This window comes from Tachyglossus aculeatus, unplaced genomic scaffold, assembly GCF_015852505.1.
Source record: "Tachyglossus aculeatus isolate mTacAcu1 unplaced genomic scaffold, mTacAcu1.pri scaffold_67_arrow_ctg3, whole genome shotgun sequence".
Classification (NCBI taxonomy): Eukaryota; Metazoa; Chordata; class Mammalia; order Monotremata; family Tachyglossidae; genus Tachyglossus; species Tachyglossus aculeatus.
The window spans coordinates 392,309-464,397 of NW_024045091.1; the positions used below are offsets into that span (position 1 = coordinate 392,309).

A 72,089-nucleotide genomic window follows, 5' to 3' on the forward strand; every position below is an offset into this window, starting at 1 on the left:
GAGTCAAACGAGAAGTGCCTTCACACATAAATTCATCCATTTAGTGGAGAAAGAATGGGCCCGGTAGAAAATAGTACCTGGATTCTAAACCTGTTTTTGCTCCTTGTCTGCTGTGTGACCTGGGGCCCGTGGCTTACCGTCTCTGTGCCTCGGTTACCTCATCTGAAAAACGGGGGTTACAACTGTGAGCACCCTATGGGGCATGGACTGTGTCCAACCTGATAGGCTTGTATCCACCCTAGTGCTCAGTACAGTACCAGGCACATAATGAGCACTTAAAAACACCATAAAACAAACAAAAAAACCACGTGTAAGTCGTAACCGATCCTATTTGCTCACATATCTGCATTCACACTTGTACACACACAAACACAAGTACACCTCATCATTCATCGAGTCCTTTCCTATAACATCGCTCAGCCTACATCTCTCCTCTCCTCATCCTCCTCTCATGACAAATTGTGTCTTCTCACATGGAACAAAAACTCTAAATCTGCTTGAAGACTCTCCGCCCTACGACTGCACTTCACCCCCTTTCCATCGTTCAACTCGTCTTCTCAGATCTCAGAGCAACTTTCTAGTTGTTACTCACGATCGACTCTCCCGTTTCCATCCTAGGCTGGAACTCCCTCTCTTATCAGCTCAACATCAGAGTGAGCACAGTTCTATCTGAATTCTTTACTGCTAAAATCCCCCCTGCCTCCAACCAACTTTCCCGATTTATTTCCCAGCCCTCTAAACCCACTTCACCTAACTCAAGCGTGAATGAACTCAAGTCCATCCTTATTTAGTGGAAAAAGGATGGGCCCAGGAGTTCTCTTCTTGACCGTGAGCTCCTGGACGGTAGCATACACATCTCCCAGCTCTGTTCCATTGTACTCACCCAAGCATAGTTTAGTGGGAGTCGGAGGACATGGGTTCTAATCCTGCCTCTGTCCCTTTGCTGCTGTGGGACCTTGGGTAAGTTGCTTCACTTCTCTAGGCCTCAGTTTCCTTATCGGTAAAATGGCATGCAATAATTGCATATTAATCTTTCCATTCATTTTTTTTCTTCTAGGAGGGGCCGGGAATGTGTCTGTTGTGGTGTGATAAAGTGGATAGTGCACTTCCCCTCTGCCTTCAAACATGCCCATGTCTCCCCCAAACTAGATTTCTTCCCCTGTTCAAAGCCCTGACACCTGTCTATTTGTTTTTTTTTTATGTGGACTGTCTCCCCCTTCTAGACTGTGAGCCCGTTGTTGGAGATGGATTGCCTCTATCTGTTGCCGAATTGTACCTTCCAATCTCTTAGTACAGTGCTCTATAAATACAATTGAATGAATGAATTAGAACCCAGATCCTCTTGACTCCCGGGCCCGTGCTCTTTCCATTAAGTGACACTGCTTCTAATTTAGAGAAATTACTACTCTGACCCTGGTCATCCCAGTTCCCTACTAAAATTTCCCTCAGCTTTCCCCTGCTCCTCTCCGGACTCACCGGGCCCGCCCTGGGCTGTGGAGCGTCGAACTCTGCTGAGAGAGAGGCTCACTCCATCTCGTCGGTCCTGGATGTGGATGGGGATGACAGGAAGGTCTGGGCGAGGGATGGGGGCTGTCAGGATCCTCCCTCCCCGTCTCGGCTCTCTGGCTGGCTGCACCGTCCCCTCAGACGATGGCGGGTTATTTCCTGGGAGATTCCTCATGGGAGGACAGACCCGGGCCTCCGCTGAGACGGCTGGCTGTCCGGGAATCTCAGAAGGCCGAGATCGTGCTCTCCCTGCGGTCCCGGCCCTCACAACCTAAATAACTACCCATTCCCGTGTGGTTCCCAATCTGTGACTCTGTGACTCCTTTAACAGACTAATCGTCATTCCCTTTCGTGATTCATTCATTCATTAATTCATTCAATCATATTCATTGAGCGCTCACTGTGTGCAGAGCACTTTACTAAGCGCTGGAAAAGTACTATTCGGCAACAGAGACAATACCTACACAACAACGGGCTCACCGTCTAGAAGGGGGAGCCAGACAGCAAAACAAAACAAGTAGACAGCCGTCTATACCATCTAAAGAGATAAATGGAATTACAGATGTATACACATCATTAATAAACTAAATAGATTAATAATAGCATTCTGGTTATTCTCTGAGGATTGGAGTTTCATCCCATGCCAGGGCTTCGGATCCCTTCTGGACTGTGAGCCCGTTGTTGGGTGGAACCGTCTCTATGTGTTGCCAACTTGTACTTCCCAAGTGCTTAGTACAGTGCTCTGCATGCAGTAAGCGCTCAATAAATACGATTGAATGAATGAATAAATACGATTGAATGAATGAATGAATCTGAAATCTGCAGCAATCCAACTTTGACATTCCCCTCTAGACTGTAAGCTCATCATGGGCAGGAAATGTGGCTACCAACCCTGTTACATTGTTATATCATACTCTCCCAAGCGCTTACTACCAAGGTCTGCACGTAGTAAGCACTCAATAAATAAGATCGATTGATGGATGCGCATTATCTTCCCCTACTGAATTTCTACCTGCAATCTCCATCCCTATCAAGCTCACCCTCTCACTGTGCCCGTTCCCAACTCCCCTGACTCAGACCCCTACCTCACCCCCTTTTCCCCGCTTGGAATTCCCTCTCCCTTCATATCCACCAGCTCTCGGGGCTTCCCATCTTCCACACCCCTTCCCGAAACTCTATGAAATCCACGGGACCTTACCCGATTATTTTTTTCATAATGGTACATGGTAAATGTTTCCTATTTTCTAGGGACCGCTCCAAACACTGAAGTCACTGAAAGCTAGCCAGGTTGGACCAGTTCCTGTCCAACATAGGACTTCCAGTCTTAATCCCCATTTTACAGATGAGGTAGTTGAGGCAAGAAGTGAAATGACTTGCCAAAGGTCACATGGCAGACAAGTGGTGGAGGCGGAATTCGAAGCCAGGCCCTCTGACGCCCAGGTCCATGCTCTATCAACTGGGCTATGCTGCTTCCCCATGCTTCCTTGTCTCAGGGTGCTTAATTGTCTCAGTCTGGGCCTGTGTAAAAAGCCCCCCTCCCCATTCTTAATAATAATGATAACAATAATCAGAATAGTGGTATTTGATAAGTGTTTATTATGTGCTGGAGTGGATACTAGCAAATTGGGTCAGAATTTATTAAGAATTTCTTTATACAAAGACTGCCAAGTGTCAGAGTAGAAACAAACTAATCATATCGGAGACGTTTCCTGACTCGCGGGGGCTCAGATTGAAAGACAAAGAGAGAGCGCATATTTAATGCCGATTTTACAGCGAGACCCAGAGGGGTTACGTAGCTGAACCAAGTTGATACGGCAGGCCTGTGGCAGAACCGGGCAGACATTTCTAAGCTCATGACGCCCAGCCACACGCTCATTCCACTACACCGTGGTGTCGCCCAAACAATCACTTGTCATTCATTCATTCATTCATCACTCATATTTATCGAGTGCTTACCGCGAGCAGAGCACCCTACTAAGCGTTTGGAAAGTACCATTCAGAATAAAGAGAGACAATCCGTGCCCACACCGGCCTTAAAGTCACACCCGGCTTATCAGCTTCCATCCCAGACATTGACAAATCCTCAGACGCCGGACTTTGTCTTTGGAAAGCTCTTTATATGGCTACCCCCACGGTCGGAATCCTGATGAGGAACGGGATAGTCAGCAAAAGGAAAGAGACGTTTGGTCCCTTAAAAGAGGGAGAAGGAGTCTCCCCTTTAGCACTCTCCCCAGGCCGGCCTTCATGTCCCGGTTCCTCAAGCTGTAGATGAGGGGGTTCAGGGCGGGGGGCATCGCGGTGTAGGATATGGACAACAGGAGGTCCAGGGTCGAGGGGTAGTCTGACACGGGCTTGATGTTGGTGAAAATTCCGGTCAAGAGGAAGACGATGACGACAGCGAGGTGAGGCAGGCAGGTGGAGAAAGCTTTGGCCCGGCTCTCTTTGGCCGGCATCCTCAGCACGGCCCGGAAGATGTGCACGTATGAGACGACGATGAAGACCAGGCAGACGACAACTAAAACGGCCCCACCGGTGATACTCACGTCGCTGACGATGTGATCCTCGGAGCAGGAGATCTTCAGCAGGGAGGGGATGTCACAGAAGAACTGCTGGATGATGTTGGACCCGCTGAAGCTCAGGGAGAAAGTCGAAGCTGAAGATAAGAACACAAACATCACCCCTGTGAGCCAGGAGGCGGCCGCCATCTCTCCACAGGCCGTGTCGGTCATGATGAGCTCGTAGCGCAGGGGGAGGCAGATGGCGGCATAGCGGTCGTAGGTCATCGCCGTGAGGAGGTGCATTTCTGAACCACCAAACAGGACCACCGAGAAGACCTGGGTGGTACAGCCCAGGAGGGAGATGGCTCTACAATCGGTCAGGAAGATGACGGCAGACTTGGGGAGGGTGACGGAGATGTAGCAGAGGTCGACGGCGGACAGGTTCCTGAAGAAGAAGTACATGGGGGTGCAGAGGCACCGGTCGAGGGTAGTGACGGCGACGATGAGGAGATTCCCTATCAGGGCCGCCAGGTAGACCAGGAGGAACAGCGCGGCGTGGACCAGCTGCAGCTCCCGGACCTCCGAGAAACCCAGCAGGAGGTATTCCTTCACCGTGGAGACGTTGGGAATTCTGGGGAGGCAGCCCTGACTTTCTGCATGTGATGAGAGAAGAGCCAATGTTAGGGTCCATTGATGGGATGAGTGAAGGAATTGATAGGACACTCGCTGGTGATTCTCCATGGAGAGCAGGGAGTTATTCAATTCAAAATGATCTCTGAGTTCACGGTGGATGCATGGAACGTTTCTCGGGACTGATGTCGACTCCCTGCACAGGATGAGGGAAGACTTCAATTCAGAGACATTGATGTTGGGGGTGAAGGAATAGGACTAATTCGATCGGTTTCATTTATTGAGGACCTACAGAGGACGTGGTATTAATACATATAATCACTGCCCCCAGGGATCTTCCATTCTACTGGGGGCAGCAAGCTTCAAACTGCGTAGAAGCAGGGGGCTATTGGGAAGGACACAGGCCTGGGAATCAGAAGACCTGGGTTATAATCCCACCTCTATCAATCAATCAATCAATCGTATTTATTGAGCGCCTACTGTGTGCAGAGCACTGTACTAAGCGCTTGGGAAGTACAAGTTGGCAACATATAGAGACAGTCCCTACCCAACAGTGGGCTCACAGTCTAGAAGGGGGAGACAGAGAACAAAACCATACATATTAACAAAATAAAATAGAATAGATATGTTCAAGTAAAATAAATAAATAGAGTAATAAATATGTACAAACATATATATATATATGTATAAATATATATATATACATATATACAGGTGCTGTGGGGAAAGGAAGGAGGTAAGATGGGGGGGATGGAGAGGGAGACGAGGGGGAAAGGAAGGACGGGGTTCAGTCTGGGAAGGCCTCCTGGAGGAAGTGAGATCTCAGTAGGGCCTTGAAGGGAGGAAGAGAGCTAGCTTGGCGGATGTTGGGAGGTAGGGCATTCCAGGCCAGGGGGATGACGTGGGCCGGTGATCGACAGCGGGACAGGCGAGAATGAGGCCCGGTGAGGAGATTAGTGGCGGAGGAGTGGAGGGTGTGGGCTGGGCTGGAGAAGGACAGAAGGGAGGTGAGGTAGGAGGGGGCGAGGTGATGGACAGGCTTGAAGCCGAGGATGAGGAGTTTCTGCCTAATGCGCAGATTGATTGGTAGCCACTGGAGATTTTTGAGGAGGGGAGTAACATGCCCAGAGCGTTTCTTGACAAAGGCAATCCGGGCAGCTGCATGAAGTATGGACTGAAGTGGGGAGAGACACAAGGATGGGAGATCAGAGAGAAGGCTGATGCAGTAGTCCAGACGGGATAGGATAAGAGCTTGAACAAGCAGGGTAGCGGTATGGACGGAAAGGAAAGGGCGGATCTTGGCAATGTTGCAGAGCTGAGACCGGCAGATTTTGGTGACGGCTTGGATGTGAGGGGTGAATTAGAGGGCGGAGTCGAGGATGATACCAAGGTTGCGGGCTTGTGAGACGGGAAGGATGGTAGTGCCGTCAACAGTGATGGGAAAGTCAGGGAGAGGGCAGGGTTTGGTAGGGAAGACAAGGAGTTCAGTCTTGGACATGTTGAGTTTGAGTTGGCGGGCAGACATCCAGATGGAGATGTCCTGAAGACAGGAGGAGATGCGAGCCTGGAGGGAGGGGGAGAGAGCAGGGGCAGAGATGGAGATTTGGGTGTCATCAGCGTAGAGATGATAGTTGAAGCCGTGGGAGCAAATGAGGTCTCTACCAGCTCTCTCCTGCAAAGCCATGAGAAGGTGACTTAATTTCTCTACGCCTCGGTTTTCTCTATAGTAAAAAGAGGATTCGATATGTGTTTTCCCTCCTACTTAATCTGTGAATCCCTCGTGAGACACGGACTGTGTTCTACCAGATGGTCCTGAGTCTCCCCCAGCACTTAATAGTTTGCCTGGAATGTAGTACGCTCTTAATGAGGATCAAGAGAATTAATTTTGGTTGAGAAGACCGAGACTAAAATGAGTAGCAGATAGCAGAGGTCAGAGAATATAAAGATATGTTCGTGACTGTTGTGAAATGTTCTCGGTGGTTTTAGGGTCAAACGAGAAGTGCCTTCACACATGAATTCATCCATTTAGTGGAGAAAGAATGGGTCTGGTAGAGAGTAGTACCTGGACTCTAATCCTGTCTTTGCGCCTTGTCTGCTGTGTGATCTGGGGCCCGTGGCTTACCGTCTCTGTGCCTCGGTTACCTCATTTGAAAAACGGGGGTTACGACTGTGAGCCCCCTATGGTGCATGGACTGTGTCCAACCTGATCAGTTTGTATCCACCCCAGTGCTTAGTACAGTACCTGGCACATAATGAGCACTTAAAAACACCATAAAACAAACAAATAACAACAACAAAAAACCACGTATACTCCAAACCGATCTCACTTGCTCAGGTATTCATTCGTTCAATCGTATTTATTGCACGCTTACTGTGTGCGGAGCACTGTACTAAGAGCTTGGGAAGTACACGTTAACAACATATATAGATGGTCCCTACCCAACAACGGGCTCAAAGTCTAGAAGGGGGAGACAGACAACAAAACCAAACATGTGGACAGGGGTCAAGTCGTCAGAACAAATAGAATTAAAGCTAAATACATATCTGCATTCACACTTGTAAGCTCAAACACAAGTATACCTCATCATTCATCGAGTCCTTTCCTATAGCATCGCTCAGCCTACATCTCTCCTCTCCTCATCCTCCTCTCATGACAATTTGTGTCTTTTCACAATGAACAAAAAACCTCTTCATCGGCTTGAAGGCTCTCCGCCCTATGACTGCACCTCACCCCCTTTCCATCGTTCAACTCGTCTTCTCAGCTCTCAAAGTAACTTTCTAGTTGTTACTCACGATCGACTCTCCAGTTTCCATCCTAGGCTGGAACTCGTTCTCTTATCAGCTCAAAATCAGAGCGAGCACAGTTCTTTCTGAATTCTTCACTGCTAAAATCCCCCCCCCCGCCTCTAACCAGCTTCCCCGATTTATTTCCCAGCACTCTAAACCCACTTCACCTAACTCAAGCGTGAATCAACTCAAGTCCATCCTCATTTAGCAGAAAAAGGATGGGCCCAGGAGTTCTCTTCTTGACCTTGAGCTCCTTGAGGGGAGCATACGCATCTCCCAGCTCTGTACCATTGTACTCTCCCAAGCATAGTTTAGTGGGAGTCAGAGGACTTGGATTCTAATCCTGCCTCCGTCCCTTTGCTCCTGTGGGACCTTGGGCAAAGTGCTTCACTTCTCTGGCCTCAGTTTCCTCAGCGGTAAAATGGCATGCAATAATTGTACATTCATCTTTCCATTCATTTTTTTTTCTTCTAGGAGGGGCAGGGAATGTGTCTATTGTGGTGTGATAAAGTGGATAGAGCATTCGCCCTCTGCCTTCAAACATGCCCACGTCTCTCCCAAACTAGCTCTCTTCCCCTGTTCAAAGCCCTGATGCCTGTCTGCTTATTTTTTTGGGTGGACTGTCTCCCCCTTCTAGACTGTGAGCCCATTGTTGGATAGGCATTGTCTCTATCTGTTGCCGAATTGTACTTTCGAAGCACTCAGTACAGTGCTGTGCACACAGTAAGCGCTCAGTAAATACGATTGAATGAATGAATTATTGCCCAGGTCCTCTTGACACCCGGGCCCGTGCTCTTTCCACTAAGCGACACTGCTTCTGATTTAGAGAAATTGCGATTCGTACCCTGGTCATCCCAGTTCCCTATTGCAATTTCCCTCAGTTTTCTCCCGCTCCTCTCTGGACTCACCAGGCCAGTCCTGTGCTGGGGAGTGTTGAACTCTGCTGAGAGAGAGACTCACTCCATCTCGTCGGTCCTGGATGTGGATGGGGGTGACAGGAAGGTCTGGGCGAGGGATGGGGGCTGTCAGGATCCTCTCTGTCCCTCTCCGCTCTCCGGCTGGCTGCACCGTCCCCTCAGAAGACGGCGGGATATTTCCTGGAATATTCTCCGTGGGAGGAAGGACCTGGGGCTCCGCTGAGACGGCCGGCCATCCGAGATTCTCGGAAGGCCGGGATCGTGCTTTCCCTGCGGTCCCGGCCCTCACAACCTAAATAACTACCCATTCCCGTGTGGTTCCCACTCTGGGACTCCTTCAACAGACTAATCATCATTCCATTTCTGTGATTCATTCATTCATTCTTTCAATCATATTTATTGAGCACTTACTGTGTGCAGAGCTCTGTACTAATCGCTGGAAAAGTAAAATTCGTCAACAGAGACAATACCTACACAACAACGGGCTTACGGTTTAGGAGGGGGAGCCAGACAACAAAACAAAGCAAGTAGACTAGCGTCAATACCATCTAAATAGATAAACTGAATTATAGATATATACATATCATTAATAAAGTAAATAGATTGTTAGTAGCGTTCTGGTTATGCTCTGGTGTTCGGAGTTTCATCTCACGCCAGGGCTTGGGACCCCTTCTAGACTGTGAGCCCGTTGTTGGGTAGGGACCGTCTCTATATGTTGCCACCTTGTACTTACCAAGCGGTTAGTACAGTGCTCTGCATGCAGTAAGCGCTCAATAAATACGATTGAATGAATGAATAAATACGATTGAATGAATGAATGAATCTGAAATCTGCAGCAAACCAACTTTGACATTCCCCTCTAGACTGTAAGCTCATCATGGGCAGGAAATATGGCTACGAACCCTGTTACATTGTTATATCGTACTCTCCCAAGCGCTTACAACCAAGGTCTGCACATAGTAAGCACTCAGTAAATAAGATCGATTGATGGATGTACATTATCTTCCCCTACTGAATTTCTATCTGCAATTTCCATCCCTCCCAAGCTCACCCTATCACTCTGCCCGTTCCCAACTCCCCCGATTCAGACCCCTACCTCACCACCTTTCCCCCGCTTGGAATTCCCTCTCTCTTCATATCCACGAGCCCTCAGAGCTTCCCATATTCCACACTCCTTCCCGAAACTCTGTGAAATCCACGGGACCTTCCCCGATTAATTTTTTCATAATGGTACATGGTAAATGTTTCCCATTTTCTAGGGACCGCTCTGAGCACTAAAGTCAGGTTGGAACAGTCCCTGTCCCGCATAGGACTTCCAGTCTTAATCCCCCTTTTACAGATTAGGTAGCTGAGGCAAGAAGTGAAACGACTTGCCCAAGGTCACACGGCAGACAAGCGGTGGAGGTGGAATTAGAACCCAGCTCCTCTGATGCCCAGGTCCATGCTCTATTAACTGGGTTATGCTGTTTCCCCGTGCTTCCTTGGTTCAGGGTGCTTAATTGCCTCGGTCTGGGCCTGTGTAAAAAGCCTCTCTCTCCATTCTTAATAATAATGATAACAATAATAATAATCGTGGTATTTGATAAGCGTTTATTATGTGCTGGAGTGGATACAAGCCAATTGGGTCAGACAAGTCCCTGTCCCACACTGGCTCACAATCTCAACCCCCATTTTACAGCCGAGGGAACTGAGGCCCAGAGAAGTGAAGAGGCTTGCCCAAGGTCACACGGCAGACAAGTACCAGAAGTGAGATTAGAACCCACGACCTCCCATTTTCCAACTTTTATTCCCACCCCAGAGTCAAAAGAGCTAAAGAGCGTATAGTTATATTATAGTTAATAATTATATCATTATCGTATTTATTAAGATGTCGTAGGCCTAAATCGTTCCGCTTGCTGAAGTAGAAACAAAAGAATCAGTTCGGACACAATTTCTGTCCAAAACGGGCTCAGAGTTTAAGAGGAAGAGAGATCGTAGGGATGTTACGTCAATGACCCTAGGTCCCTTCTCCCTTGTGGCCCTCCGATTTTCTGATTTTCATAACCGCCAAGAGGGATCTTAAAATTCATAGAATTATTGTGATTATCAATAGTAGTATCGGCATTATTATTACTGAATTTATTAAGAATTTACGTACAGAAAGACTGCCAAGTGTCAGAGTAGAAGCAAACCAATCATATCAGAGACGTTTCCTGACCCGAGGGGGCTCAGACTGAAAGACAAAGAGAGAGCGCATATTGAATGCCGATTTTACAGTGAGACCCAGAGGGGTTCCGTAGATGAACCAAGGTGATACAGCAGGCCCGTGGCAGAACCGGGCTGATATTTCTAATCTCATGACGCCCATCCACACGCTCATTCCACTAAACCATGGTGTCGCCCAAACAATCACTTGTCACACATTCATTCATTCATCAATCATATTTATCGAGTGCTTACCGCGAGCAGAACACCGTACTAACTGCTTGGAAAGTACTACTCAGAATAAAGAGAGACAATCCCTGCCCACACCGGGCTTACAGTCACACCCATCGTATCAGCCTCTGTCCCAGACGTTGACAAATCCTCAGGCGCTGGACTTCCTCTTTGGACAGCTCTTTATATGGCTACCCCCACGGTCGGGAAACCTTATGAGGAACGGGAGTCAGCAAAAGGAAAGAGACGTTTTGTCCCTTAGAAAAGGGAGGAGTCTCCCCTTTAGGACTCTCCCCAGGGCGGCCTTCATGTCCCGGTTCCTCAGGCTGTAGATGAGGGGGTTCAGTGCGGGGAGCACCACAGTGTAGGACATGGAGGTCCAGGGTCGAGGGGGAGTCTGACATTGGCTTGACTTGGGTGAAGGTTCCGGTCAAGAGGAAGATGATGACGACGACGAGGTGAGGCAGGCAGGTGGAGAAGGCTTTGGCCCGGCTCTCTTCGGCCGGCATCCTCAGCACGGCCCGGAAGATGTGCACGTACGAGACGACGATGGAAACCAAGCAGACGACAACTAAAGCTACCCCACTGGTGACACTCACGTCAATGACGACGTGGTCCTCGGAGCAGGAGATCTCCAGCACGCAGGGGATGTCATAGAAGAACTTCTGGATGATGTTGGACTCGCAGAAGCTCAGGGAGAAAGTCGAAGCTGAATACAAGACCGCAAACATCACCGCAGTGAGCCAGGAGGCGGCCACCATCTTTCCAAAGGTCGTGTTGGTCATGATGAGCTCATAACTAAGGGGGAGGCAGATGGCGGAGTAGCGGTCTTAGGACATCGCCGTGAGGAGGAACATCTATGATCTACCAAACAGGACCACCAAGAAGACCTAGGCGGCACAGGCCAGGAGGGAGATGGCTCTACGATCGGTCAGGGAGATGACGACAGACTTGGGAACGGTGATGGAGATGTAGCAGAGGTCGAGGACAGACAGGTTCCTGAGGAAGAAGTACATGGGGGTGCGGAGGTGCCGGTCGAGGGCGGTGACGGTGACGATGAGGAGATTCCCCGTCAGGGCCGCCAGGTAGACCAGGAGGAACAGCGCAGCGTGGACCCGCTGCAGCTCCCGGACCTCCGAGAAACCCAGCAGGAGGAATTCTTTCACCGTGGAGACGTTGGGCATTTTGGGGAGGCAGCACTGACTTTCTGCATGTGATGAGAGAAGAGCCAAAGTTAGAGTCCATTGATGGGATGAGTGAGGGAACTGACAGGACACTCACTGGTGATTCTCCATGGAGAGGAGGGAGTTATTGAATTCAAAATGATCTCTCAGTTCACGGTAGAGGCACGGAACATTTCTGGGGAATGATGTAGGCTCCCTGCACAGGATGAGGGAAGACTTCAATTCAGAGACACTCATGTTGGGGGTGAAGGAATAGGACTAAGTCAATCAGTTCTATTTATTGAGGACCTACAGAGAACGTGGTATTAATACATATAATCACTGCCCCCAGGGAGCTTCCATTCGATTGGAGACACAAAGCTTTGAACTGTGTAGAAGCAGGGGGCTATTGGGAAGAACACAGACCTGGGAATCAGAGGACCTGGGTTCTAATCCCACCTCTACCAGGTCTCTGCTGCATAGCCATGGGAAGGTGACTTGGAATGTAGTATGCTCTTAATGAGGATCAAGAGTATTATTTTTGGTTGAGGAGACCAAAACTGAAATGAATAGCAGATAGCAGATGTCAGAGAATATAAAGATATGTTCGTGACTGTTGTGAATTGTTCTCGGTGGTTTAAGAGTCAAATGAGAAGTGCCTTCACACATAAATTCGTCCATTTAGTGGAGAAAGAATGGGCCTGGTAGAGAGTAATACCTGGATTCTAATCCTGTTTTCGTTCCTTGTCTGCTGTGTGAACTGGGGCCCGTCGCTTACTGTCTCTGTGCCTCGGTTACCTCATCTGAAAAATGGGCGTTACAATTGTGAGCATCCTATGGGGCGTGGACTGTGTCCAGCCTGATCAGCTTGTATCCACCCCAGTGCGTAGTACAGTACCTGGCACATAATGAGCACTTAAAAACACCAAAAAACAAACAAACAACAACAACAAAAAACCACGTGTACTCCAAACCAATCCCATTTGCTCACATATCTGCATTCACACTTGTACACACACAAACACAAGTATACCTCATCATTCATCGAGTCCTTTCCTATAGCATCACTCAGCCTACATTTCACCTCTCATCCTCCTCTCATGACGAATTGTGTCTTTTCACAAGGAAAAAAAACTCTTAATCGACTTGAGGTTTCTCCGCCCTATGACTGCACTTCACCCCCTTTCCATCGTTCAACTCGTTTTCTCAGCTCTCAAAGCAACTTTCTAGTTGTTACTCACAATCGACTCTCCCGTTTCCATCCTAGGCTGGAACTCCCTCTCTTATCAGCTCAAAATCAGAGCGAACACAGTTCTTTCTGAATTCTTTACTGCTAAAATTCTCCCCGCCTCCAACCAGCTTCCCCGATTCATTTCCCAGCCCTCTGAACCTATTTTATCCAACTCAAGCATGAATCAACTCAAGTCCATCCTCATTTAGTGCAAAAAGGATGGGCCCAGGATTTCTCTTCTTGACCGCGAGCTCCTGGAGAGGAGCATACACATCTCCCAGCTCTGTTCCATTGTACTCACCCAAGCATAGTTTAGTGGGAGTCAGAGGACTTGGGTTTTAATCCTGCCTTTGTCCCCTTTCTGCTGTGGGACCTTGGGCAAGGCGCTTCACTTCTCTGGTCTCAGTTTCCTCATCTGTACAATGGCATGCAATAATTGCATATTCATTTTTCCATTCACTTTTTTTCTTCTAGGAGGGCCAGGGAATGTGTCTGTTGTGGTGTGATAAAGTGGATAGTGCACTTCCCCTCTTCCTTCAAACATGCCCACGTCCTCCCCAAACTAGCTCTCTTCCCCTGTTCATAGCCTGACACCTGTATACTTGTTTTTTTGTGGACTGTCTCCCCCTTCTAGACTGTGAGCCCGTTGTTGGATAGGGAGTGTCTCTATCTGTTGCCGAATTGTGCTTTCCAAGCCCTTAGTACAGTGCTGTACACATAGTAAGCGCTCAATAAATATGATTGAATGAATGAATTAGAGCCGAGGTCCTCTTGATTCCCGGGCCCGTGCTCTCTCCTCTAAGTGGCACTGCTTCTGATTTAGAGACATTGCGATTCTGATCCTGGTCACCCCAGTTCCCTATTGAAATTTCCATCAATTTTCCCCCGCACCTCTCCGGACTCACCGGGCCCGTCTTGGGCTGGGGAGCGTCGACCTATGCTGAGAGAGAGGCTCACTCCATCCCATCGGTCCTGGACGCAGATGGGGGTGACAGGAAGGTCTGGGCTAGGGATGGGGGCTGGCAGGATCCTCCCTCCCCATCTCGGCTCTCTGCCTGGCTGCGCCGTCCCCTCAGACGATAGCGGATTTTTTCCTGGGAGATTCCCCATGGGAGGACGGGCCCGGAGCTCCGCTGAGACGGCCGGCCGGCCGGGAATCTCGGAAGGCCGGGATCGTGGACTCCCTGCGGTGCTGGCCCTCACAACCTTAATAACTACCCATTCCCGTGTGGTTCCCACTCTGTTACTCCTTCAACAGACTAATCATCATTCACTTTCTGTGATTCATTCATTCAATTATAGGTATTGAGTGCTTACTGTTTACAGAGCACTGTACTAAACACTGGAAGAGTACAATTCGGTAACAGAGACAATCCCTACACAACAACGGGCTCACAGTCGAGAAGGGGGAGCTAGACAATGAAACAAAGCAAGTAGACAGGCATCAATACCATCTAAATAGATAAATTGAACTATTGATGTATGCACTTCATTAATAAAGTAAATAGATTAATAATCACGTTCTGGTTATGTTCTGAAGTTTGCAGTTTCATCCCACGCCAGGGCTTGGGACCCCTTCTAGACTGTGAGCCCATCGTTGGGTAGGGACCGTCTCTCTATGTTGCCAACTTGTACTTCCCAAGCGCTTAGTACAGTGCTCTGCACGCAGTGAGCGCTCAATAAATACAATTGAGTGAATGAAAAAATAAATACGATTGAATGAATGAATGAATCTGAAATCTTCAGCAATCCAACTTTGACATTCCCCTCTAGACTGTAAGCTCATCATAGGCAGGAAATGTGGTTATCAACTCTGTTACATTGTTATATCGTACTCTCCCAAGCTCTTACTACCAAGGTCTGCACATAGTAAGCACTCAATAAATAAGATCGATTCAAGGATGCGCATTATCTTCCCGTACTGAATTTCTATCTGCATTCTCCATCCCTCCCAAGCTCCCCCTCTCACTGTGCCTCGTTCCCAACTTCCCCGGCTCAGACCCCTACCTCACCACCTTTCCCTCGCTTGGGATTCCCTCTCCCTTCATATCCACCAGCCCTCGGGGCTTCCCATCTTCCGCACTCCTTCCCGAAATTCTATGAAATCCATGGGACCTTCCCTGATTAATTTTTTCATAATGGTACATGGTAAATGTTTCCTATTTTATAGGGACCGCTCTAAGCACTAAAGTCCCCCAAAGCTAGTCAGTTTGGACCAGTCCCTGTCCCGCATAGGATTTTCAGTCTTAATCCCCATTTTACAGATGAGGTAGTTGAGGCAAGAAGTAAAATGACTTGCCACAAGCGGTGGAGGCAGAATTAGAACCCAGGCCCTCTGATGCCCAGGTCCGTGCTGTATCAACTGGGCTATGCTGTTTCCCTGTGCTTCCTTGTCTCAGGGTGCTTAATTGTCTCGGCCTGGGCCTGTGTAAAAAGTCCCCCTCCCCATCCTTAATAATAATGATAACAATAATCATAATCGTGGTATTTGATAAATGTTTATTATATGCTGGAGTGAATACAAGTCAATTGGGTCAGACAAGTGCTTGTCCCACACGGGCTCACAGTCTCAACCCCTATTTTACCGCTGAGGGAACTGAGGCCCAGCGAAGTGAAGAGACTTGCCCGAGGTCACACGGCAGACAAGTAGCAAAACTGGGCTTAGAACCCATGACCTCTGACTCCCAAGTCCGTGCTCTGGATGGATGGATGGATGGATGGATGAATGGATGGATGGATGGATAGATGAATGCTTGGAAGGATAGATGGATTGTCGGAAGGAAAGATGGATTGAAGAGAGAGGGTGGATTTAAGAAGATAGATGGAGCTGCAGTCAACCTTTCTTCCCTTCTCCCATACCACCTACCATTTGCCAACTTTCATTCCCACCCCCAGAGTCACGCTAAAGAGCATAACGTTATATGGGGAGAGTTAAGTTTACCAGAGTTTTTAAACGCATTCCCTGCCCACAGTCTCCAGGGCCTCCCCTTCCTTTCGGCCACAATGCCTCCCCGAACCTGGATTGTCAGTCCTACTTCCGTCTTAGCCGCCTCCCTCCCAGACTTTGACAATTCATCGACGTCCCGTGTTTTCTGTGAACCCCGTAGGGCAGCTAAGCATCTGGCTAGGTGCAAGGGCAATTCCTGGGTTAAGTGGTGAGGTGAGATGATTTGTACAAGGAAGGAGACATTTTCTCCCAGAGCGGAGGCCGGGCAAGTGACCCTTTTAGGATCCTGCTCATGGCAGCCTTCATGTCCCGGTTCCTCAGACTGTAGATGAGGGGATTCAGGACGGGGGGTACCGTGGAGTAGAACACGGACATCAGCAGATCCATGATGGAGAAGGAGTCAGAGGGAGGCTTGAGGCTGGCAAATACCGCCGCCGAGACAAAAACAGTGACGACGATGAGGTGGGGCAGGCAGGTGGAGAAGGCTTTGGCCCGGCCCTCGGCAGCCGGCATCTTCAGGACGGCCCGGAAGATGTGCACGTACGAGACGACGATGAGAATGTAGCAGGTGGCGCCTAACACTACCCCAGCGGCGACGGTCACGTCGATGGCGACATGGTCCTTGGAGCAGGAGATCTTCAGCACGGAGGGGACGTCACAGAAAAACTGACGGACGATGTTGGACCCGCAGAAGGACAGGGAGAACATCCCGGCTGAACACATTACTGCAAACAGACCCCCAGTGAGCCACGAGACGGCCGCCATCTTCCCATAGGCCCCTCTGTTCATGACGGCTTCGTAGCTCAGGGGGAGGCAGATGGCGGCATACAGGTCGTAGGACATTGCCGTGAGGATAAAATATTCTGTACCTGCAAAGAAAATCACCAGACAGACCTGTGCTCTACAATATAAGAAGGAGATTTCTCTAAGGTCGGTCAGGGAGTTGTGAATGGATTGCGGGACGGTGACGGAGATGTAGCAGAGAACGGCCACGGACAGGTTCCTGAGGAAGAAGTACGTAGGGGTGTGGAGGCGTCGCTCGAGGTCAGTGACGGCGACGATGAGGAGGTTCGCCATCAGGGCTGCCAGGTAGACCAGGAGGAACAGCGCGGCATGAACCAGCTGCAGCTCGCGGACCTCCGAGAATCACAGCAGTAGGAATTCCCTCACCGTGGAGATGTTGGGCATTTTTGGAAAGCGGCATGGACTTTCTGCAGTGGATGAGGGAAGAGCCAAAGTCACAGTCCATTAAAGAGTGAAGAAACTGACAAGACATTTGTTGGTGATTCTCCATGGAAAGGAGACAGTTATTGAATTCAAAATGATCTTGGAGTTTCATATCCAGTAGGGATAAGGAAAGGTCCAGATTTTCACATTATTTTGGTCGATTGAAAGGGAATCCCTGAGATCGTCCCCCACCTCAGCCACCCCAACGGAGTCGGCAGACACGTTCCCTACCCACATCGAGTTCACAGTCTGAAGGGAAATCTTTTTCTATCTTCGTCTTCAACCCTCCCCGCTGCCTGAACTTGTTCGCTGCTTTCACTCCCCAATACTTTGTGTACGCACACACACACACTCACACCCCTCTTCTAGCACAGGGAACCTGATTGCAGCAGCTCCCGTAAAGTGGAAAATGAATTCGTTCAGTAATATTTATGAAGCGCTTACTGTGGGCAGAGCACTGTACTGAATGCTGGGGAGAGTACACTAGAAAAATAAACAGACACGGTCCCTGCCCACAACGAGCGTACAGTCTTGTTGTCACTCATGATCGACTCTCCCGTTTCCATCCTAGCTTGGACCTCCCTCCCTTTCTGGCTCAAAATCAGAGAGAGCACAGTTCTTTCTGAATTCTTTACTGCGAAAATCTCCCCTTCCTCCAGCTATTTCCCAGTCCTCTAAACCCACTTCACCTAACTCAAGCGTGAATCAACTCCAGTACATCCTCATTTAGTGGTGAAAGGATGGGCCCAGGAGTTCTGTTCTTGACTCTGAGCTCCTTGACGGGAGCATATGCATCTCCCAGCTCTGTTCCATTGTACTCTCCCAAGCATAGCTTAATGGGAGTCAGAGGACGTGGGTCCTAATTCTCCCTCTGTCCCTTTGCTGCTGTGGGACCTTGGGCAAGTCGCTTCACTTCTCTGGGCCTCAGCTTCCTCATCTGTAAAATGGCATGCAATAATTGCATCTTCATCTTTCCATTCATTTCTTTTCTTCTAGAAGGGGCAGGGAATGTGTCTGTTACGGTGTGATAAAGTGGACAGAACACTTCCCCTCTGCCTTCAAACATGCCCACGTCTCCCCCATCCAAAAAGATCCTCTCTTGACCCCACTGCCCCTTCCAGTTATCACCCTATCTCCCTCCCACCCTTCCTTTCCAAACTTCCAAAGCGAGTCATCAGCAATCGCTGCCTCGAATTCCTCAACTACAACTCTCTCCTGGCCCCCCTCCAATCTGGCTTCCGTCCCCTCCACTCCACCGAAACTGCCCTCTCAAAGGTCACCAATGACCTCCTTCCTGCTAAATCTAACGGTTCCTACTCTATCCTAATCCTCCTCGACCTCTCAGCTGCCTTCGACACTGTGGACCGCCCCCCTCCCCCCCGCCCCTTCTCCGCAACACGCTATCCGACCTTGGCTTCACAGACTCCGTCCTCTCCCTGTTCTTCTCTTATCTCTCTGGCCGTTCATTCTCGTTCTCCTTTGCGGGCTCCTCCTCCCCCTCCCATCCCCTAACTGTAGTGGTTCCTCAAGGGTCGGTTCTCTGTCCCCTTTTGTTCTCTGTCTACACTCACTCCCTCGGTGAACCCATTCACTCCCACGGCTTCAACTATCATCTCTACGCTGATGACACCCAAATATACATCTCTGCCCCTGTTCTCTCTCCCTCCCTTCAGGCTCGCATCTCATCCTGCCTTCAGGACATTTCCATCTGGATGTCTGCCCTCCATCTAAAACTCAACATGTCCAAGATTGAGCTCCTTACCTTCCCTCCCAAACCCTGCTCTCTCCCTGACTTTCCCATCACTGCGGATGGCACTAACATCCTTCCTGTCTCAGGAGCCCGCAACCGTGGTGTCATCCTCGACTCCGCTCTCTCGTTCACCCCTCACATCCAATCCCTCACCACAACCTGTCGGTCTCACCTCTGCAACATTGCCAAGATCCGCCCTTTCCTCTCCATCCAAACCGCTACCCTGTTCGTTCAATCTCTCATCCTATCCCGACTGGATTACTGCATAGGCCTCCTCTCCGATTTCCCATCTTCCTGTCTCTCCCCACTTCAATCCATACTTCACGCCGCTACCCGGATCGTCTCTGTGCAGAAACGCTCTGGGCATGTTACTCCCCTCCACAAAAATCTCCAGTGGCTACCAATCAACCTACACATAAGGCAAAATCTCTTCACCCTCGGCTTCAAGGCTGTCCATCACCTCGCCCCCTTCTGCCTCACCTCCCTTCTCTCCTTCTCCAGCCCAGCCTGCACCCTCTGCTCCTCTGCCGTTAACCTCATCACCGTGCCTCGTTCTCCCCTGTCCCGCCGTCGACCCCCGGCCCCCGTCCTCCCCCTGGCCTGGAATGCCCTCCCTCCCAACATCTGCCAAGCTAGCTCTCTTCCTCCCTTCAAAGCCCTACTGAGAGCTAACCTCCTCCAGGAGGCCTTCCCAGACTGAGCCCCCTCCTTCCTCTTCCCCTCCTCCCCATCCCCATCCCCCCTGCCTTACCTCCTTCTCCTCCCCACAGCACCTGTATATATGTATATATGTTTGTACATATTTATTACTCCATTTATTTATTTTCTCTGTACATATTTATTCTGCTTATTTTATTTTGTTAATATGTTTTCTTTTGTTGTCTGTCTCCCCCTTCTAGACTGTGAGCCCACTGCTGGGTAGGGACCGTCTCTATATGTTGCCAACTTGTACTCCTGAGCGCTTAGTACAGTGCTCTGCACACAGTAAGCGCTCAATAAATACGATTGAATGAATGAAATTCTGCTGCCTAGATTATCTTTCTACAGAAGCTCTCTGGGTATGTCACTCCCTTCCTCAAAAATCTCCAGTGGTTCGCTAGAAGCAAAACCTCCTCACTATTGGCTTTCAAGCTTTCCATCCCCTCGTCCCCTCCTACCTCACCTTCCTGCTCTCCTTCTCCAACCCAGCCCGCACCCTCCGCTCCTCTGCCGCTAACCTCCTCACTGGGCCTCGTTCTCTCCTGTCCTGCCGTCGACCCCCGGCCCACGTCCTACTTCTGGCCTGGAATGTCCTCCCTCCTCGCATCCGCCAAACAAGCTTTCTTTCCCTGTTCAAAGCCCCACTGAGAGCGCACCTCCTCCCGGAGGCCTTCCCAGACTGAGCCCCCCTTTTCTTCTGCCCTTCCTCCCCTCCCTCTGCTCTACACCTTCCCTTCCCCATAGCACTTGTGTATATTTGTATATATTTATTACTCGATTTATTTTATTAATGATGCGTATATATATCTATAATTCTATTTATCTGTTTTGATGCTATTGATGCCTGTCTACCTGTTGTATTTTGTGGTCTGTCTCCCCCTTCTAGACAGTGAGCCCGTTTTTGAGTAGGGATTGTCTCCATCTGTTGTCGAATAGTACTTTCCATTCGCTTGGTACAGTGCTCTGCACACAGAAACTACTCAATAAATACGATTGAAATGAATGAATTAGAACCCAGGTCCTCTTGACTCCCGGGCATAGTGCTCTTTCCACTATGCGACACTGCTTCTAATTTAGAGAAATTGCCACTCTGACCCTGGTCATCCCAGTTCCCTATTGAAATTTCCCTCAGCTTTACCCCGCTCCTCTCAGGACTCACCGGGCCTGTCCTGGGCTGGGGAGCCTCGTCCTCTGCTGAGAGAGGGGCTCACTCCATCTCGTCGGTCCTGTTCACGGGTGGGGATGACAGGAAGGTCTGGGAGAGGGGTGAGGGCTGTCAGGATCCTTCCTCTCCCTCTCGGCTCTCCGGCTGGCTGTGCCGTCCCCTCAGACGACGGTGGGTTATTTCCTGGGAGATTCCCCGTTGTAGGACGGACCCGGGGTTCCGCTGAGACGGCTGTCTGTCCGGGAATCTCAGAAGGCCGGGATCGTGCTCTCCCTGTGGTCCCGGCCCTCACAACCTAAATAACTACCCATTCCCGTGTGGTTCCCACTCTGGGACTCCTTCAACAGACTAATCATCATTCCCTTTCTGTGGTTCATTCTTTCATTCATTCAATCATATTTTTTGAGTGCTTATTGTGTGCAGAGCACTGTACTAAGGGCTGGGAAAGTACAATTCGGCAACAGAGAGGGACGATCCCTACACAACAACGGGCTCACAGTCTAGAAGGGGAGCCAGATAACAAAAGAAAACAAGGAGACAGGCGTCAATACCATCTAAATAGATAAATAGAATTATAGATATATACACTTCATTAATAAAGTAAATAGATTAATAATAGCTTTCTGGTTATGCTCTGTGGAGTTACATCCCATGTCAGGGCTTGGGACCATCTGAAATCTGCAGAAATCCAACTTAGACATTGCCCTCTAGACTGTAAGCTCATCATGGGCAGGAAATGTGGCCACCAACCCTGTTACATTGTTCTATCGTACTCTCCCAAGTGCTTACTACCAAGGTCTGCACATAGTAAACACTCAGTAAATAAAATCGAATGATGGATGCGCATTATCTTCCCCTACTGAATTTCTATCTGCATCTTCCATCCCTCCCAAGCACACCCTCTCACTGTGCCCTTCTCTCCTTCTACTGCCCAGCCCGCAACCTCCGCTCCTCCACCGCTAATCTCCTCACTGTACCTCGTTCTCTCCTGTCTCGCCGTCGACCCCCGGCCCACGTCATCCCCCGGGCCTGGAATGCCCTCCCTCTGCCCCTCCGCCAAGCTAGCTCTCTTCCTCCCTTCAAGGCCCTGCTGAGAGCTCTCCTCCTCCAGGAGGCCTTCCCAGGCTGAGCCCCTTCCTTCCTCTCCCCCTCGTCCCCCTCTCCATCCCCCCATCTTACCTCCTTCCCTTCCCCACAGCACCTGTATATATGTATATATGGTTGTACATATTTATTACTCTATTTATTTATTTATTTATTTTACTTGTACATTTCTATCCTATTTATTTTATTTTGTTGGTATGTTTGGTTCTGTTCTCTGTCTCCCCCTTTTAGACTGTAAGCCCACTGTTGCGTAGGGACTGTCTCTATGTGTTGCCAATTTGTACTTCCCAAGCGCTTAGTACAGTGCTCTGCACATAGTAAGCGCTCAATAAATACGATTGATTGATTGATTGATTGATTAGTGGAAAGGGAATGGCCCCAGGAGTTCTGTTCTTGACTCTGAGCTCCTTGATGGGAGCATACACATCTCCCAGTTCTGTTCCATTGTACTCTCCCAAGCATAGCTTAGTAAGAATCAGAGGACTTGGGTCCTAATCCTCCCTCTGTGGGACCTTGGGCAAGTCGCTTCACTTCTCTGGGCCTCAGCTTCCTCATCTGTAGAATTACATGCAATAATTGCATCTTCATCTTTCCATTCATTTCTTTTCTTCTAGAAGGGACAGGGAATGTGTCTGTTATGGTGTGATAAAGTTGATAGAGCACTTCCGCTCAGACTTCCAACATGCCCACGTCTCCCCCATCCTAAAAAGATCCTCTCTTGACCCCACTGCCCCTTCCAGTTATCGCCCTATCTCCTTCCTACCCTTCCTTTGCAAACTCCCAAAGCGAGTCATCAGCACTCGCTGCCTCGAATCCCTCAACTCCAACTCTCTCCTGGGCCCCCTCCAATCTCGCTTCTGTCCCCTCCACTCCACCGAAACTGCCCTCTCAAAGGTCACCAATGACCTCCTTCTTGCCAGGTCTAACGGCTCCTACTCTATCCTAATACTCCTCGACCTCTCAGCTGCCTTCGACACTGTGGACCCCTCCTTCTCTGCAACACCCTGGTCATCCCAGTTACCTATTGAAATTTCCCTCAGCTTTCCCCTGCTCCTCTCCGGATCCACCGGGCCTATCCTGGGCTGGGGAGCGTCGAACTCTGATGAGAGAGATGCTCACTCCATCTCGTCGGTCCTGGACCCTGGCAGTAGTGACAGGAAGGTCTGGGCGAGGGTTGAGGGCTGTCAGGATCCTCCCTCCCCCTCTAGGCTCCCCGGCTGGCTGCGCTGTCCCCTCAGATGGCGGCCGGGTTATTTTCTGGGGTGATTCCCCATGGGGCGATGGGCCCGGGACTCCGCTGAGACGGCAAACCATCCGGGAATTTCGGAAGGCCGGGATCGTGGGCTCCCCGCGGTCCCGGCCCCCACGACCTAAGTAACTGTCCATTCCCATGTGTTTCCCACTCTGGTACTCTTTCCTGGGACATCAACAGACTAATCATCATTCCCTTTCTGTGATTGATAATAGCATTCTGATTAAGCTTGGGATTGTAAAGTGTGTATGTGAGTGAGAGAAAGGGGTGGGTGGAATATTAGGACCCCAGCCCCTTTTTCATTGCTCCAAAGCCATTGCCTTCCCATTCTGGGTCTCTGTGAAAGTGAAAATGCAGACTTTCAGAAACCAAAACGGAGGGACGCTGATAGTTGAAAATCAAAATGGGGATTTTTCCGATTTCTTCCTGTAAACGTGCTCCTTCTCTGTGCTTCCATGGGAAATCCACAGATAATCCGTGGAGACGGGAAACACCACCAAGGTGAGGGAATTCCTCCTGCTGAGATTCTCGGAGGTCCGGGAGCTGCAGCTGGTCCAGGCCGCGCTGTTCCTCCTGGTCTACCTGGCGGCCCTGACGGGGAACCTCCTCATTGTCGCCATCACTGCGCTCGACCGGCGCCTCCGCACGCCCATGTACTTCTTCCTCAGGAACCTGTCCGTCCTCGACCTCTGCTTCATCTCCGTCACCGTCCCCAAATCCATCCACAACTCCCTGATCAATGGCAGAGCCATCTCTCTCTGGGGCTGCATGGCTCAGGTGGTTATAGTGATTTCGTTTGCTTTCTCGGAGCTGTCCCTCCTCACGGCAATGTCCTACGACCGCTACGCGGCCATCTGCCTCTCCCGGGGCTACGGGGTCATCATGGACCCAGGGGCCTGCGGGAAGATGGCGGCTGCCTCCTGGCTCGGCGGGGGCCTGTTAGGGGTGATGTACACAGCCGGGACGTTAAAACTGAGCTTCTGTGGCTCTAACCTGGTCCAGCAGTTCTTCTGCGACATCCCTTCCCTACTGAAGATCTCCTGTTCCGAAACGCATGTCGTCATCGACGTCAGCATAGCAACGGCATTCGGCTTGGCTTTCATCTCCTTCGTCCTCATCGTCGTCTCGTACGTGCGCATCTTCCGGGCCGTGCGGAGGATACCGGCCTCCGAGGGCCGGGCCAAAGCCTTCTCCACCTGTCTACCCCACCTCGTCGTCCCCACCATCTTCCTCTCGACCGGCGCCGTGGCCTACCTCAAGCCCACGTCTGACTCCCCCTCGACCCTAGACCTGCTGGTGTCCGTTTTCTACACCACGGTGCCCCCCGGACTGAACCCCTTCATCTACAGCCTGAGGAACCGGGACATGAAAGCCTCCCTGGAGAGGGTCCTGAGGGGGCTTACGTTCCTCCAGAATGAAGATCCCCTCTTTTTAACCTCACGTTTGCTCCCAGAATGTTTCCGAATCCCCCCAACTAAGTGTTGTCGTTTCCCCTTCCCTGGTGGTCAGTCAATCGGCGGTACTTACTGAGCGCTTACTCCGTGCGGTGCCCAGCGTGGCTCAGTGGAGAGAGCCCGGGCTTTGGAGTCAGAGGGCAGGAGTTCAAATCCCGGCTCTGCCGACTGTCAGCTTTATGACTTTGGGCAAGTCACTTCACTTCTCTGGGCCTCAGTTCCCTCATCTGTAAAATGGGGATTAAAGCTCTGAGCCCCCTGAGGGACAACCTGATCACCTTGTAACCTCCCCAGCGCTTAGAACAGTGCTTTGCGCATAGAAAGCGCTTAACAAATACCATCATCATTATTATTATTATTTTTATTATTATTATTATTACTAAGCATTTGGGAGAGGCCAACACAACAGAATTGGCAGAGACGTCCCCCTCCCACAAGGAACTTACAGTCTTGACCACTCTTCGCTATCCCTATCTCCCTTCCCTTGACTTCCCAGATTCCAAATCCTACCCTGACTAAACTACTATTTATCCAGAATCAGAAGACATTCCGCTTTCAGCTGATCCATCTCTTGTCCACTACAGATCACTCTCCCCACCTTCACAGCCTTATTGAAGGCAGATCTCTTCCAAGAGGCCTTCCCTGACCAATCCCTCCTCTCCCACTCCCTTCCGCGTCCCCCTCGCACTTGGATTTGCTCCCTTTAATCACCCCTCCCTCAGCCCCACAGAACTGATGTCCATATCCACAATTCATTTATTTATATTCATCTCTGTCTCTTCCCCTAGTCCGTAAGCTCCCTGTGGGCAGGGAACGTGTCTACCGATTCTGCCCTATTGTACTGTCCCAAGCGCTTAGTACAGCGTTCTGCACACGGTAAGCGCTCAATAAATACCGCTGCTTGATCGATTGGCTAATATGGTCCCGGACCACTTTCTGCACAATATTTTAACATTAAGTGGCCAGCCTTCTTCTCTCTAGGATCCAGCTGCTCTCCCAGAATTGATTCCCAGTGCTTGGGACTATTGCGATGGAGTGCTTGCAGCGTGGCTCAGTGGAAAGAGCCCGGGCTTTGGAGGCAGAGGTCATGGGTTTGAATCCCGGCTCCGCCACTTGTCAGCTGTGTGACTTAGGGCAAGTCACTTCACTTCTGTGGGCCTCAGTTCCCTCATCTGGAAATGGGGATTAAGTCTGTGAGCCCCACGTGGGACACCATGATTACCTTGTATCTAGCCCAGCGCTTAGAACAGTGCTTTGCACATAGTAAGAGCTTAATAAATGCCATTATTATTAGTAGTAGTAGTATCCGACCCCAGTCCCATAGGGTTTATGTCCAAACCCTTACACTCTGTTGCTTCCCATCTGTAATTCCCTTGAGTGTCTGCCTCCCCCTTAAAATTCCAAGCCCCTTGAAATAGCCTAGTGTTTTCTCTAAGGGCTTGGAACAGTGCTCTGGTAGCGCTCACCAAGCGGAGAAGCAGAATAACCAGCGGAAAGACCCCGGGCCTGAGAGTCAGAGGTCCTGGGTTCTAATCCCCTCTCCACCACTTGTCTGCTCTGCGACCTTGGCCGAGTCACTTCTCTGCGGTTCAGTTTCCCCACCTGGAAAATGGGGTGAAGACTGCGAGCCCCACGAGAGACGGAGGCTGTTGTCTGACCTGATTAGCTTGAATCTTATAAAGTGCTCGGCACATAGTAAGCGCTTAACAAATGCCACAATTATTATTATTACTATTCTCTTCGGTGAATAAGAGGATAGAAACACAGACAGAGGAAAGAGTTGGTTAAGGGAGGATTCTAGATCATAAGGAGGGAATCAAAAAGATACCCTTGATCACAAAAATGATTCCAGATGACAGAAAATTAGCCTCTGAGAATACATCTTAGAATCTACGAGGAGACGGTACGGGGTAAAAGAAATAATCCCAGCCTCCTCCACTTAAGGCCTTCAATCATCAATCGTCAAATCAGTGGTGTTTATTGAGCGCTTACTGTGTGCAGAGCACTGTACTGAGCCCTTGAGAGAGTACGGTATGCCAAAGAAGCAGCATGGCATAACAATAATAATAATAATAATAATAATAATAATAATAATAATAATAATAATAATAATAATATGGCATTTATTAAGTGCGTACTATGTGCAAAGCACTGTTCTAAGCGCTGGGGAGGTTACAAAGAGATCAGGTTGTCCCATGGGGGGCTCACAGTCTTAATCCCCATTTTACAGATGAGGCAACTGAGGCACAGAGAAGTTAAGTGACTAGCCCAAAGTCGCACAGCTGACAATTGGTGGAGCTACGATTTGAACCCATGACCTCTGACTCCAAAGCCCGGGCTCTTTCCACTGAACCATGCTGCTTCTCTAAGCAAAGTGGATAGAGCCTGGTCCTGAGGTCATGGGTTCTAATCCTGGCTCTGCCACCTGTCTGCTGTGTAAACTTGGGCAAGTCACTTCACTTCTCTGTGCCTCAGTTCCATCCTCTGTAAAACGGGGATGAAGACTGTGAGTCCCACCCTGGGCAGGGACTGCGTCCAACCCAATTTGCCTGTATCCACTCCAGCGCTTAGTACAGTACTTGGCACATAATAAGTGCTTAACCAATGCCATTATTATTATTCTCGTTTTCACTGCAGTATAACAAAGTTGGTAGACACCTTCCCTACCCACAAGAACCGAAAAGTCGAGAGAGGGAGACAGGCATTAATCTAAATAAATAATTTACGATATATGTCATAATTATAAATATGAAGCGCTGCGGGGTGGAGAATAGCTTGATTATCCTCGTGGAAAAGCCAGGATGGTTCATTCATTCATTCTTTCAATCACAGTAGATTCTGGGGGCTTTCAGTCATGAAGTCCCTCAAAACAAAAGAGGAATCCTGCTTTCTCCCGAGGGAAAAGAGAGGCCAAGTGGGAAGGATTATAAATTGCCGCTCGAGAGGAGCGCAGAATGTGAAAGACACCATCTTTCGGAAACTCCTCCAAAAGAGAATGATGTCTCATCCCGGGTGCAACCGGCAATCAGTCAGTGGGATTTACTGAGTGCTTACTGTGTGGAGGGCATTGAACTAAACGTTCGGGAGAGTACCATATAACAGAGTTGGGAGATATGTTCCCTGGCCACAGTGAGCATACGGTCTAGAAGGGGAGATGGACTTTAATCCATCAGTCGTATTTACTGAACGCTTCCCGTAGGCAGAGCTCTGTACTATATAGAGCAATATAAGAGAGTTGGGAAACAAGATCCCTAAGCACAACGTCAGAGATGGAGGGGCTGAACAAGAAAAAGGGAAGCTTTTTTAAGTCTGGGAGAAATGTGACGAGAAATCGCCTGTTTCCATCCATTGGTAAGTGCCAACGTGCGGCAGGAAATCCATTTCAGTGACCTTCAGTTGCTTCATTGTTCGTGTGAGTTCGTGCCTGCTCCTTGCCATCCTCTATCTTGGTAAGTACTTACTATATTCCAAGCACAGGGCTAGAATCCGGACTAGATACAAGATTGGACAGACTCCACGTCCCACAAGGGGATCCCAGTCTAAATTGGAGGGAGAGGAGGTATTTTTATAGCTACTGTTAAGCACTTAGTGAGTGCTTTGTAATAATGATAACAATAATGCTAATTATGGCATTGGTTATGCCAGGCACTTTACTGAACGCTAGAATTGTTCTAAGTGCTGGAGTTGATAGAAGATTGGAAATAGCCCGTGTCCCACAAGGAGCTCACACTCCAAGTAAAATGGAGACCCGATATTTTTTGTACTGATACTTGTGAAGCACTTAGTACGTGCCTAGTACTGTTCTAAGTGCTGGGGGAGATACAAGATAACAATAATAATGGTATTTGTTAAGCGCTTACTATATGTCAAGCACTGTTCTAAGCACTTGGGGGGGGGGGGGGGGCTCCCAGTCTAAATTGGAGGAACAACAGGTATTTTTATAGGTACTGTTAAGCACTTAGTGAGTGCTTTGTAATAATAATAACAATAATAATTATTATGGCATTGGTTATGCGCTTACTATGTGCCAGGCACTTTACTGAACGCTGGAATTGTTCTAAGTGCTGGAGCTGATAGAAGATTGGAAATAGCCCGTGTCCCACAAGGAGCTCACACTCCAAGTAAAATGGAGACCCGATATTTTTTGTACTGATACTTGTGAAGCACTTAGTACGTGCCTAGTACTGTTCTGAGTGCTGGGGGAGATACAAGATAACAATAATAATGGTATTTGTTAAGCGCTTACTATATGTCAAGCACTGTTCTAAGCACTTGGGGGGGGGCTCCCAGTCTAAATTGGAGGAACAACAGGTATTTTTTATAGGTACTGTTAAGCACTTAGTGAGTGCTTTGTAATAATAATAACAATAATAATTATTATGGCATTGGTTATGCGCTTACTATGTGCCAGGCACTTTACTGAACGCTGGAATTGTTCTAAGTGCTGGAGCTGATAGAAGATTGGAAATAGCCCGTGTCCCACACGGAGCTCACACTCCAAGTAAAATGGAGACCCGATATTTTTTGTACTGATACTTGTGAAGCACTTAGTACGTGCCTAGTACTGTTCTAAGCGCTGGGGGAGATACAAGATAACAATAATAATGGTATTTGTTAAGCGCTTACTATATGTCAAGCACTGTTCTAGGCACTGGGGGGGGGGGGGCTCCCAGTCTAAATTGTAGGGACAACAGGTATTTTTTATAGGTACTGTTAAGCACTTAGTGAGTGCTTTGTAATATTAATAACAATAATAATAATTATGGCATTGGGTATGTGCTTACTATGTGCCAAGCACTTTACTGAACGCTGGAATTGTTCTAAGTGCTGAAGTTGATAGAAGATTGGAAATAGCCCGTGTCCCACATGGAGTTCACACTATAAGTAAAATAGAGACCGGTATTTGTTTTTATTGATACTTGTGAAGCACTTAGTACGTGCCTAGTACTGTTCTAAGCGCTCGGGGAGATAAAAGATAATAATAATAATGGTATTTGTGAAGCGCTTACTATATGTCAAGCACTGTTCTAAGCACTGGGGGAGATACAAGGTAATCAGGTTGTCCCATGTGGGGCTCACAGTCTTAATCCCCACTTTACAGATGAGGTGACTGAGGCACAGAGAAGCGAAATGACTTACCCAAGTTCACACAGCAGACAAATGGCAGAGGCGGGATTAGAACCCATGACCTCTGACTCTCAACCCCGGGCTCTTTCCATTAAGCCACGCTCCTTCTCTAATAGACCCTCTCCCACGTGGGGCTCGCGGTTTACGTAGCAGGGAGAAAAAGTCATTCATCACTACTTGTAAATGAAGGAACTGAGGCCAGAGGAGATATGTGACTGGCCCAAGGTCTCACTGCAGGTCACACTGCAAGCTGGTGGAGCTATAATTAAAACTCCGTCTCCTGGGCTAGATATCTCCTTGAATTTTGTTTGATCTCTGTGCTTCGGTCTCCCTGCCTCTGTTTCTCTGCATCTGACAGTTTTTTAGTCACCCTGCCACTTCGTGTTTACTGGGGAGAAGAGAGTGGGGGTCTGCCAGACATTAATCGAGAGGGCTTCGAGGGAAGATAGGCTAGTGTGACTAATAAGAGGAGTTGCAGTATCTCAATCCTCAAAAACATTTAAGAACAGGGAACGTTCCCCGGACAATAAATCGGCTTGGGTGCTTGTCTCCATTCCTGGCCAGAGGCAGAGGAAGAGGAATCCGAGAGGTCTGATTTCATTCATTCATTCAATCGTATTTAGTGAGCGCTCACTGTACTATGCGCTTGGGAAGTCCAAATCGGCAACATAGCGAGACGGTCCCTACCCAACAGCGGGCTCACAGTCTAGAAGGGGGAGACAGACAACAAAACAGAACATGTGGACAGGTGTTGACGGAAAATGTTCATTCTTTGAAGGTTATTATGTAAAGGAAAATTTGGTTTGGAACTTTAAAGTCACCGGGGAACTGGTAGTGTTAGCGACCGGACTGACATTGATCAAGATTGGGCAGTTTAGATAATAATAATAATAATAATGATGTTGGTATTTGTTAAGCGCTTACTATGTGCAAAGCACTGTTCTAAGGGCTGGATAAGCATTAGTTATTACAAAGTCGAACTCTGAGACCATTTCAGGATCACTGTAGTTCACCGTCCAACTAACTGATGTAGTTAGTGAGCATCATTGCCTTTCTGATGATCTTGTTGTTTCTGCCTTGGGTTCTGTCTCAAACGTCACTCTTCTCCTCCATTGCTCTGTCTTAATGCCTCTACCCTTCTCAATTTTTCTGAGTTTCTAGAGCTTTCGATTTATATTTCTTTGAGTTTCTTGTCTTGGGCCTTCTGTTTCTCTCTCTCTGCAGGTCATTAGTCGAAGTAGCAACAGCAGTAGTAGTAACAGTCATAATGATAACGGTGGCACTTGTTAAGCGCTTACTCTGTGCGAAGCACCGTTCTAAGCGCTGGGGAGGATACAAGGTGATCATCATTTTACAGATGAAGTAACTGAGGCCCAGAGACTCTAAATGACTTGCCCAAGGTCACAGGGCTGACAGGCGCTGGAGCCGAGATTAGAATCCATGACCTCTGACTCCAAAACCCGTGCTCTTTCCACTGAGCCACGCTGCTTCTCCTAGTAAGCTCTAAACAAATGCCATCAATATTATAATTATTATCATTATTATTACAGGGTAATTAGGTTGTCCCACTTGGGGCTCGCAGTCTTAATACCCATTTTATAGATGAGGGAACTGAGGCACAGAGAAGTGGCTCGCCCAAGGTCACACAGCAGACAAGTGGCAGAGGCGGGATTAGAATCCGTGACCTCTGACTCCCAAGCCACGCTGCTTCTCGAATAATCAGATTGGACGTAGACCCTTTCCCACATGGGGCTCGCAGTTTATGTAGCAGGGAGAAAAAGTAATTTACCGGTATTTGCGAATGAAGGAACTGGGGCCACAGGAGTTATGTGACTGGCCCAAGGTCTCACAGCAGGTCACACTGCAAGCTGGTGGCAGAGATAGAATTAAAACTCCGTCTCCTGGGCTAGATATCTCCTTGAATTTTGTTTGGTCTCTGTGCTTCGGTCTCCCTACCTCTGTTTCTCTGCATCTGCCTGTCTTTTAGTCACCCTGCCGCTTCGTGTTTATTGGGGAGAGGAGAGTGGTCATCTGCCAGACGTGAAGCGAGAGAGCTTCCAGGGCAGATAAGCTAGTGTGGCTAGGTAAATAAGAGGAGTTGCAGTATTTCAATCCTCAAAAACATTTAAGAACAGGAAACGTCCCCGGGAGAATAAATCGGTTTGAGTGCTTGTCTTCATTCCAGGCCAGAGGCAGAAGAAAGAGGAACCCGAGAGGTCCGAAGCAACCTATCAATTTCACTTGTCCTATGTTTTTCTCGGAGTGATTCATTCATTCAATCAATCAATTAATCGTATTTATTGAGCGCTTGCTGTGTGCAGAGCACCGGACTAAGCGCTTGGGAAGTACAAGTTGGCAACATATAGAGACGATCCCTACCCAACAGCGGGTTCACAGTCTCGATGGGGGGGAGACAGACAACAAAATAAAACATATTAACAAAATAAAATAAATAGAATAGTAAATATGTACAAGTTAGAGTGATAAATCTGTACAAACATATATACAGGTGCTGTGGGGAGGGGAAGGAGGTAGGGCGGGGGGATGAGGAGGAGGAGAGGAAAAAGGTGGCTCACTCTGGGAAGGCCTCCGGTGAGCTCTCAGTAGGGCTTTGAAGGGAGGAAGAAAGCGAGTTTGGCAGATGTGCGGAGGGAGGGCATTCCGGGCCGGGGGAGGACGTGGGCTGGGGGTCGACCCCGGGACGGTAGATAACGAGGCACAGTGAGGAGGTGAACAGCAGAGGAGCGGAGGGTGCGGGCTGGGCTGGAGAAGGAGAGAAGGGAGGTGAGGTAAGAGGGGGTGAGGTGATGGACAGCCTTGATCTAAGAGTGAGGAGTTTTTGTCTGATGCCTAGGTTGATTGGTAGCCACTGGAGATTTTTGAGGAGGGAGTAACATGCCCAGAGCGTTTCTGCACAGAGATGATCCGGGCAGCGGCGTGAAGTATAGACTGAAGTGGGGAGAGACAGGAGGATGGGAGATCGGAGAGGAGGCCGATGTAGTCATCCAGTCGGGATAGGATGAGAGATTGAACCAGCAGGGCAGAGGTTTGGACGGAGAGGAAAGGGCGGATATTGGCGATGTTGGGGAGGTGAGAGCGGCAGTTTTTGGTGACCGATCGGATGTGAGGGGTGAACGAGAGAGCGGAGTCGAGGATGACACCAAGTTTGCGGGCTCGTGAGACGGGAAGGATGGTAGTGCCGTCCACAGTGATGGGAAAGTCAGGGAGAGGGCAGGGTTTGGGAGGGAAGATAAGGAGTTCAGTCCTGGACATAATTCGGGCGGACATCCAGATGGAGATGTCTTGAAGGCAGGAGGAGACATGAGCCTGAAGGGAGGGAGAGAGAGCAGGGGCAGAGATGGAGATTTGGGTGTCATCAGCGTAGAGATGATAGTTGAATCCGTCGGAGCGAATGAGGTGACCGAGGGAGTGAGTGTAGACAGAGAACACAAAGGGACAGAGAACTGACCTTTGAGGAACCCCTACAGTAAGAGGACGGGAGCGGGAGGAGGAGCCCGCGAAGGAGACTGAGAATGAATGGCCGGAGAGATGAGGAGAACCGGGAGAGGACGGAGTCTGTGAAGCCAAGGTCGGATAGCGTGTTGAGGAGAAGGGGGTGGGCTATAGTGTCGAAGGCAGCTGAGAGGTCGAGGAGGATTAGGATAGAGTAGGAGCCGTTGGGTTTGGCAAGCAGGAGGTCATTGGTGACCTCTGAGAGGGTGGTTTCGGTGGAATGTGGGGGATGGAAGCCAGATTGGAGGGGGTCGAAGAGAGATTTGGCATTGACGAATTGGAGGAAACGGGTGTAGACGACTCGTTCGAGGAGTTTGGAAAGGAATGGTAGGAGGGAGATAGAGGGATAACTAGAAGGGGAGGCGGAGTAAAGAGACTATTTTTCAGGATGGGGGAGACGTGGACATGTTTGAAGGCAGAGGGGAAGGAACCAGTGGAGAGTGAGCGGTTGAAAATGGAAGTTAAGGAGGGGAGGAGGGACGGGGTGAGAGATTTCATAAGATGAGAGGGAATGGGGTCAGGAGCACAGGTGGCTGGAATAGCACTTGAGAGGAGGGAGGAGATCTCATCTGAGGATACCACTGGGAAGGACGGGAGTGTAGCGGAGAGGGTTGAGAGCCGGGGGGTTGGAGAAGGGGGAGGAGTGACTTTGGGGAGCTCAGACCTGATGGAGTTAATTTTACTGATGAAGTAGGAGGCCAGATCGTTGGGGGTGAGGGAAGGAGGAGGGGGAGGAACAGGGGAAGAGTGAATACTCAATTGCTTTCTTGGTACCCTCAGGCAGTCCTCAGACCACATGGCCAATCACACAGTTGTGACGGAATTCCTGCTCCTGGGATTCTCAGAGGTCCGGGAGCTGCAGCTGGCCCAGGAGGCACTGTTTCTCCTGGTCTACCTGGCGGCCCTGACGGGGAACCTCCGCATCGTCGCAGTCACCCTTCTTGACCGGCGCCTCCAGACCCCCATGTACTCCTTCCTCAGGAACCTGTCCGTCATCAACCTCTGCTACACCTCCGTCACCATCCCCAAATCCATCCTCGATGCCCTGATCAACAACAGTTCCATCTATTTCAGAAACTGTGTTTCCCAGGTCTTTTTAGTGGATCTGTTTGTCGCTTTGGAGATGTCCTTCCTCGCGGTGATGTCCTCCGACCGCTACGCGGCCATCTGCCTCCCCCTCCGCTACAGCCTCATCATGGACCGAGTGGCCTGTGGGAAGATGGCGGCCGCCTCCTGGCTCAGCGGGGGGCTCTTCGGGACGATGTACTCGACCGGGACGTTCATCTTAAGCTTCTGCGAGTCCAGCATGTTCCAGCAGTTCTTCTGAGACGTGCCCTCCTTACTGAAGATCTCCTGTACGGAAACGCACGTTGTCGTTGACGTCACCGTGGTCACTGGTATCGGCTTTGGTTTCGTCTCCTCTGTCTCCATCGTCGTCTCCTACGTGCGCATTTTCTCGGCCATGCTGAAGTTCCCGTCCACCGAGAGTCGGGCCAAAGCCGTCTCCACCTGCTTGCCCCACCTCGCCGTCGTCACCCTTTTTCTCTCGACCGGAATCTTCGCCCACGTCAAGTCCGTGTCAGACTCCCCCCAGGCCCTGGACCTGCTGGTGTCCGTCTTTTACACCGTGGTGCCCCCCGCTCTGAACCCCCTCATCTACAGCCTAAGGAGCCGGGACATAAAGGCCGCCTTGAGGAAAATCTGTGGCTGAAACCCATCTCTCTCGTTCGGTCTTCCCTCTGCGTCTACTCTGAAATTGGCTGTGTACCCCTTAAGCAGTCCTTTACTCCCCCAGCCTCACGATAGTCGTAGAAATAGTCTTGTGAACTGCTATTTCCCCTCACCCTGATTGACTTTAATGTACATCTCCCCCTCTAGACCGTAAGCTTCTTGAGGGCGGGTATCATGTCTACCAACTCCATTGCGTTATACCCTCTCAAGTGCTTAGTACAGTGTTCTGCAAACGGTAAGTGTTCAATATAAGCCCACCGACTGATCGATTGATTGATTGCCGTCCCAATCCCCAACAATGCACGGGGACCGGAAGCCACGGGCCTCAGAGGGGACGACGGGAGAGACAGAGAAGACGGAGGAGGGCAATGGGCAGATCCCGGAGACCAAGGGTGGAGTGGTCAGAGGATGGTGAGAGGCGGCTGTGGGGCTAGTGGTGGTCCCACAAAGACAGGGCAGCCAGGGGGAAGGGGTCTAGAGGAGGAATATTACCCAGAAATCATTGCTACAGGAAGTGGGCCACAATCAGAGGCCATTAGATCACCAGAGAGAACAGCTTTGGGTCACAATTGCCCAGGGAGAAAGCAGGAACTAGAGGGAAAGACTATAACCTCAATTTTTTTAATGCTACCAAAGTGCTTACTAGGTTTCAAGTACAGTACAAAGTGATGGGAAAAGAGAGGAAGCACGGCCTAGTGGGTAGAGCCCGGGCCTGGGCATCGAAAGGAGCTGATCTGCCACTTTTCCGCTGTGCGATCTTGGGCAAGTCGCTTCTCCTCTCTGTGCCTCAGTTGCCTCGTCTGTAAAGTCAATCAATCATATTTATTAAGCGCTTACTGTGTACAGAGCACAGTACTAAGCGCTTGACGTGGATTAAGACTGGGAGCCCCGTAGGGGAAAGGAACTGTGTCTCCTGATTAACTTGTCCCTAACCCAGAGTTTAATACCGTGCCTGGCACATAGTAAATGTTAAACAGACACCATTAAAAAAGATAATTAATGATAGATTTCGAGTCACTGAACAGAGAGGTGGTGGAGCTGGGATTAATAATACTAATGATATTCATTCATTCTTTGATTCAGTCGTATTTATTGAGCACTTACTGTGTGCAGAGCACTGTACTAAGCACTTGGAAAGTACAAATCAGCACTAAAGATAGACAATCCCTGCCCACACTGGGCTTACAGTCTACAAGCTATGTTGCTAACTTGTGCTTCCCAAGCGCTTAGTACAGTGCTCTGCACACAGTAAGCGCTCAATAAATACGATTGAATGAATGAATGAATGAATGAATGAATAGAAGGGGGAGACAGACATCAAAACAAGTAAGCAGGCACTGGACTGTGAGCCCACTTCTAGACTGCGAGACCACTGTTGGGTAGGGACCGTCTCTATATGTTGCCAACTTGTACTCCCCAAGCGCTTAGTCCAGTGCTCTGCACACAGTAAGCGCTCAATAAATACGATTGATTGATTGATTAATATAAATACATAGAATTGGAGATATGTACATATACACACAAATGGTGGTGGGCTGGGAGGGGATAGAGGAAAGGGAGTGAGTTGGGGTGACGGGGAGTGCGGGGGAGCTGAGGAAAAGGGGAGCTTAGTTTGGGATGATAAAGATAATAATTGTATTTGTTATTTGCTGCTTCCAAGAAGCAGCGGGCTCAGCGAAAAGAGCCCGGGCTTTGAAGTCGGAGGTCATTCATTCATTCATTCAATCGTATTTATTGAGCACTTACTCTGTGCAGAGCACTGGACTAAGCGCTTGGGGAGTACAAGTTGGCAACATATAGAGACGGGCCCGCTCACGAGTTCAAATCCCGGCTCTGCCAATTGTCAGCTGTGTGACTTTGTGTGGCAGACCTACCATCTGAGCCTAGGTAGTAAGCCAGGACTTCCGTGCTCACAGGAAGACCTACAAGGAGCAGTGAAGGAAGTCAGACTGCTAGATGAATAACTTGACGCTGTACTGAGAATTGCCTTGGGAATGTGCCGATCTAGGCATGAGCTCAGCCTTGCTGATAAGCTCAGCCTTGCTGATGAGCTCAGTCTTGCTGATGAGCTCAATCTTGCTAAATTCAGCCTTGCTGATAAGCTCAGCCTTGCTGATAAGCTTGCAGTCATCCGCCTGTCCCCTGACTCCCTTGAGGCTCCTCACTGTATAAAATCCTCCACAGTGTGCTGAATAAACAGTCTCCTTGTCCACCTTGAGACTCGCCTGGCCTGCGTTCTTCCATTGTGTGCGCCCGTCTCCCCGCTGCGCCGGACGCGTAGAGGCAGATGGCAACAAATGGCGCCCGAACAGGGACTCTGCACTCCCTGCACCCTCAGACTCAGCACCGCAAACCTCACGAAGCAACTCATCACTGCGCAGTGACTCACCAAAGAAACAGAAGAGGTGAGGGCATTTAAGTTTACTTTCGTTTTCAAACACCAGGCTTACAGCAGGGAAGAAAATAGGACAAATTCAATTCCGTTCTCGGAATCATTATATCCAATTACTTAAGGATGTTGTAAAGGAGCGTGGGTTGATTATCACCACTGCCCAGATTGAACAATTTTTGGAATGCGTGGAAAAATGCTTCCCTTGGTTTCCAAAGGAAGGAATAGTGGATTTAGAACGATGGGAAATAGTGGGAAGGCAGATGAGTTCCAGACTACGAGAAGAGGGACCCCAGGCTTTTCCTATCGCTGCGTTCTCCTTATGGAACGTATTAAAGATTTGCCTTACTACTGAACACAAAATTCCCTTGAAGGAAAAGTTGGCGGGGATAGATGTAGCCTCCGGTCAGGACGAAGCTATGATTTGTCCGGACCCCCCTTTGTCTCCCCCTCCTGAATCTGCATTGACAGACTGTAATCTTGAGCAGTGGCCGAAAGGAAAGTGGAATCCTTTCACTGAGCCAGCTCCTTCCGCACCACCACCTCCACCACCCCCTCCATGGGTCCCGAAACCAGCACAAACACCTCTGCAGCGAACGATGGGGGCTGCTATGGAAGGGGGAGAGGAGATACCTATTGAACTGTTGATGGGTTTCCCTGTGATGGAGCAACCTGACCCTGCTAATCCTGGTCAGTTAATACGTACCCACGAACTCTTGAATTTCAAATTATTAAAAGAAGTGAAACAGGGTACTGCGACATAGGGACCCACAGCTCCTTAAGTGCTGACACTCATAGAAAGTATTGCTTCCTCAATCCTTTGCCCGTATGATTGGCAAACCTTAGCCAAGACTGTCCTGGATGGCGGAAACTATTTGCTTTGGAAGGCAGAATTTTTGTATTTGTGCGCTGAGCAAGCTCGTCGCAATGATCGCGCCCAACCTCCAGTTCAAATCACTTTCGAGATGCTTACAGGGACTGGGCCTTTTGCGGACACTGCCAATCAATTAACTTACACTCTGCAAGCATATCAACAAATAATGATAGCGGGGAAAGCTGCTTGGCAAAAGCTCCCGGCGAAAGGAGAACAAAACTGCAGTTTTACAAAAATATTACAAGGACCGTCAGAACCATTTGAACAATTTGTCAGCCGCCTGACGATGGCTATCCAGCGCAGCGTCAGTGATAATGCGGCGAGAGTTATTTTATTAAGACAGCTGGCTTATGACAATGCTAACCAAGACTGCAAGCGTGCCTTAGCTGGGGGCAAACGGACTTTGTCCATCACTGACATGGTACGCCGATGTCAGGATGTAGGGACAGCCTCTTTCAATGCTAATCTAATGGCCGCAGCAATGCAAAGACAAACTAAGGCAGACATGGTGTGCTTTCACTGTGGAAAGAGCGGACATTTGGCGAAGGATTGTCGTAGCCCACGACAGAACATTTCCAGACCGCTACCAGCCTCAGTATGCCCCAAATGCAAAAAAGGACGCCACTGGCCTTCTGAATGCTGCTCGATGTTCTCAAATAATGGCAGCCCTGTGCCGAGAAACGGACGCAGGGGCCGGCCCCAGGCCCCAACAACAATAGGGGCAGCGATCTCTCTGCAACGCGCAGCTGTTCCAAAGGAACAGGCTCTGACTTCTCCCGACAACTGTCCACCATCGGCGAATTGCAGCGAGCCACTAGCGGCTCCGTTGGCCTCGACCTCCCCGTGGTGGGACACTTGATTATAACCCCTGAAATGGGGGTTCAACGAATCCCCACGGGGGTCGCTGGCCCTCTCCCAAAGGGTACTGTGGGACTCATATTGGGCCGTAGCGGACTAACTCAAAAGGGGTTGATTGTCCTTCCGAGAGTGGTGGATGAAGACTATTTGGGGGAATTAGCTGTTTTGCTGGCGCACCAAGAACGATTATTTTTGTTGCACCACTGTTGCCTCCGGCTCTTCTCCCTTTGGACGCTACAGCCGCAGCCTCGCAAGCTCACCGGCGCTTCCACCAAGGGGCGGGAATGTTGCGCCGTCAATTTGGCATTTCTCGGGAAAGCGCACGGGCTATTGTGAAAGCTTGTACCTCCTGTGTTACTACATTACCTGCGGCCTCTGAAGCCACGAATCCTCGTGGTCTTGCACCAAGAAAGCTGTGGCAAATGGACGTCACGCATAAACCTCCCTTTGGCAGATTGGCTTTTATTCATGTTACTGTTGATACCTGTACATTATTTACTTTTGCGTCGGCTCACACTGGTGAATCAGCCAAACATGTTATGGATCATTTATTTCTTGCTTTTGCTTTTATGGGAATTCCACAGGTATTGAAAACCGACAATGGCCCCGCATACACTTCTAAGGCGTTCCGGTCTTTCTGTAATATTTTTGCTATCCGCCATGTTACGGGTATTCCATACAATCCCACGGGTCAAGCCATTGTCGAAAACCGTCATCGTTGGCTCAAAGCTTTTTTGGAAAAACAAAAAGGGGGAGATGAACTGACCTCTCCCCATAGACAATTACAATCTGCTATATATACCCTTAATCCTTTAACTATGGATGACAAAGGCCTCACCCCTGCTGAAAAATGTGGTGGGAGGGACACTAAAGAACACCCCGAAAGAGTAAAATGGAAGGACCCTCTCACGCGACAGTGGCGAGGGCCAGATCCCTTATTAACATGGGGCCGAGGGTATGCTTGTGTCGTTCCAGAAACTGAGGACCTCCCGATCTGGATACCCACAAAAAACATACGTCGCGTCCTTTCTGCAACACGCCCTCCGTCACCCTGCATACTTCAGGAGCTAACCGAGAACCAGGAGACAGACTACGCGACTCTTCCTCTGGAGGATCAGCAGCAAAGTTCCTAAAAATGATGATTGCTTTCCTGATTCTCGCCTCCTCCACTGTTGTGATTACTGAGGACTATTGGACTTTTGTTCCGTACCTTCCGTGGGTGCGGCCAGTTACGTGGCAGGACCCGGTGGGAGATATTCTCACTAATGCTTCTGACCTTGTAGGTGGGGGGATGCGATTCCATGGGAAGGACCAGGAGAAGAGGCACTTGTCAATGTCTCCCTCCTTGCTACTCGCACTCAACTTTCTTTTCAACGTTGTGATTATCGTTACCCTCATATCTGTGTGACCCCATATTATTATAATGTCACATTTCCCGGATTTTCGTGGTCCGCGATCCGAAATCGGCTCCAAGGAGCCTGGCATTCTTCGAATGTCTCCCTTGATTTGTCACACCTTGCCTTACTCTTCGATGCTACGCAAAATACCCCTCCCTTGGCCATTCCTGCCGATATTGCTTCATCGATCATTTCTGCCCTTGAGACGGTTAATCCTTTTAATTGGCTCTCAATGCTGCTTCATAGTCTCCCATATATTATTTTGTTGATCTTGGCCCTGTTTTGCCTGCCCTGCGTTGCCCGATGGCTATCTGTTTTCCTTCACCCGCTTCTTACTCAACTCCATGCTTTGCAATTGTTTCAAAAACAAAAAGGGGGACTTGTGGCAGACCTACCATCTGAGCCTAGGTAGTAAGCCAGGCCTTCCGTGCTCACAGGAAGACCTACAAGGAGCAGTGAAGGAAGTCAGACTGCCAGATGAATAACTTGACGCTGTTCTGAGAATTGCCTTGGGAATGTGCCGATCTAGGCATGAGCTCAGCCTTGCTGATAAGCTCAGCCTTGCTGATGAGCTCAGTCTTGCTGATGAGCTCAATGTTGCTGATAAGTTCAGCCTTGCTGATAAGCTCAGCCTTGCTGATAAGCTTGCAGTCATCCGCCTGTCCCCTGACTCCCTTGAAGCTCCTCACTGCATAAAATCCTCCACAGTGTGCTGAATAAACAGTCTCCTAGTCCACCTTGAGACTCGCCTGGCCTGCGTTCTTCCATTGCATGTGCCCGTCTCCCCGCTGCGCCGGACGCGTGGAGGCAGACGGCAACAGACGTCAAACGGCAAGTCATTCACTTCTCTGGGCCTCAGTGACCTCATCTGTCAAATGGGGATGAAGACCGTGAGCCCGACGTGGGACAACCTGATCACCTTGTAACCTCCCCAGTGCTTTGCACATAGTAAGCGCTTAATAAATGCCATCATTATTATTATTATTAAGCGCTTACTGTGTGCCAGGCACTTTACTAAGTGCTAGGGTGGTTACAAGCAAATCCTTTCTAAATCACCTTGCCCCTGTTTTCCTATTAAAACATTGCCAAGGTGCTCTGCTCCTCTAATGCCCGATTACTCACTGGACCTCGACCTCTCCATGTCCCCTCGCCCAGGCCCTGCCTCCGGCCTGGAATGCCATCCCTCTTCATGTCCGACAATGATCCTCCCCACCTTCCAAGCCATTCCGAAGACACCTCCCCTCCAAGAGGCCTTCGCTGATTAAACCTTCTTCTCCCACTCCCTTCTGCGTCATCCTTGCAGTTGGATTTGCAGCCTTCATTCATTCCACCCTCTGTCCCACATCACTTATTCCCATAGCTGTCATTCATTTATTGGTACAGTGCTCTGCACCCAGTAAGTGATCAGTAAATACGATTGAATGAATGAATGAATGAATGATGGCATTTATTAGGCGCTTACTATGTGCAAAGCGCTGTTCTAAACGCTGGGGCGGATACAAGGTGATCAGGTTGTCCCATGTCCCCTCTAATAATAATAATATTAATAATGGCATTTATTAAGTGCTTACTATGTGCAAAGCGCTGTTCTAAGCACTGGGGGGATACAAGGTGATCAGGTTGTAACATGTGGGGCTCACAATCTTAATCTCCATTTTACAGATGAGGGAACTGAGGCACAGAGAAGTCAAGTGACTTGCCCAAAGTCACACAGCTGAAAATTGGTAGAGTCGGGATTTGAACCCATGACCTCTGACTCCAAATCCCGGCCTCTTTCCACTGAGCCACGCTGCTTCTCAGTCTTATTCACTCATTCATTGTCATATTAATTGAGCGCTTACTGTGTGCAAAGCACTGTACTAAGCGCTTGGGAAGTACAAGTAGGCAACATATGCCCCACAGGTGACCCAGGAAGTAACATCTGAAATCGGAACAGTTTGAGCGGGGATCGATTATGCCTCAGGAACAATTCTATCAATGATATTCAAATCCCGGCTCTGCCACTTGTCAGCTGTGTGACTTTGGGCAAGTCACTCAACTTCTCTGGGCCTCAGTTCCCTCATCTGGAAAATGGGGATTAAGTCTGTGAGCCCCACGTGGGACAACTTGATTACCTTGCATCTACCCCAGCGCTTAGAACAGTGCTTTGCACATAGTAAGCGCTTAATAAATGCCATTATTATTATCATTATTATTATATTTTCACCTACATTACCCAGGATTGTGTATTCAGTCAATTATAAGTCAATCAATCAATCAATGGAATATAGTGAGCACTTACTGTGTGCAGAGCACTGTACTAATCGCTTGGGAGAGTCCAATACAACAGAGTAAGTAGACTCGTTTCCTGCCCACAATGAGCTTACAGTTTAGAGGGTGCTTAGTACAGTGCTCTGCACACAGTAAGCGCTCAATAAATACGATTGAATGAATGAATTGAATGAATAGAGGGGAGAATGACATTTATGTAAATATAAATATAAATCAATCAAAGGCTTTTATTGAGCACTTACTGTGCACAGAACACTGCATTTCCCACCGTCTAGACTGTAAACCTGTTACGGGCAATCAATCAATCAATGGTATTTATCGAGCACTTACTAAGAATAATAATAATAATGGTGGTATTTGTTAAGCGCTTACTATGTGCAAAACACTGTTCTAAGAGCTGGGGTGGTTACAAGGTGATCAGGTTGTCCCACGGGGGGCTCCCGGTTTTAATCCCCGTTTTCCAGATGAGGTAACTGAGGCACGGAGAAGTGAAGTGAACTGACTCCCAAGCCCCGGTTCTTTCCACTAAGCCATACTGTTATAAGTGCTTACTTTAATAATAACGGCTTACTATGTGTCAGACACTGTACTAAGGGCTTGGGAGAGTACAATACAACATAATTAGTGAATATGCTCCCTGCCCTTCCTCCCTAGATTGCAATCTCATTTTGAGTAGGAAACATTTGTGCTTATTCTCTTGTTTTGTGCTCTCCCGAGTGCTTAGGACAGTGCTCTGCACATAATAATAATGATGACGGCATTCATTAAGCGCTTACTATGTGTGAAGTGTTGTCCACCCTAGCCACGCGTACTCCAGCAGAAGTGGCATTGACTATATTTTCCCTAAAGGCTTAGCATAACCGACTCCATTATATGCAGGGCTTAACAACAGGCTATGTGAGGAATAGGCCGAAGATCCTGTAAATCGAGGAGGGCTGACACTGATTCATTCAATCGTATTTATTGAGCGCTTACTGTGTGCAGAGCACTGTACTAAGCGCTTGGGAAGTCCAAGTTGGCAACATCTAGATACGGTCCCTACCCAACAGCGGGCTCACAGTCTAGAAGGGGGTGACAGGCAACAAAACAAAACATATTAACCAAATAAAAGCGGCTAGGCACTGTCTGAGATGACCCCATCGTGGGTGGGCCGTGTCTCCTGCTAACATCTCCTCACAACAGGTTGCCAAATTTTCCCGGCGCGTGGGAATCCTTTGTGTAGTTCGGATGGGGAACCAAAGGAAAGGGAAGAATTGGCTGGAATCGGGGCTGTTCATCCCTCGTACCTCTCGTGAGGTGAGCGGGTGGGCGAGCAGTCAACTTTCCCACCTCTACTGCTCTGTCTGAACTCAGGTCTCTGAATCATTTTTCCTATCTGCATCAACTTGTACTTCCCAAGCACTACGTACAGTGCTCTGCAGACAGTAAGCGCTCAATAAATACGATTGAATGAATGAATGAATGAATTTACACCGGTTAACTTATTTTACCACCTACAAAGCCCTGGGTTATCGCCACTTATCAGCTGTGTGACTTTGGGCAAGTCACCTCACTTCTCTGAGCCTCAGTTACCTCATCTGGAAAATGGGGATGGACTCTGAGCCCCACGTGGGACAACCTGATCATCTTGTATCCCCCCCAGTGTTTAGAACAGTGCTTTGCACATAGTAAGCGCTTAACAAATGGTATTATTATTATTATTATTATTATTATCATTATTAATATTATTATTCTCTGGGCATCAGTTCCCTCATCTGGAAAATGGGAATTAAGACTGTGAGCCCCACGTGGGACAACCTGATTACCCTGTATCTACCCTAGTGCTTAGAACAGTGCTCGGCACATAGTAAGAGCTTAACAAATACCATCATTATTATTATTATCAAACACCTTTGATTGACAGAGAACAAACAGAGAAGCAGCATGGCTCAGTGGAAAAGAGCCCAGGCTTTGGAGTCAGAGGTCATGGGTTCAAGTCCCGGCTCCTCCAATTGTCAGCTGTGTGACTTTGGGCAAGTCACTTAACTTCTCTGGGCCTCAGTTCCCTCATCTGTAAAATGGGGATGAAGACTGTGAGCCCCCCGTGGGACAACCTGATCACTTTGTAACCTCCCCAGCACTTAGAACAGTGCTTTTTACATAGTAAGCGCTTAACAAATACCTTTATTAGTGTTATTGCTTGCACATAGTAAGTGCTTAATAAATGCCATCATTATTATTATTATTGACCTGTCATTTTTCTCTTGTGACCCCACGTGGGGAGGTAGCCAATCAATTTTATCAATCACTGGCATTTAACCCTGCCCCTTCTCATCAATCAGTCAATCAATCAATCGTATTTATTGAGGCTTACTGTGTGCAGAACACTGAACTAAGCACTTCGGAAGTCCAAGTTGGCAACATATAGAGACGGTCCCTAACCAACTGTGGGCTCACAGTCTGGGGGGGGGGGACAGACAACAAAACAAAACTGTGAGCCCAGCGTGGGACAACCTGATCACCTTGTAACCTCCCCAGCGCTTAGAACAGTGCTTTGCACATAGTAAGCGCTTAACAAATACCTTTTTTATTATTATTATTCGCACATACTAAGCGTTTAACAAATGCTATCATTATTATTATTATTATTGACCTGTCATTCTTCTCTTGTTACCCCACCTGGGGAGGTAGCCAATCAATTTATCAATCACTGGCATTTAACCCTGCCCCTTCCCATCAATCAATCAATCAATCAATCAATCGTATTTATTGAGCACTTACTGTGTGCAGAGCACTATACTAAGCGCTTGGGAAGTCCAGGTTGGCAACATATAGAGACGGTCCCTACCCAACAGTGGGCTCACAGTCTAGAAGGGGGAGACAGAGAACAAAACAAAACATATTAACAAGATAAAATAGAATAGATATGTACAAGTAAAATAAATAAATCTCTTCTGACCTTCCTCATCCTCTCAAGTTCAGGTTTTCTCCCTCTCTCAACCCTCTCACCCCACTCCCTGGCTTTCAAAATTATTCCTTGTTTCCCTGCTTCCTTTCCGCTCCCATCCCTCAAGGACTACACCCCTCCAGGACCCCTGGGGCTACATCAATCAATCAATGAATCAATCGTATTTATTGAGCGCTTACTGTGTGCAGAGCACTGTACTGAGCGCTTGGGAAGTCCAGGTTGACAACATATGGAGACGGTCCCTACCCAACAGTGGGCTCACAGTCTAGAAGGGGGAGACAGAGAACAAAACAAAACATATTAACAAGATAAAATAGAATAGATATGTACAAGTAAAATAAATAAATCTCTTCTGACCTCCCTCATCCTCTCAAGTTCAGGTTTTCTCCCTCTCTCAACCCTCTCACCCCACTCCCTGGCTTTCAAAATTATTCCTTGTTTCCCTGCTTCCTTTCCCCTCCCATCCCTCAAGGACTACACCCCTCCAGGATCCCTGGGGCTAAATCAATCAATCAATCCATCGTATTTATTGAGCGCTTACTGTGTGCAGAGCACTGTACTAAGCGCTTGGGAAGTACAAGTTGGCAACATATAGAGACGGTCCCTACCCAAAAGTGGGCTCACAGTGTAGAAGACTAAATCCATAAAGCATCCTCTCATTGTAAAACTGAAACAGGGTGTAACTGTAGAAATACTCCTGGTCAGGGCTGTCCACAGAGGTGGGTCCAATCATCCACGTCGTTAATCGTATTTATTGAGTACTTATTGTGTGCAAAGGTTTGTGTTGAGTGCTTGGCAATCCGTATCCATTAAATCAATCAATCGCTGGTATTCACTGAGCACGTACTGTATTTAGAAAGGTGCTTGGCACCTAATAAGCACTTAACAAATGCCATTATTATTATGCAGAACGCCTTAGTAAGCAGAGCACAGTAGAACTGGTGTTCATTCGATCGTATTTGTTGAGCGCTTACTGCGTGCAGAGCAATGTACTAAGCGCTTGGAAAGTACAATTCAGCAACAGATAGAGACAATCTGTCCACAGCGGGCTCACAGACTAGAAGGGGGGAGACAGACTTTAAAACAAGTAAACAGGCATCAATAGAAATAAATAGAATTAGTGATGATAATAATAATAATAATAGCGTGTATCAGTAGCTGCTTCTATTGATTAAATAAATAGAATTATAAATGAGTATATAGATAATAATAATGATGATGACATTTATTAAGCACTTACTATGTGCAAGGCACCATTCTAAGCGCCAGGGAGGTTACAAGGTGATTAGGTTGTCCCACGTGGGGCTCATAGTCTTCATCCCCATTTTACAGATGAGGGAACTGAGGCCCCGAGAAGTGAAGTGACTTGCCCAAAGTCACCCAGTTAACAATTGGCGGAGCCAGGATTTGAACCCATGATCTCTGACTCCAAAGCACGGGCTCCTTCCACTGAGCCACGCTGCTTCTATTGATATAAATAAATAGAATTATAAATGTGTACATAGATAATAATAAAAATAATGGGATTTATTAAGTGCTTACTATGTGCAAAGCATTGTTCTAAGCGCCTGGGAGGTTCCATAGTGATCAGGTTGTCCCACGGGGGGCTCATAGTCGTCATCCCCATTTTCCAGATGAGGGAACTGAGGCCCAGAGAAGTGAAGTGACTTGCCCAAAGTCACACAGCTGACAATTGGCAGAGCCGGGATTTGAACCCATGATCTCTGACTCCAGAGCCCGAACTCTTGCCACTGAGCCACGCTGCTTCTATTGATATAAATAAATATAATTATGTGTGTACATAAATAATAATAGTAATGATGATGACATTTATTAAGCGCTTATTCTGTGCAAAGCACTGTTCTAAGCGCTGGGGAGGTTACAAGGTGATCAGGTTGTCCCACGGGGGGCTCACAGTCTTAATCCCCATTTTACAGATGAGGGAACTAAGGCCCAGAGAAGTTTAGTGACTTGCCCAAAGTCACACAGCTGACAATGTGCGGAGCCAGGATTTGAATCCATGACCTCTGACTCCAAAGCCTGGGCTCTTTCCACTGAGCCACACTGCTTCTCAGTGTATACTATGTGCAAAACACTGTACTAAGCCCTTGGGAGAAGCAGCGTGGCTCAGTGGAAAGAGCCCGGGCTGTGGAGTCATAGGTCATGGCTTCAAATCCCGGCTCTGCCAACTGTCAGTTGTGTGACTTGGGGCACGTCACTTCACTTCTCTGGGCCTTAGTTGCCCCATCTGTAAAGTAGACTGTGAGCCCGCTGTTGGGTAGGGACCATCTCTATATGTTGCCGACTTGTACTTCCCAAGCGCTTAGTACAGTGCTCTGCACGCTGTAAGCGCTCAATAAATACGACTGAATGAATGAATAAAATAGGGATTAAAATTGTGTGAGTCCCCCGTGGGACAACCTGATCACCTTTTAACCTCCCCAGCGCTTAGAACAGTGCTGGGCACATAGTAAGTGCTTAACACATACCAACATTATTATTATTATTACCGTATAACAATATAACAGACACATTCCCTGCCCACACAAGCTTCTGGTCTACAAGCAGAGAAGCAGCGTGGCTGAGTGGAAAGAGCCCAGGCTTGGGAGTCAGAGGTCGTGGGTTCTAATCCTGGCTCTGCCACTTATCAGCTGTGTGACTTGGGGCAAGTCACTTCACTTCTCTGGGCCTTAGTTGCTCCATCTGTAAAGTAGACTGTGAGCCCGCTGTTGGGTAGGGACCATCTCTATATGTTGCCAACTTGTACTTCCCAAGCGCTTAGTACAGTGCTCTACACGCAGAAAGCGCTCAATAAATACGACTGAATGAATGAATAAAATAGGGATTAAAATTGTGTGAGTCCCCGTGGGACAACCTGATCACCTTTTAACCTCCCCAGCGCTTAGAACAGTGCTGGGCACATAGTAAGTGCTTAACAAATACCAACATTATTATTATTATTACCGTATAACAATATAACAGACACATTCCCTGCCCACACAAGCTTCTGGTCTACAAGCAGAGAAGCAGCGTGGCTGAGTGGAAAGAGCCCAGGCTTGGGAGTCGGAGTTCGTGGGTTCTAATCCCGGCTACGCCGTTTATCAACTGTATGACTTTGGGCAAGTCACTTCACTTCTCTGGGCCTCAGTGACCTCATCGGTAAAATGGGGAGTAAGACTGTGAGCCCCACGGGGGACAACCTGATCACCTTGTATCTACCCCAGCTCTCAGAACAGTGCTTGGAGCATAGTAAGAACTTAATAAATGCCATTATTATTGAGAAGCAGCGTGGCTCAGTGGAAAGAGCCTGGGCTTTGGAGTCCGAGGTCATTGGTTCAAATCCTGGCTCTGCTAATTGTCAGCTGGGTGACTTTGGGCAAGTCACTTCACTTCTCTGGGCCTCATTCACTCATTCAATCGTATTTATTGAGCGCTTACTGTGTGCAGAGCACTGGACTAAGCGCTTGGGAAGTACAAGATGGCAACATATAGAGACGGTCCCTACCCAATAACTGGCTCCCAGTCTAGAAGGGGGAGACAGACAACGAAACAAAACTTATTAACAAAATAAAATAAATAGAATAAATATGTACAAGCAAAATAAATAAATAGAGTAATAACTTTCTACAAACATATATACATATATACAGGAAAATGGGGATTAAGGCGGCGAGCTCTTGTGGGTCACGGACTGTGTCTGACCTGATTAACTCATATCTTCCCTAGAATTTAGAAAAGCGCCTGGCACCAAGTCTCTTAACTTCTCTGCACCTCAGTTACCTCATCTGTAAAATGGGGATAATACTAATAAAAATAATGACATTTATTAGGCGCTCACTATGTGCAAAGCGCTGGTCTAAGGCCCCCGTGGGACAAACAGATCACCTTATAACCTCCTCAGCGCTTAGAACAGTGCTCGGCACGTTGTAAGCGCTTAACAGATGCCATTATTATCATTAGTAGTGGTTAGTAAGCGCTTAACAATACCATAAAAAAAGACAAAAATAGCCACGGTGGTCACGGAAGGGTGAGGAAGCTGGGAAGTTGGTGAAGGGTGAGGAGGGAGAGAAGAGATGCGGGGGAGATCAGCACAGGGGGAGGGGGTAGGAAACGTCTCAGGGGGCCGCTGGCAGGGCAGATGGAGGGGGGATTTATTCTGGAGAAATGGACACCCCCCGAAAACCCTCCCCAGGGCGGCCATCACGTCCCGGTTCCTCAGGCTGTAGATGAAGGGGTTTAGAAGGGGGGGGGGACCACGGTGTAGGACATGGACACCAGCAGGTCCAGGGCCGAGGGGGAGTCAGACACGGGCTTGAGGTAGGTGAAGGTTCCATTGGCTACGAATAAAATCAGGACGACGAGATGGGGCAAGCAGGTGGAGAAGGCTTTGGCCCGGCCCTCGGTGGCCGGCATCCTCAGCACGGCCCGGAAGATCCGTGCGTACGAGACTGCGATGGAGATGAAAGAGCTGTAAGAAAAGATGCCGCCAAAGGCGACACTGGTATCGATGACGACGGGCGACCCAGAACAAGAGATCTTCCGGAGGGAGTGGACATCACAAAGAACTACTGGACTTCGAGGAGTCCATAGAAGCCCAAAGAGAACGTCCCTGCTGTGTATATCGCCCGGAAGAGCCCCGCGACGAGCCAGGAGGCGGCCGCCATCATCCCACAGGCTCCTGGGTCTGTGATGAGCCCGTAGCGCAGGGGGAGGCAGATGGCCGCATAGCGGTCGTAGGACATCGCCGTTAGGAGTGACAGCTCGGACCCAGAAAACAGGACCACCAAAAAGACTTGAGCCACACAGCCCCAATAATAGATGGACCGTTGGTCCGTCAGGGAGTTATGGATGGATTTGGGGACGGTGACGGAGATGAGGGCGATGTCAAGGACGGACAGGTTCGCGAGGAAGAAGTACATGGGGGTGTGGAGGCGCCTGTCGAGGACGGTGACGGCGACGATGAGGAGATTCCCCATCAGGGCCGTCAGGTAGACCAGGAGGAACAACGCGGCCTGGACCAGCTGCAGCTCCCGGACCTCCGAGAATCCCAGGAGCAGGAATTCCCTCAGCCCCGTGCGATTGTCCTGGAAGGAAAACGGGACGGATCGGCACCGTTAAACGGTCTCGTCAGCGGCTTGCAAAATACATACGCGATCGCTGCCAAATCAGTTGATTAGTGGCTCAAACAATCAACTTATTTACGGAGCGCTTACTACGTGCAGAGCCCTGTACTAAGCGCTTGTGAGAGTACACTGTAACAATAAAATAGGCACATTCCCTGCCCACGGTGAGCTTGCAGTCTAGTATCGTCTAGTCATGGCCAGAGGGAGTCTAAGACCCGGATGATTTGGGTATCTTAGCAAGATCAAGGCTGTACAAATCCATTTTTTCTCTACTGGGACATGGTTTTCCCCAGACTGTACCCAGAGTCTTCCTTGAGTGACTGTGGAAAGAGCCAGAGAACTTATTTATGGAGCGCTTACTGCGTGCAGAGCCCTGTACTAAGCGCTTGTGAGAGTACACTGTAACAATAAAATAGGCACATTCCCTGCCTACGGTGGGCTTGCTGTCTAGTATCGTCTAGTCATTTCCAGAGGGAGTCTAAGACTCGGATAACTTGTGTATCTTAACAAGATCAAGGCTGTACAAATCCATTTTTTCCTCTACTGGGACATGGTTTCCCCCAAACTGTGCCCAGAGTCTTCCTTGAGTGACTGTGGAAAGAGCCAGAGACGCAGGTCAGTCAATCAATAATATTTGAGCATGAAAAAGTCAGTGGAAGGAGTTAGAGGACCTGGATTCTAATCCTGCTCTGCCACCTGTCTTCTGGGTGACCATGGGCAAGTCACTTCACTTCCTTTATGCCTCAGTTGCCTCATCTGTAATAGTAATAATAATGATGGTTTGTATTAAGCGCTTACTATGTGCCGAGCTCTGTTCTAAGCGCCGGGATAGATACAAGTTAATCAGGGTGTCTCACGTGGGGCTCACAGACTTCATCCCCATTTTCCAGAAGAGGTAACTGAGTCCCAGAGAAGCGAAATGACTTGCCCAAAGTCGCACAGTTGATAAGTGGAGGAGCAGGGATGAGAACCAAAGACCTCGGACTCCCGAGCCCGGGCTCTTTCCGCTAAGCCATGCTGCTTCCTAGACTTTTCTAGATTTTAATCTGTAAAATGGGGATTAAGACTGTGAGCCCCCATGAGGGTCAGGGATTGGGTCTAACCTGATTAACTTGTATCTACCCCAGCGTTTAAAACTGTTCTTGACTCATAGTAAGCGCTTAACAAATACAATAATAATAACAATTAGCAAAAATAATAATAATAATAATGGCATTTGTTAAGCACTTACTATATGCCAAGCACTGTTCTAAGCGCTGGGGTAATGTCCAATGAGACTTGGACAAATTGTTGCTGGGTTTCCCAAGAGGAAATGGGTTATGAAGCAACGTGGCTCAGTGGAAAGAGCACAGGCTTTGGAGTCAGAGGTCATGGAGTCAGAGGTCATGGGTTCAAATCCCCGGTCTGCCAGTCGTCAGCAGTGTGACTTTAGGCAAGTCACTTCACTTCTCTGGGTCTCATTTACCTCATCTGTAAAATGAGGATTAAGACTGTGAACCCCGCTTGGGACAACCTGATCACCTTGTAACCTCCCCAGTGCTTAGAACAGTGCTTTGAACATAGTAAGTGCTTAATAAATGCCATTATTATTATTACTACCATTACCGCTACTACTATTAATACTACTACTAGTAATCCTCCCACAGAATTCATGTACATATCTGCAATTTATTTATTTGTATTTATTTATACTAATGTCTGCCTCCCCCACTACATTGTAAACTCATTTGGCCAGGGAATGTGTCTGTTTATTGTTGCATTGTACTCTCCCAATCACTTAGTACAGAAGCAGCGTGGCTCAATGGGAAGAGCCCGGGATTGGGAGCCAGAGGTCATGGGTTCTAATCCCGGCTCCACCGCATGTCTGCTGTGTGATCTTGGGCATGCCACTTAATTTCTCTGAGCCTCAGTTCCCTCATCTGCAAAATGGGGATGAAGACTGTAAGCCCCACGTGGGACAACCTGTTCACCTTGTATCCCCCCAGCACTTAGAACAGTGCTTTGCACATAGTAAGCGCTTAATAAATGCCATTAATATTATTATTACACACATAGTAAGCACTTAAATATTATCATTATTATTATTATTATTATTACTAGGTATTTTTCACAACCAGAGGAATCTGGCAGCAACAGAAGTGACTCCTATCCTTGAGAGTTCGTAAGACAGTGAATGAGACAGACAGAACCTGAATTTGCACATTAGGAATAGGAATCAACACATACATAAAACATCTAAAAATTAGTAATGAATAGTAATAATAATGATGGTATTTGTTAAGCGCTTACTATGTGCAAAGCACTGTTCGAAGCACTGGGGAGGTTAAAAGGCAATCAAGTTGTCCCACGGGGGGGATTGCAGTTTTAATCCCCATTTTACAGATGAGGTAACTGAACCCAGAGAAGTTAAGTGGCTTGCCCAAAGTCACACAGCTGACAGTTGGCGGTGCCAGGATTTGAACCCATGACCTCTGACTCCCAAGCCCGGGCTCTTTCCACTATAAACGAGTGCCAACTGACACCTGTCTACTTGTTTGTTTTGTTGTATGTCTCCCCCTTTTAGACTGTGAGCCCGTTGTTGGGTAGGGACCGTCTCTCTATGTTGCCGACTTGTACTTCCCAAGCGCTTAATACAGTGCTGTGCACATAGTAAGAGCTCAATAAATTCCCCTCCCCACACCACCTGTATATATGTATATATGTTTGTACGTATTTATTACTTTATTTATTTATTTATTTCATTTGTACATATTTATTCTATTAATTTTATTTTGTCAATATGTTTTGTTTTGTTGTCTGTCTCCCCCTTCTAGACTGTGAGCCCGCTGTTGGGTAGGGACCATCTCTATACGTTGCCAACTTGTACTTCCCAAGCGCTTAGTACAGTGCTCTGCACACAGTAAGTGCTCAATAAATGCGATTGAATGAATGAATGAATAAATACGATTGAAGGAATGAATGAATGATGGGATGATAGAGGGATGGATGAATTATTCTTTGTTGCCAACTTGTACTTCCCAAGCGCTTAGTACAGTGCTCTGTGCACAGTAAGCATTCCATAAATATGATTGATTGATTGATTGAGATCTCCGTCTGGTCTATCTCGTCTCTGTCCTCTCGCCCACTTCCCGCAGCTGGCGTGGAACACCCTCCTTCTTCAAGTCTGACAGGCGACCACCCTCCCCACCTTCAAAGCCTTATTGAAGGATTATTCCCCGACTAAGCCCTCCTTTCCTCTTCTCCCTCCTTCTCGACGTCACCCCTGAACTTCTAGACTGTGAGCCCACTGTTGGGTAGGGACCGTCTCTATATGTTGCCAACTTGGACTTCCCAAGCGCTTAGTACAGTGCTCTGAACACAGTAAGCGCTCAATAAATACGATTGAATGAATGAACCTGGATTTGTGTCGTTTATTCACCCCTCTCTCAACCTCATGACCCTTTTGTCCATATCCGTAATTCGTTTACTCATAACAACGTCCATCTCCCCCTCTAGACTGTAAGCTCATGTGGGCAGGGAACGCGTCTACCTCCTCTGCTCTACTGTACTCTCCCAAGCTCATAGCACAGTGCTCCGCCCGCAATAAGCGCTCAATAAATTCATTCATTCATTCATTCAATCGTATTTATTGAGCGCTTACTGTGTGCAGAGCACTGGACTAAGCGCTTGGGAAGTCCAAGTTGGCAACATATAGAGAAGGTCCCTACCCAACGGCGGGCTCACAGTCTAGAAGGGGGAGACAGAGAACAAAACAAAACATATTAACAAAATAAAATAAATAGAATAAATATGTACAAATAAAAGAAATAGAGTAATAAATACGTACAAATATATATACACATATTAATAAATAACAACATTATTATCTTCTAGACTGTGAGCCCATTGTTGGGTAGGGACCATCTCTGTTGCCAATTTGTACTTCCCAAGCGCTTAGTACAGTGCTCTGCACACAGCAAGCGCTCAGTAAATACGATTGAATGAATGAATGAATATATGCATATACAGATGCTGTGGGGAGGGGAAGGAGGTAAATCAATCAATAAATACCATTGACTGAATGATTCATTGAGATGGGGGGCAAGAAATGTATTATCACCCTCTAGACTGTAAGCTCATTGTGGGCAGGGAATGTGTCTGCTTATTGTTATATTGTACTCTCCCCAGCGCTTAGTACAGTGCTTTGCTCGCGGTATGTCCCCAATAAATACGATTCAATGAATAAATGAACATGCTCCCTCTAAGTAGAATGTTGCCATTGTCAGAGAAAGAGTAGCGACAAGGACAGGTGGTGGACGGGATTGGATCACGGTACGTTTTCTAGTGCGACGTCCGTTTAATCCTTCATCTTTGGACTGAAAGGCTCTCGCTGGCACCTCAGGACGAGCGGGCAGAAAGGGTCTTTTTGCCTCCTCACTCGAGGCCCAAGAAGAAGAGCAGAACAGAAAGAACTTACCTCACGGCACGGCCCGCGAGGAAGCACGGGAGAATCGTCGAACCGGCTTTCCTGAATGCTCCTGTTATGCCCCCGTGACCTCATTGGGCACCGGGATCCGTAATTCACAACAGATCTCTTCCTCTCCCGTTGGCTCAGCGACCTTATCTGTAGAAATGGGGATCGGGGATATGGAAACTGAAGGAGATTCAGTTGAGGGGGAGTGGAAATTCACGGGAATGAAGACCGACTTCCTTCCAGTCTCCCGCGATGTTGGAACAGATGGCAGAGCTGTGAGATCGGCTTGGATCGGAGTTGAGAGACTGGGAGATGGGGATGATAGGTAACAAGTGTGAAGATTTTGTCGAGGGGATGAAGAGCGGGTCCTTTGCTTTTCTAGAGTTCAGGGCTCTGGGAAACCTGGGACGAGAGGAAGTCCCGAGGGATGGGAAGGGGAAATCAGACTTTAATTAGTCCCACTGTACAAAACAATGGAATCGGTCCTTCTGTGGCCCAGATTCGAGGAGGATGGAGATGCGGGTTTGGGGCTGTCGATCTGAGCTTGGTGCCCAGAAGACCAGAGGTTCAATTAAAGAGCAGACCAAGGAACAACCTGATTACCTTGTGTCTACCCCAGCACTTAGAACAATGCTCGGCACATAGTAAGCGCTTAACAAATCCCATAATTATTATTATTTATCTATTCTGATGCTATTGATGCCTGTCTACTTGTTTTGTTGTCTGTCTCCCCCTTCTAGACTGTGAGCTCGCTGTTGGGTAGGGATTGTCTCTATCTGTGGCTGAATTGTACTTTCCAAGTGTGTATTCCAGTGCTCTGCACACAGTAAGAGCTCAATCAATACGATTGATTGAAAGATGATGATGATGATGGCATTCATTAAGCACTTACTATGTGGAAAGCACTGTTCTAAGCGCTGGGGAGGTTACAAGGTGATCAGGTTGTCCCACGGGGGGCTCCCAGTCTTCATCCCCATTTTACAGGTGAGGGAACCGAGGCCCAGGGAAGTGACTAGCCCAAAGTCACACAGCTGATGGTAATAATAATAATAATGGTGGCATTAAGTTAAGCGCTTACTATGTGTGAAGCACTGTTCTAAGCGCTGGGGGGATACAAGGTTATCAGGTTGTCCCATTGGCGGTGGTGGGATTAGTACCCATGACCTTCTGATTCCCAAGGCCGGCCTCTTTCCACTGGGCAACGCTGCTTCTCGAATATATGAATGAAGGAACGAATGAATGAATGAATGAACGAATGAAGGAATGAATGTATGAACGAATGAACAAACGAATGAATCAATCAATCAATCATATTTATTGAGCGCTTACTGTGTGCAGAGCACTGTACTAAGCGCTTGGGAAGTATAAGTTGGCAACATATAGAGACAGTCCCTACCCAACAGTGGGCTAACAGTCTAGAAGGGGGAGAAAGAGAACAAAACCAAACATATTAACAAAATAAAATAAACAGAATAGATATGTACAAGTAAAATAAATAAATAGAGAAGGAAGGAATGGATGCATGAACGAATGAAAGAACGAATGAAGGAATGAATGAACGAACGAATGAATGAATGAATGCATGAACGAATGAAGGAATGAATGCATGAACGAATAAATGAACGAACGAATGAATGAATGAATGCATGAACGAATGAACGAATGAATGAATGAATGAACGAACGAATGAAAGAATGAATGCACGAACGAATGAATGAATGAATGAACGAAAAAATGAATGAACGAATGAACAAACAAATGAATGAATGAATGCCTGAACGAAAGAACGAATGAATGCATGCATTTACGAGCGAATGAATGAATGAATGCACGAACGAATGAATGAATGAATGCATGAACGAATGAACGAACGAATGAATGAGCGAATGAATGAATGCATGAACGAACGAACGAATGAATGAATGCATGCATGCTTGCATTTATGAGCGAATGAATGAATGAATGCACGAATGATTGAATGAATGCATGAACGAATGAATGAATTAACAAACGAACGAATGAATGAATGAATGAACGAGTGAACGAATGAATGCATGCATGCAGGCATTTACGAGCGAATGAATTAATGAATGCATGCACGAACGAAGGAACAAATGAATGGATGCATGCATGCATTTACGAATGAATGAATGAATGAACGAATGAATGAACGAACGAATGAATGAATGCATGAACGAACGAACGAACGAGCACATGAATGCATGAACGAACGAATGAATGAATGGTGAAATGGGGCGGGGCTCAGGCTCCGGTTCGGGCTCCGGGCCTCTCCCTGCTCCCCCAACCCAGACACCGGAAACGCCCGCCAACACCGCCCCGAGACGCACTTCCTGTGCCTCTCTAAGACGCGGTGCCGGAGGGCGTCCCGACCACCGAGACGACGAAGCCTCCGGCGTCTTAGAGAGGCACCGGAAGTGCGTCTCGGGGCGGTGTTCGCGGGCGTTTACGGTGTCTGGGTTGGGGGAGCAGGGCGAGGCCCGGAGCCCGGAGCCCGAACCGGAGCCTGAGCCCCAAACCCGGAGCCCAAAACCCGGAGCGCGGAGCTAGGAGCGGAACGGAGCGCAGAGTGGAACGGAGCGTTCAGCCTGTCCTTCAGAAGGCCCTTGGTTTGGATGCCCCCAACCGCTCAGTACACAGTGCCCTGCCCACGGTAAGCGCTCAATACACACCGCCAGCGAACGCGGCCTGCTCCTTAGGCGCTTACTGTGTGCCCAACACTGTACTGAGCGCCGGGGGAGATCTGCTATCTTCCACGGGGCTCACAGCCTAATAACTGTAATGATAAGAATAATTATTATTACCTTATTGGTTAAGCGTTTACTACGTGCCAAGTACTGTACTAAGCGCCGGAGGGGATGGCTGGTCATGAGTTCTCACATGGAGCTCACAGTCTAATAACATAATAATTATTATCATTATGTTATTGGTTAAGTGTTTACTACATGCCAAGCACTGTACTAAGCGCCGGAGGGGAATGGCAGGTCATGAGTTCTCACAAGGAGCTCACAGTCTAATAACAATAATAATAATTATTATTATGTTATTTGTTAAGCGTTTACTACATGCCAAGCACTGTACTAAGCTCTGGAGGGGATGGAAGGTCATGAGTTCTCACATGTCTAACAATAATAATAATAAGAAGAAGAATTATTACCTTATTTGTTAAGCGTTTACTATGTGCCAAGCACTGTACTAAGTGCTGGAGGGGATGGCAGGTCATGAGTTCTCACATGGAGATTGCAGTCTAATAACATTAATGATGATTATAATTATGATATTGGTTAAGAGGTTACTAACCTGCCAAGCACTCTACTAAGTACTGGAGGGGATGGCAGGTCATGAGTTCTCCCATGGAATTCACAGTCCAATAACAATAATGATAAGAATAATTATTACCTTATTTGTTAAGCGTTTACTATGTGCCAAGCACTGTTCTAAGCGCTGGAGGGGATTGAAGGTCATGAGTTTTCACATGGAATTCACAGTCTAATAATAATAATGCTAAGAATAATTATTACCTTATTTGTTAAGCATTTACTATATGCCAAGCACTGTACTAAGCGCTGGAGGGGATGGAAGGTCATGAGTTCTCACATGGAATTCACAGTCCAATAATAATAATTATAAGAATAATTATTACCTTATTTTTTAAGCATTTACTATGTGCCAAGCACTGTACTAAGCACTGGAGGGGATGGCAGGTCATGAGTTCTCACATGGAGATCGCAGTCAAATAATAATAACAATTATTATTATTACGATATTGGTTAAGAGTTTACTACGTGCTCAGTACTGTACTAAGCGCTGGAGGGGATGGCAGGTCATGTGTTTTCACATGGAATTCACAGTCTAATAATAATAATGATAAGAAGAATTATTACCTTATTTGTTAAGCGTTTGCTATGTGCCAAGCACTGTACTAAGCGCTGGAGGTGATGGCAGGTCATGAGTTCTCACATGGAGATCACAGTCTAATAATAATAATGATAATTATTCTCATTATCACAGTCTAACAATAACAATTATTATTATTATGTTATTGGTTCAGCATTTACTATATGCCAAGCACTGTACTAAGCGCTGGAGGGGATGGAAGGTCATGAGTTCTCACATTGAATTCACAGTCTAATAATAATAATGATAAGAATAATTATTACCTTATTTGTTAAGCTTAACAATGCATGAATGACTATTCTGTTGTTCTATTGTCCTCTCCCAAGTGCTTAATACAGTGCTCAACACCCAGTTAAGTGCTCAGCACCCAGTAAGCACTCACTATGTACAAAGCACCGTTCTAAGCGCTGGGGAGGAGACAAGATGATCAGGTTGTCCCACGTGGGGTTCACAGTCTTCATCCCCATTTGACAGATGAGGGAACTGAGGCCCAGAGAATAATAATAATAATGATGGTATTTGTTAAGCGCTTACTATGGGCAAAGCACTGTTCTAAGCACTGGGGGATGCAGGTTGTCCCACGTGGGGCTCAGTCTTAATCCCCCTTTGACAGATGAGGGAACTGAGGCCCAGAGAAGTCAAGTGACTTGCCCAAAGTCACACAGCTGACAGCATGGCTCAGTGGAAAGAGCCCGGGTTTCGGAGTCAGCGGTCTTGGGTTCAAATCCCGGCTCCGCCAATTGTCAGCTGTGTGACCTTGGGCAAGTCACTTAACTTCTCTGGGCCTCAGTTCCCTCATCTGTAAAATGGGGGTTGACTGTGAGCTCCCAGTGGGACAACCTGGTCACCTTGTATCCCCCCAGCGCTTAGAACAGTGCTTTGCATATAGTAAGCGCTTAATAAATGCCATTATTATTATTATTAATTGGCAGAGCCGGGATTAGAACCCATGACCTAATAATAATAATAATGATGGCATTTGTTAAGCGCTTACTATGTGCAAAGCACTGTTCTAAGCGCTGGGGGGGATACAGCGTGATCAGGTTGTCCCACGTGGGACTCACAGTCAATCCCCATTTTACAGATGAGGTAACTGAGGCACAGAGAAGTGAAGTGACTTGCACAAGGTCACACAGCAGACATATGGTGGAGCCGGAATTCGAACCCATGACTCCGACTCCGAAGCCCGGGCTCTGTCGACTGAGCCACGCCGCTTCTCCATTCAGTCGTATTTATTGAGCGCCTGCTATGTGCGGAGCATTGTACTAAGCTCTCGGGAGAGGACAGTTGGACAATAAGCAGACGCCCTCCTTGCCCGCAGCGAGCTCCCCCTCGCAGCTTCCCAAGGGTGGCCTGAGTTCCGGACCCTGGCCCAGACTGGACTGGACGTACGCTCCCGGCTGGATACTCCCCCCATGTCCGTGCGGGGTAGACACTGTACTAAACGCTGGGGTAGATGCAAAACAATCAGGGTGGCAGTCTCAACTTCTCGTCCTCTAGACCGTGAGCTTGTTGTGGGCAGGGAACGTGTCTACAACTCTGTTGTACTGTGCTCTCCATTCATTCATTCATTCCGACGTATTTATTGAGCGCATACTGTGTGCAGAGCACTGGGCTAAGCACTTGGGAGGGGACAATACAACAATAAAAAGCTACATTTACTACAAGAAGTGCTCAATAAATACCGCCGATAGCTTGATTAATGTCTGCCTGCCTCTCCCCACAGCACTTGTATATATGTTTGTACATATTTATTACTCTATTTATGTATTTATTTTATTTCTACATATTTATTCTATTTATTTTATATTGTTAATATGCTTTGTTTTGTTGTCTGTCTCCCCCTTCTAGACTGTGAGCCCACTGTTGGGTAGGGACCGTCTCTATGTGTTGCCGACTTCTACTTCCCAAGCACTCAGTACAGTGCTCTGCACACAGTAAGCGCTCAATAAATACGATTGAATGACTGAATGAATGAATGTGTCCACCATCTCTGTTGCGCTGTATTCTCCCAAACCCTTAGTCTAGTGCTCTGCGCAAAGTAAGCGCTCATTAAATACCATTCATCTATTGACAGATGCCTGTCTCCCCCTCTAATATCACTTCTCAGCTGGGTGACTTTGGGTAAGCCGCTTCACTTCCCTGTGCCTCAGTTCCCTCCTTTGTCAAATGGGGATGAAGACTGGGAGCCCCCCGGGGGACAACCTGATGACCTAGTATCTCCACCAGCGCTTAGAACAGTGCTTGGCACATAGTAAGCGCTTAACAAATACCATTCCTATTATTATCATCATTATTATTATTATTAAGAATAGTAATAGTAGTATTTGTTAAGCGCTCACTATGTGCCAGGCCTCTAGATTGTAAGCTGGTTGTGGGCAGGGAGCGTGTCAACCAACTATTGCATCGTGCTCTCCCAAGTACCTAGGACAGTGCTCCGCACGTAATAATAATAATAATGATGGCATTTATTAAGCTCTTACTATGTGCAAAGCACTTTTCTAAGCGCTGGGGAGGTTACAGGGTGATCAGGTTGTCCCCCGGGGGGGCTCACAGTCTTAATCCCCATTTTACAGATGACGCCCAGATAATAATAATAGTAATGATGGCATTTATTAAGCGCTTATTATGTGCAAAGCACTGTTCTAAGCGCTGGGGAGGTTACAAGGTGATCAGGTTGTCCCACATGGGGCTCAGTCTTCATCCCCATTTGACAGATGAGGGAACTGAGGCCCAGAGAATAATAATGATAATGATGGCATTTATTAAGCACTGGGGAGGTTACAAGGTGATCAGGTTGTTCCACTGGGGGCTCACAGTCTTAATCTCCATTTTACAGATGAGGCCCAGAGAATAATAATAATAATGATGGCGTTTATTAAGCACTTACTATGTGCAAAGCACTGTTCTAAGCGCTGGGGAGGTTACAAGGTGATCAGGTTGTCCCACATGGGGCTCACAGTCTTCATCCCCATTTGACAGATGAGGGAACTGAGGCCCAGAGAATAGTAATAATAATAATAATAATAATAATAATAATGACATTTATTAAGTGCTTACTATGTGCAAAGCACTGTTCTAAGCACTGAGAAGTGAAGTGACTTGCCCAAAGTCACCCAGCTGACAATTGGCGGAGCCGGGATTTGAACCCATGACCTCTGCCTCCAAAGCCCGGGCTCTTTTCCACTGAGCCACGCTGCTTCTCATAGTGAGTGCTCGATAAATGCAAGTGCTTAGTACAGTGCGCCGCACACAGTAAGCGCTCAATAAATACGATTGAATGAATGAATGATAAATACCAATGATGACGGGCTCCTTTGTTTTATTTATTTTATTTATTACTCTATTTCTTTTATTTGTACATATTTATTCTATTTATTTTATTTTGTTAATATGTTTTGTTTAGTTCTCTGTCTCCCCCTTCTAGACTGTGAGCCCGCTGTTGGGTAGGGACCGTCTCTAGATGTTGCCAACTTAGACTTCCCAAGTGCTTAGTCCAGTGCTCCGCACACAGTAAGCGCTCAATAAATACGATTGAATGAATGAATGAATGTTTTTCTCCTTTCATTCATTCATTCAATCGTATTTATGAATGTTTTTCTCCTTTCATTCATTCACTCAATCATATTTATGAATGTTTTTCTCCTTTCATTCATTCATTCATTCAATCGTATTTATTAAGTGCTTACTGTGTGCAGAGCACTGTACTAAGCGCTTGTGCAGTCCAAGGTGGCAACATATAGAGGCGGTCCCTGCCCAACAGTGGGCTCCTCCAACCCTGCTGATAATAATAATACTTGCGATATTGTTAAGCGCTTAACTCTGTGCCAGGCGCTGTGCTAAGTGCTGGTTGCAGCCCCCCATCTCCCCAACTTCCCGAGGGGGGTGAGGGGGAAAGGGGCAGGAACCGAGCAAGGAGATGCTGTGACCTTTCAGGGGTCGCTGACGTTCGAGGACGTGGCCGTGACCTTCAGCCCCGAAGAGTGGACGAAACTGGGGCCCGCCGAGCGCCCCCTCTACTGGGACGTGACTCTGGAGAACTACCAGAACCTCCTCTCCCTCGGTGAGCACTTTGCCCTCGGCTGGCGAGCAGCCGGGGGGTTTTCTTTCGATGGATAACAGTAATAACAATAATAATAATGGCATTTATTAAGTGCTTCCTGTGTGCAAAGCACTGTTCTAAGCACTGGGGAGGTTACAAGGTGATCAGGTTGTCCCACGGGGGGCTCACAGTCTTCATCCCCATTTGACAGATGAGGGAACTGAGACCCAGAGAAGTGAAGTGACTTGCCCAAAGTCACCCAGCTGACAAGTGGTGGAGCCGGGTTCGAACCCATGACCTCTGACTCCAAAGCCCGGGTTTTTCCCACTGAGCCACGATGGAGAAGCAGCCTGGACTCTCATGCAAAATAATAATAATAATAATAATGGCATTTATTAAGTGCTTCCTATGTGCAAAGCACTGTTCTGAGCGCTGGGGAGGTTACAAGGTGATCAGGTTGTCCCACGGGGGGCTCAGAGTCTTCATCCCCATTTGACAGATGAGGGAACTGAGGCCCAGAGAAGTGAAGTGACTTGCCCACAGTCACCCAGCTGACAAGTGGCAGAGCCTGGTTCAAACCCATGACCTCTGACTCCAAAGCCCAGGCTCTTCCCTCTGAGCCACACTGGAGAAGCAGCCTGGCCTCTCATGCATAATAATAATAATAATAATAATAATAATAATGATGGCATTTATTAAGTGCTTCCTATGTGCAAAGCACTGTTCTAAGCGCTGGGGAGGTTACAAGGTGATCAGGTTGTCCCACGGGGGGCTCAGAGTCTTCATCCCCATTGGACAGATGAGGGAACTGAGGCCCAGATAAGTGAAGTTACTTGCCCACAGTCACCCAGCTGACAAGTGGCAGAGCCTGGTTCAAACCCATGACCTCTGACTCCAAAGCCCAGGCTCTTCCCACTGAGCCACACTGGAGAAGCAGCCTGGCCTCTCATGCATCCCTTCGGGAGTCCTGTGCTCTGCACACAGTAAGCGCTCAATAAATACGATTGAATGAATGAATGAATTGGGTGCTTACTATGGGCAGAGCACTGTACTGAGCGCTTGGGAGCTTACCTCCTCCAAGAGGCCTTCCCAGACTGAACCACCTTTCTCCTCTCCACCCTCCATGCCCCTCGCCCTACCTCCTTCCCCTTGCCACAGCACCGTATAGATGTTTGTACAGATTTATCGCTGTACTTTACTTGTACATATTCTATTTATTTGGTTAATGATGTGCATCCGCTTTAATTCTGTTTACTCTGATGACTTGACACCTGTCCATGTGTTTGGTTTTGTTGTCCGTCTCTCCCTTCTATACTGGGAGCCCGTTGTGGGGTATATTTTGCCGACTTGTACTTCCCAAGCGCTTAGTATTTATTGAGCGCTCACTGTGTGCAGAGCACTGGACTAAGCCCAATAAATACGACTGAAGGAATATCATGCGTTCAATCTCTCAATTCGTTCATTCAATCATATTTTTTGAGCGCTTACTGTGTGCAGAGCACTGGACTAAGCTCAATAAATACGACTGAAGGAATATCAAGCGCTCAATCGCTCAATTCGTTCATTCAGTCGTGTTTGTTGAGTGCTTACTGTGTGCAGAGCACTGGTCTAAGCTCAATAAATATGACTGAAGGAATATCAAGCGCTCAATCGCTCAATTTGTTCATTCAGTCCTATTTATTGAGCGCTTACTGTGTGCAGAGCACTGGACTAAGCTCAATAAATATGACTGAAGGAATATCAAGCACTCAATCGCTCAAATCATTCATTCAGTGATATTTTTTGCGGGCTTACTGTGTGCAGAGCACTGGACTAACCTCAATAAATACGACTGAAGAAATATCAAGCGCTCAATCGATTGATCGACTGGTCGACACCGCCCCCACCCCGCCGCAAATCTATCTGTTGGTAGACAAGTTACCACGTTGACTCCCGTAACCCGAATAAGCAACCCGAGAGATGGCTGACTTTTCCATTTCTGTCCATTCCAGATTGTAAAACCCCAATCGAAACTAGCGAGCCCATTGCCCAGAAGCCGGAGGGGGACAGGGAAGCCGTTTCCCACGGGGAAGTCTCTGGGAATCTCTCCCAGACCACCCCCGGGCCATCCGTGGAGGGACGGAGCCGGAAAGACGGGAGATGGAGAAAAGTTCCCGGGCGGGATTCCAGTTTGGGGGTCCCCGGAGAGCCCCGTAAGAAGTCCTCCCTGGGGTCTCACAGCTGTAAGGAATGCGGAAAAGCGTTCAGTCGACACTCCACCCTTGTTACGCACCAGAGAATCCACACCAGAGAGAAACCCTACAGGTGTCACCAGTGCGAGAAGGCCTTCAGCGACCACTCGGTGCTTATGACCCACCGGCGGATTCACACCGGGGAGAAACCCTACCAATGCAGCTTGTCCTGGAAGGTCTTCAGCGAGCACTCGGCCCTGACGAAACACCGGAGGATCCACACCCGCGAGAAACCCTACCTCTGCGGCCACTGCAGCAGGGCCTTCCCTAATTCCTCGACCCTCATCAAGCACCAGCGGATCCACACGGGAGAGAAGCCGTACGGGTGCAGCGAGTGCGGGAAGGCCTTCGGGCAACGCTCCATCCTCATCAACCACCAGAGGATTCACACCGGGGCCAGGCTCTACGGGTGTGGCCGATGTGGGAAGGCCTTCGGCGATCGCTCGATGCTCATCAACCATCAGAGGATTCACACCGGAGAGAAGCCCTACGGATGTTACGAGGGCAGAAAGGTCTTCAGTCAGAACTCGGCCTGGACGAGGCACCAGAGGATCCACGTGGGAGAGAGACCCTATTGCTGTGGCCAATGTGGGAAGGCCTTCAGTGACCACTCTGTCCTGGCGACGCATCAGAAGATTCACACCGGGGAGAGGCCTTACAGGTGCGGCGGCTGCGGGAAGGCTTTCGGGGACTCTTCGACCCTCATTAAACACCAGAGAATCCACACTGGGGAGAAACCCTACAGATGCGACGACTGAGGAAAAGGCTTCAGTCAGGGCTCGGACCTGGTGAACCACTGGAGAATTCACACCGGGGAGAAACCTTACATATGTGCTGAGTGCGGGAAGGCTTTTGGTCAACCCTCATTAACCACCAGAAGGTTCACAACGGAGCGAAAGTCCACAGCTGGAACGGGCGTGGAAAGGCTTTCGGCCAAACCTCAGCTGTGGTCGGTCCCCGGAGAACTCACGTGGAAGAAAAATCCCCCGTGTAGTAGTTCTTAGTCCTTAAGGAAGGCAATGTTCTTGGGGAAATTTACCTGCGTGCAGGTCAATTCGCTTCTCCGTGCCTCGGTTCCCTCATCTGTGTAATTTATTTATTTATGTTAATGTCTGCTCATTGCGGGAAGGGAGTATGTCCATTTATTGTTGTGTGGTACTTAATACGGCACACTGCACGCAGTAAGTGCTCAATAAATGCGACTGATTGAGTAAAATGCAAATTCAATAATTGGGCTCCCTCCTAGCTAGACTGTGAGCCCCATGTAGGACCCGATTATCTTGTAACTAGCCCAGCACTTAGTAAGGTCTTTGGCACATAGAAAGCACTAAAAAGTATCATTTAAAAAAGTCACAGCTGATGCAGTCCCTGAAGCACCCAAGATGCCCAGTTAAGAAAGGGGGAGAACGGATGTCGTAGCTCCATTTTGCAGGTGAAGAAACGTAATGGAGCGAGGATCAGTGACTTACCCAAGGTCTCCCGGTAGGCCAGTGGCAGAGCCAGGATTAGAGCCCGATTCTCTTGACACCAAGCCTGTGCTCTTTCCACTAGACAAAGGGTCTTAAGTGAAGAGCCCATCCCGGCTCCGCCACGTGTCTGCTGTGTGACCTTGGGCAAGTCACTTCACTTCTCTGGGCCTCAGCTACCTCATCTGTAAAATGGGGATTAAGACTGTGAGACCCACATGGGACAACCCGATCACCTCGTATCCCCCCAGCGCTTAGAACAGTTCTTCGCATATAGTAAGCACTTAACAAATGCCAACATTATCATTAGTATTATTATTAAGATGAACTAATTATTTAACTTGGAAAGCCTTAAGACAGAGAGGATGTGACCCAGGTGAGTTGACTCAGCATTGGATGCGAATAGGCTGAAGAGGCTTGGGGCCCCAAGTACCTCAAGGGACCTTGACCATCAAGGGCATTGTGGGTTAGTAATTATGGTACTCGTTAAGCGCTTAGTATGTGCCAAACAATGGTCTATGAACTGGGGTAAATACAATGTAATCAGGTTGGACGCAGTCCCTATCCCACATGGCAGTGCGACTTAAATGCCTGTTTTACAGACGAGGAGATGGAGGCTCCGACATGTTAAGTGACTTGCCCAAAGCCACACAACAGACAAGTGATGGAAGTGTGATTAGAACCCAGGTCCTTCTGACTTCCGGGCCGGGCTCTAGCCACTAAACCAGGCTGCATCTCTAACATAAGAGCACCTGGGGCCAAGCAAGCTCTGTAGGGTGACAGCGTCAGACCCATGACAGGCAACCAGGCAGAGCTGGGCCGCGAGGCACCTGGGTTCTGCAAGACAGGGCCTATGTCTCAGAGCCGCCTTTGGTGTGTTTCCTCTGAGCGGCTTCCATCTCCTCCGAGCGGTTTCTGTCCCCTCTGAGCGGTCTCTGTCTCCTTAGAGCTGTCTCTGTCTCCGCTGAGTGGTCTCTGTCCCCTCAGAGCAGTTTCTGTCTCCTCTGAGCAGCCTCCGTCTCCTCGGAGTGGCCTCTGTCTCCACAGAGCAGCCTCCATCTCTTCAGAGCGGTCTCTGTCTACTCAGAGCTGTCTCTGTCTCCAATGAGCGGCCTCTGTCTCTGCAGAGCGGCCTCTGTCCCCTCAGAACGGTCTCTGTCTCCTCCAAGTGGCCACCATCTCCTCATAGCGGTCTCTGTCTCCTCCGAGTGGTCTCTGTCTCCTCTGAGCAGCCTCCATATCCTCAGAGTGGCCTCCATCTCTTCAGAGCAGTCTCTGTCTCCTCTGAGCAGTCTCTGTCTACTCAGAGCTGTCTCTCCACTTAGCGACCTGCGTCCCCTCAGAGTGGTCTCCGTCTCTTCAGAGTGGTCTCTGTCTCCTGAGAGTGGTCTCTGTCTACTCAGAGCTGTCTCTATCTCCACTGGGCGGCCTCCGTCTCCTTCGAGCGGTCTCCATCTCCTCAGAGCGCACTCCGTCTCTGCAGAGCAGCCTCCATCTATTCAGAGCGGTCTCTGTCTCCTCAGAGTGGTCTCTGTCTACTCTGAGCTGTCTCTGTCTCCACTGAACAGCCTCTGTCTCCGCAGACTGACCTCTGTCCCTTCAGAGCGTCTTCTATCTCCTCAAAGAGGCCTCCATCTCCTCAGAGTGGTCTCTGTCTCCGTCTCCACTGAGTGGCCTCTGTCTCCACAGAGTGACCTCTGTCCCTTCAGAGTGACTTCTGTCTCCCCAGAGAGGCCTCCATCTCCTCAGAGAAGCCTCCATCTCCTCAGAGTGGTCTCGGTCTCCTCAGAGGGGCCACTGTCCCCTGAGAGGTCTCTGTCTACTCAGAGCTCTCTCTGTCTCCAGTGAGCGGCCTCTACATCCGCAGAGCGGCCTCCGATGCGTCCATCAGCGATAGACGGCGGAAGGGTGGGTGAGCCATCTTGTCTACATCCGCAGAGCAGCCTCTATCTCCTCAGAGCGGCCTCCGATGCGTCCATCAGCAATAGACGGCAGAAGGGTGCGTGAGCCATCTTGTCTTACGTTGTCGGGACCTTCCGGGGTCCTCCGGAGATGAGCTTGTCTGACTGTCAGAGCGTGTTAATGCTCCACGACTCATTTAGATACATACTAGTCGCCCGCTGAGGGAGAGACGAAGAGAACAGCTGATAAATGGAGCCTCATCCCCCAGAACCTGACTCTCTGAGAGCCGCCCTCCCAGCCAGCATGAGCGATAGGTGAGTAGGCTAGAGCTGCTCCGCTGCCAGAGGGATTTCGAGGCATTCATTTTTTCTTTTAAATGATATGTGTTAAGCACGTACTATGTGCCAGGCACTGTACTAAGCTCTGGGGTAGATACCAGCTGATCAGGTTGGACACAGTCCATGTCCCGCTTGGAGCTCACAATTTTAATCCCCATTTTATAGATAATAATAATAATGGTAGCATTTATTAAGGGTTTACTATGTGCAAAGCATTGTTCTAAGCGCTGGGGAGGTTACAAGGTGATCAGATTGTCCCACGGGAGGATCACAGTCTTCACCCCCATTTTACAGATGAGGGAACTGAGACACAGTGAAGTGAAGTGACTTGAGGTCCAGAGAGGTGAAGTGACTTGCCCAAATTCCCACAGCAAAAAAGCCGGGTTTAGAGCCTAGGCCGTTCTGATTTCCATGCAGGTGATCTATCCACTAGGCTACACTGGTTCTCAGCGCTTAGTACAGTGCTCTGTCCCCCCCATCCAGTCTCTAAACCCCTTTTTGGCAGGCAACTCTGTTGTATTGGATTCTCTGTTATAGTCTGTTTGTGATATTGTTATATTGTTATGGCGAACTCCCCCAAGGGCTCAGTACAGTGCTCTGCACACAGTAAGCACTCAATAAATACAATTCCCTAATTGATTGGCTCTCCGAAGTGCTTAGTACAGTGCTCAGCACACAGTAAGTGGTCAATGAATACCATCAGTTGATTGTTGACTGGTTATTGTCTGTCCCCTCGTCACAAGCCCCTTGTAGGCAGGATGAGTGTCAACCAGCTCTGCTGTACTGGACTCTCTGTAACACTCAGTACAGTGCTCTGCACACAGTAATTGCTCAATAAATACCATTGATTGATTGATTAGTGTCTGTAAGGTCCTTCTGAGCAGGGAATACGTCTACCAACTCTGTTATATTGGACTCTCTGAAGTGCTTAGTAGTGCTCTGTACATCGTAATTGCTCAGAAGAAGCAGCGTGACTCAGTGGAAAAGAGCACAGATTTTGGAGTCATAGGTAATGGGTTCAAATCCTGCTCCATCAATTGTCAACTGTGTGACTTTGGACGTCACTTAATTTCTCTGTGTCTCAGTTACCTCATCTCTAAAATGGGGATTAAGACTGTGAGCCCCCCGTGGGACACCCCAATCACCTTGTAACCTCCCCAGCGCTTAGAACAGTGCTTTGCACATATTAAGTGCTTAATAAATGCCATCGTTATTATTATTATTATCAATAAATACAATGGATTGATTGAATGATTTCAGAGGAGCTTGGTCAAGTCACTTTAGCTTCACCATGCCTCAGTTTCTTTATCTGTAAAAGGGGGTTTACATATTTGCTCATCCTTTCACCACAGAGCACCACGGAGGAAAGAGACTGTCTGACCTGATTAAATTGAATAATAATAACTCTGGTATTTGTTACGAACTTACTATGGGTCAAGCACTGTACTAAGCGCTGGGGTAGATATTGGATCATCAGGTCCCACAAGGGTCTCGGGTGTTGAATCTCAATTTTGTAGATGAGAAAACAGGCACAGAGAAGTTAAGTGACTTGCCAACGCCACAGAGCAGACTAGTGGTGGAGCCGGGATTAGAACCCAGGTCTTCTGACTCCCCGGCCCTTGGCCTTTCCACTAGGCCACACTGCTTCTCTGTACCTACCCCAGTACTTAGAACAGTGCTTGACACTTTTGTTTGTGTCTCAAGGATCTCCCCTCCCTCTGCCTCCTGCTGTGTCTCTGGGGTAATCAGTCGGTCAGTCAGTTGTATTTATTGAACGCCTACTGTGTGCAGGGCACTGTACTAAGCGCTTGGGAGAGTACAGTATAACAGACACGTTTCCTACCCACAACGAGCTTACAGTCTAGAGAGGGAGATAGGCATTAATGTGAATAAATAACCGATTCATTCATTCACTTGTATTTATTGAGCGCTGTGTGCAGAGCACTGTACTAAGCGCTTGGGAAGTACAATTCAGCAACAACTAGAGGGATTATTGTCATTCATAGATTGCCTGTCTCCCCCTGCTATAGTGTGAGCCCATTGTTAAGTAGGGACCGTCTCTATATGTTGCTGATTTGTACTTCCCAAGCGCTTAGTATGGTGCTCTGCACACAGTAAGCGCTCAATAAATACGGTTCAGCATGGCTCAGTGGAAAGATCACGGGCTTTGGAGTCAGAGATCATGGGTTCAAATCCCGGCTCCGCCAATTGTCAGCTGTGTGACTTTGGGCAATCACTTAACTTCTCAGGGCCTCAGTTACCTCATCTGTAAAATGGGGATTAAGACTGTGAGCCCCCCCGTGGAACCACCTGATCACCTTGTAACCTCCCCAGCGCTTACAACAGTGCTTTGTACATAGTAAGCGCTTAATAAAGGCCATCGTTATTATTATTATTATAAGGGGCACAGAGACATACATCTCCTGCACCCTACCTCTTTCCCCTCCCCACAGCACCTGTATATATATTTGTACAGATTTATTACTCTATTTATTTTACTTGTACATATTTACTATTCTATTTATTTTTTTAATTATGTACATTTAGCTTTAATTCTGTTTGTACTGACGACTTGACACCTGTCTACATGTCTTGTTTTGTCGTCTGTCTCCCCCTTCTAGACTGTGAGCCTGTTGTTGGGTAGGGACCGTGTCTATATGTTGCCAGCTTGTACTTCCCAAGCGCTTAGTACGGTGCTCTGCACACAGTAAGGCGCTCAATAAATACGATTGAATGAATTTAGCTTTAATTCTATTTGTTCTGACAA

The 72,089-nt window shown here is 48.2% G+C and overlaps 1 protein-coding gene across 1 annotated transcript; it reads left to right on the forward strand.

Annotated features, from left to right (window-relative positions):
- Positions 1–23,642: 23,642 nt before the first annotated feature.
- LOC119923952 (olfactory receptor 14A16-like) lies at positions 23,643–50,442 on the forward strand. The gene is made up of 5 exons (XM_038743104.1): positions 23,643–23,681; positions 23,775–24,732; positions 34,318–34,589; positions 35,048–35,149; positions 50,272–50,442. Exons 1-5 carry the CDS (start codon positions 23,643–23,645, stop codon positions 50,440–50,442), a joined length of 1,542 nt encoding a protein of 513 aa, XP_038599032.1.
- Positions 50,443–72,089: the final 21,647 nt, after the last annotated feature.

Coding starts and splice junctions, on each gene's coding strand:
- LOC119923952 (XM_038743104.1), top strand. CDS start 23,643: ATGCAGACTTTCAGAAACCAAAACGGAGGGACGCTGATA. Junction 23,682..23,774: donor AAAACGGAGGGACGCTGATA/GTTGAAAATCAA, acceptor TAATCCGTGGAG/ACGGGAAACACCACCAAGGT. Junction 35,150..50,271: donor TCTACTCTGAAATTGGCTGT/GTACCCCTTAAG, acceptor CGGCATCCTCAG/CACGGCCCGGAAGATCCGTG.